The sequence below is a fragment of the Hordeum vulgare genome, chromosome 2H (assembly GCF_904849725.1).
Source record: "Hordeum vulgare subsp. vulgare chromosome 2H, MorexV3_pseudomolecules_assembly, whole genome shotgun sequence".
Classification (NCBI taxonomy): domain Eukaryota; kingdom Viridiplantae; phylum Streptophyta; class Magnoliopsida; order Poales; family Poaceae; genus Hordeum; species Hordeum vulgare.
Window position 1 is genome coordinate 35,552,684 of NC_058519.1, and position 72,089 is coordinate 35,624,772.

At 45.6% G+C, this 72,089-nt stretch overlaps 1 protein-coding gene and 1 pseudogene across 1 annotated transcript; both read right to left on the reverse strand.

The window, feature by feature from the left end:
• Positions 1 to 47,808: 47,808 nt before the first annotated feature.
• LOC123433766 lies at positions 47,809 to 47,892 on the reverse strand (annotated as a pseudogene).
• A 3,820-nt stretch (positions 47,893 to 51,712) lies between these two features.
• LOC123429432 (NAC domain-containing protein 92-like) lies at positions 51,713 to 53,554 on the reverse strand. The gene is made up of 3 exons (XM_045113469.1): positions 53,223 to 53,554; positions 52,849 to 53,123; positions 51,713 to 52,643 (listed from the first exon to the last, which is right to left on the reverse strand). Exons 1-3 carry the CDS (start codon positions 53,416 to 53,418, stop codon positions 52,020 to 52,022), a joined length of 1,095 nt encoding a protein of 364 aa, XP_044969404.1. The 5' UTR covers positions 53,419 to 53,554; the 3' UTR covers positions 51,713 to 52,019.
• Between the last annotated feature and the right edge of the window lie 18,535 nt (positions 53,555 to 72,089).

The following is a 72,089-nucleotide window of genomic DNA, read 5'->3' on the forward strand; positions in this document are numbered from 1 at the left end:
AACGCTTCTGTTGTGCGATCTACAAGGCTACGTAGATTGGAAATCCCCTCTCGTAGATGGACATCACCATGATAGGTCTTCGTGCGCGTAGGAAATTTTTTGTTTCCCATGCGACGTTCCCCAGCAGTGGCATCATGAGCTAAGTTCATGTGTAGATGTAATCTCGAGTAGAACACAAAATGTTTTGTGGGCGGTGATGTGCGTTTTGCTGCCCTCCTTAGTCTTTTCTGGATTCCGTGGTATTGTTGGATGGAAGCGGCTCGGAACGACATTACTCGTACGCTTACGAGAGACTGGTTTCATCGCTACGAGTAACTCTGTTGCTCAAAGATGACCGGCGAGTGTCGGTTTCTCCAACTTTAGTTGAATCGGATTTGACCGAGGAGGTCCTTGGATGAGGTTAAATAGCAATTCATATATCTCGGTTGTGGTGTTTGCGTAAGTAAGATGCGATCCTACTAGATACCCATGGTCACCACGTAAAACATGCAACAACAATTAGAGGACGTCTAACTTGTTTTTGCAGGGTATGCTTGTGATGTGATATGGCCAACGATGTGATGTGATATATTGGATGTATGAGATGATCATGTTGTAATAGTTAATATCGACTTGCACGTCGATGGTACGGCAACCGGAAGGAGCCATAGGGTTGTCTTTAAACTAACGTTTGTGCTTGCAGATGCATTTACTATATTGCTAGGACGTAGCTTTAGTAGTAATAGCATGAGTAGCACGACAACCCCGATGGCGACACGTTGATGGGGATCATGATGATGGAGATCATGGTGTGACGTCGCTGACAAGAAGATCGTGTTGGTGCTTTGGTGATGGAGATCAAGAAGTAAATGATGATGGCCATATCATGTCACTTATGAATTGCATGTGATGTTAATCCTTTATGCACCTTATCTTGCTTAGAATGACAGTAGCATTATGAGGTGATCTCTCACTAAAATTTCAAAACGAAATTGTGTTCTCCCCGACTGTGCACCGTTGCGACAGTTCTTCGTTTCGAGACACCACGTGATGATCGGGTGTGATAGACTCAACATTCACATACAACGGGTGCAAAACAGTTGCACACGCGGAACACTCGGGTTACGCTTGACGAGCCTAGCATGTGCAGACATGGCCTCGGAACACATGAGACCGAAAGGTCGAGCATGAATCGTATAGTTGATATGATTAGCATAGAGATGCTTACCACTGAAACTATTCTCGACTCACGTGATGATCGGACTTGAGATAGTGGATTTGGATCATGTACCACTCAAATGACTAGAGAGATGTACTTTTTGAGTGGGAGTTCTTAAGTAATATGATTAATTGAACTAATTGTCATGAACATAGTCTAATGGTCTTTGTGAATTACGATGTAGCTTGCGCTATAGCTCTACTGTTTTTTATATGTTCCTAGAGAAAATTTAGTTGAACGTTGATAGTAGCAAACTTTGCAGACTCAGGGCTGGTCCTGAGATTTCGGGGGCCCAGGGCGAAACTAAAATTTAAGGCCCCTTAGTATAAATAAATAGTATAGATTAGCGAAATAAATAGCAAAAAAAACACTTTGTCAGCCTGTTTTGAATAAACTAACCATTTTCGATCACGTACCTCTCCGTTGCTCATTGTTCTAGAGTAATGGGCATATGAAAAATGTCTTCTCTTGCCATTTAAAGGAAAAGTAATATCATCTTCTCTAATAGGCCCCTTCTCAACTATTGTATCCCTTTCTTTGTTATCAAGACTAGCCCAATTTGCTGGATCATAAATATCCACATGAACTGGTTCTTCATCAACAGTAGCAGATTCCATGGGAGATGAATTATGGTCATGATCACTCACATTGTTATCGTTCGCGTCGATGTCAACATTGTCTTCTGTATGGATATCATCTTCTAGATTCACATTACTTGGTTCTCCCACAAGAACTAACGCCAACTCATCTGGATTTTTTGAAGTGGACGGGTTACTCTTAAAAAACTTAGGAAGAGATCCTCTTTGTGAATCTACCAATTTTTGATCTCCTTTCCTCTTTTTTCTTTTAGCAGCACCTGATTTAGGCTTCATAATAATTCTGAAAATAAATAAATATGAATCAAAATTAGGGCATAAACTACCTAAAAATTAAAAAGGAATCACTAGAAGTAATCAATTACCGTCCAGATGACCAGATCCATCAGCAGAAGGGACGCACCACGGACTGAACAGGCCTCGGACAGACGGCGACGGACACCACGGGGGAAGCTGCCGGCGAGGAGCGGCTCCGCGCAACGCGATACTCGTAGATCAGTAGATGAGAGAGCCGTCAACCGCGGCGTGTAGGGAGACTTCGTAGTAGCGCGTGCGTGCGTCGTGCGTGTGGCGAGGAGCGGCTCCTGGAGAGAGCTAGAGCGCTCGTGACTTCGTGCGTGCGGCGGACCAGAAGCATGCACGATCAAAGGATCAATCCATCCATACGATCTCCTGTCGTGATAAGAGATCCCCTGCTCCAGCCCATTTGTCTCTTGGCCCATGCAAATAGGCCTGGTTTCTATTTATTTTTTCAATTTTTCTATATTAATTATAATACTTAGTATACGTATATACGCAGAGGGCCCCAAAACAATTTGGGCCCTGTGCGGCCGCCCCCGCGGAACCCCCCAAGGGCCGGCCCTGTGCAGACTGAGTCTGTAAAACTGAGGATTGTCCTCGTTGCTGCGCAGAAGGCTTATGTCCTTAATGCACCACTCGGTGTGGTGCACCTCGAGCGTCATCTGTAGATGTTGTGAACATCCGACATACACGTTTCTGATGACTACACGATAGTTCAGTACAAAATACTTAATGGCTTAGAAGCAAGGCGCCGAAGACGTTTTGAAACGTCACGGAACATGGGAGATGTTCTAAAGAGATGAAATTGTGATTTCATGCTTGTGCCCTTGTTAAGAGGTATGAGACCTTCAACAAGATTCTTTGTCCACGAAGTAAAGGAGAAAAGCTCAATCATTGAGTGTGTGCTCAGATTATCTGAGTACGACAATCGCTTGAATCAAGTGGGAGTTGATATTCCAGATAAGATAGTGATGGTTCTCCAAAGTCACTGCCACCAAGCTGTGAGAGCTTCGTGATGAACTATAACATGTCAAGGATAGATACAATGATCCTTGAGCGATTCGCGATGTTTGACACTGCGAGAGTAGAAATCAAGAAGGAGCATCAATAGTTGATGGTTAGTAAAACCACTAAGTTTCGAGAAAGGCAAGGGCTAGAAGGGGTACTTCGTGAAACGGTAAAGCAGTTGCTGCACTAATGAAGAGACACCAGATTAAACCCAAGCCCGGGACTAAGTGCTTCTGCTATGAGGGGAACGGTCACTGAGGCGGAGCAACTCTAGATACTTAGTAGATAAGAAGGCTGGCAGAAGTCGAAAGAAGTATATTTGATATACATGATGTTGATGTGTACTTTACTAGTACTCCTTGTAGCACGAGGGTATTGGATACCGGTTCGGTTGCTAAGTGATTAGTAACACGAAATGAAAGCTACGGCATAAACGGAGACTAGCTAAAGGTGAGGTGACGATACGTGTTGGAAGTGTTTCCAAGGTTGATATGATCAAACGTCGCACACTCCCTCTACCATCGGGATTGGTGTTAAACCTAAATAATTGTTATTTGGTGCTTGCGTTAAGTATGAACATGATTGGATCATGTTTATTGCAATACGATTATTCATTTAAAGAGAATAATGGTTACTCTATTTTCTTGAATAATCACCTTCAATGGTTTATTGAATCTCGATCGTAGTGTTACACATGTTCACGATATTGGTGCCAAAAGATACGAGGTAATGATGATAGTACCACTTACTTGTGGCACTACCGCTTGAGTCATGTTGGTATAAATTGCATGAAGAGGCTCCATGCTGATGGATCTTTATACTCACTTGATTTTAAATCACTAGTGACATGCAAATCATACCACATGAGCAAGGCCTTGTTTTCATTGAGATGAAACAAGATAGTAACTTGTTGGAAGTGATACATTTTGATGTATGCAGTCCAATAGGTGCTGAGGCACGTAGTGGATATCATTATGTTCTTACTTCAATGACGATTTGAGCAGATACAAGAGTATTTACTTAATGAATCACAAGTCTGAAATATTGAAAGGTTCAATTCTGTTTCAGGAGTGAAGTTCGTCGTAACAAGAGGATAAACTGTCTACGATATGATCATAGAAATGAATATTTGAGTTACGAGTTTTGGTACGCAGTTAAGACAATGTGGAAATTGTTTCGCAGTTCATGCCACCTGGAACATCATAGTGTGATGATGTGTCTGAACGTCATAGCTACGCACTATTTGGTATGGTGCATGCTATGATGTCTCTTATCGAATTACCACTATCGTTTATGGGTTATGCATTAGAGACAACCGCATTCACTTTAAATAGGGCACCGCGTATTTCCGTTGAGATGACACAGTATAGACTGATGTTTAGAGAAATCTAAACTGTCGTTTCTTGAAAGTTTGGGGCTTCGACACTTATGTGAAAAAGTTTCAGTCTGATAAGCTCGAACCCAAAGCAGATAAATGCATCTTCATAAGATATCCAAAACAGTTGGGTACATCTCCTATCTCAGATCCGAAAGCAAAGTGTTTGTTTCTAGAAACGGATCCTTTCTCGAGGAAAGGTTTCTCTCAAAAAAAATTGAGTGGGAGGGTGGTAGAACTTGATGAGGTTATTGAACCATCACTTCAACGAGTGTGTAGCAGGGCGCAGGAAGTTGTTCCTGTGGCGCCTACACCAATTGAAGTGAAAGCTGATGATGGTGATCATCGAGCATCGGATCAAGTTACTACAAGCCTCATAGGTTGACAAGGTCGCGTACTACTGCAGAGTGGTACGGTAACCCTGTCTTGGAGGTCATGTTGTTGAGCAACAGTGAACCTACGAGTTATGGAGAAAGCAATGGTGGGCCCGGATTCCGACAAATGGCTGGAAGCCATGAAATCCGAGAGAGGATCCATGTATGAAAACAAAGTGTAGACTTTGGAAGAACTACTTGATGGTCATAGGACTGTTGAGTAAAGATGGATATTTAAAAGGAAGACATACGATGATGGTGATAAGTCACTATTAAGAAAAGCTCGACTTGTCGCAAAGATGTTTCCGACAAGATCAAACAGTTGACTATGATGAGACTTTATCACTCGTAGCGATGCTAAAAGTCTGTTAGAATTATGTTAGTAGTTGCTGCATTGTTTATGAAATATTGCACATAGGATGTCAAAACATTGTTTCCTCGACGGTTTCCTTGAGCAAACATTGTATGTGATACAACCAGGAGGTTTTGTCGATCCTAAAGATACTAGCAAGTATGCAAGCTCCAGCGATCCTTCACTGGACTGGTGCAAGAATCTCGGAGTTGGAATATACACTTTGATCAGATGATCAAAGATTTTGGGTATGTACAAGGTTTATGACAAACTTGTATTTCCAAAAAAGTGAGTGGGAGCACTATAGAATTTCTGATAAGTATATGTGGTTGACATATTGTGGATGAGAAGTAATGTAGAATTTCTGTAAAGCATACAAGGTTGTTTGAAAGGAGTTTTCAAAGGAATGCCTGGATTGCGCTACTTGAACATTGAGCATCAAAGATCTATGGAGATAGATCAAAAGCGCTTAATAGAAGATTCAACAAGATGCATGCCTTGATAAGTTTTTGAAGGAGTTCAAAATAGATCAGCAAAGAAGGAGTTCTTGGTTGCGTTGTGAGTTGTGAATTTGAGTAAGACTCAAAACCCGACCCCGGAAGAATAAAGAGAATAGACGAAGGTCGTCTTCTATGCCTTGGCCGTAGAATCTGAAGTATGCCATGCTGGGTACCGCACCTGATGTGTGCCTTGACTCAAAGTTCGTTGAGAGGTACAGAGAGTGATCCATGATTGAATCACTAGCAACGGTCAAAATTTATCCTTAGTAACTGATGGACTAAGGAATTTTTCTCGATTGTGGAGGTGGTTAAAAAGTTCGTCGTAAAGGGTTACGTCGATGCAAGCTTTGACACTAATCCGAATAACTATGAGTAGTGAAACGGATTCGTATAGTAGAGTAGATATTTGGAGTATTTCCGAATAGCACATAGTAGCAGCATCTATAAGATGACATAAAGATTTGTAAAGAACACACGGATCTGAAAGTTTCAGAACCGTTGACTAAAACCTCTCTCACGAGCAAGACGTGATCAGATCCCATAACTATATGGGTGTTGGATTCATTGGAATCACATGGTGATGTGAACTAAGATTATTGACTCTAGTGCAACTGGGAGACTGTTGGAAATATGCCCTAGAGGCAACAATAAATTAGTTATTATTATATTTCTTTGTTCATGATAATCGTTTATTATCCATGCTATAATTGTATTGATTGGAAACACAGTGCATGTGTTGATACATAGACAAAACACTGTCCCTAGTAAGCCTCTAGTTGACTAGCTCGTTGATCAAAGATGGTCAAGGTTTCCTGACCATAGGCAAGTGTTGTCACTTGATAACGGGATCACATCATTAGGAGAATCATGTGATGGACTAGACCCAAACTAATAGACGTAGCATGTTGATCGTGTCATTTTGTTGCTACTGTTTTCTGCGTGTCAAGTATTTGTTCCTATGACCATGAGATCATATAACTCACTGACACCGGAGGAATTCTTTGTGTGTATCAAACGTCGCAACGTAACTGGGTGACTATAAAGATGCTCTACAGGTATCTCCGAAGGTGTTCGTTGAGTTAGTATGGATCGAGACTGGGATTTGTCACTCCGTGTGACGGAGAGGTATCTCGGGGCCCACTCGGTAATACAACATCACACACAAGCCTTGCAAGCATTGTGACTTAGTGTAAGTTGCGGGTTCTTGTATTACGGAACGAGTAAAGAGACTTGCCGGTAAACGAGATTTGAAATAGGTATGCGGATACTGACGATCGAATCTCGGGCAAGTAACATACCGAAGGACAAAGGGAATGACATACGGGATTATATGAATCCTTGGCATTGAGGTTCAAACGATAAGATCTTCGTAGAATATGTAGGATCCAATATGGGCATCCAGGTCCCGCTATTGGATATTGACCGAGGAGTCACTCGGGTGATGTCTACATAGTTCTCGAGCCCGCAGGGTCTGCACACTTAAGGTTCGACGTTGTTTTATGCGCATTTGAGTTATATGGTTGGTTACCGAATGTTGTTCAGAGTCCCGGATGAGATCATGGACGTCACGAGGGTTTCCGGAATGGTCCGGAAACGAAGATTGATATATAGGATGACCTCATTTGGTTACCGGAAGGTTTTCGTGCATTACCGGAAAAGTTTCAGGCTCATCGGTAGTGTACTGGGAGTGCCGGGAGGGGTGCCGGGGACCATCAGGAGGGGTGTCACGCCCCAAGGGGTCTCATGGGCTATGGGAAGAGATAAATCAGCCCCTAGTGGGCTGGAATAAGTTCCCACTAAGGCCCATAAGGTTTGAGAAGAAAAAAACACAAGGTGGAACGAGTTTCCAAGTGGGAAGGTGGAATCCTACTCCAAGTAGGATTTGAGTAGGACTCCTCCACCTCCAATTTCGGCAAAACCTTTAGGTTTTGAGGCTGCCTCCTCCCCTCCCTCCCTCCTATATATAGTGGGGTTTTAGGGCTGATTTGAGATAACTTTTGCCACGGCAGCCCGACCACATACCTCCACGGTTTTACCTCTAGATCGCGTTCCTGCGGAGCTTGGGCGGAGCCCTGCTGAGATTAGATCACCACCAACCTCCGGAGCGGCGTCACGCTGCCAGAGAACTCATCTACCTCTCCGTCTCTCTTGCTGGATCAAGAAGGCCGAGATCATCGTCGAGCTGTACGTGTGCTGAACGCGGAGGTGCCGTCCATTCGGCACTAGATCGGAGGGGATCGTGGGACGGATCGTGGGACGGTTCGTGGGACGGTTCGCGGGGCTGATCGAGGGACGTGACGACGTTCCACTACATCATACGCGTTTCTTAAAGCTTCTGCTATGCTATCTACAAGGGTACGTAGGTCGGAAATCCCCTCTCGTAGATGGACGTCACCATGATAGGTCTTCGTGCACGTAGGAAAATTTTTGTTTCCCATGCGACGTTCCACAACACATTTACCACTCTAGGAAAATTTCTTTCCGTGTTATTGATTTTGATGGCTCCGGAACGATATACTTCCTCGACAACATAGGGACCTTCCCATTTAGAGAGAAGCTTGCCTGCAAAGAATCTCAAACGAGAATTGTATAGCAAGACATAATCACCTACATTGAACTCTCGTTTCTGCATTCGTTTGTTGTGCCATCTCTTAACCTTTTCCTTGAACAACCTGGCATTCTCGTATGCCTGGGCTCTCCATTCATCTAACGAGTTGATATCAAACAACCTCTTCTCACCGGCAAGTTTGAAATCAAAGTTGAGCTCTTTGATTGCCCAATAAGCTTCGTGTTCCAGCTCAAGAGGTAAATGACAGGCCTTATCGTAAACCGTTTTATATGGTGACATGCCCATGGGATTCTTATAAGCAGTCCTATAAGCCCATAGTGCATCAGCAAGTTTGCTAGACCAGTTCTTTCGAGATTTATTGGCGGTCTTTTGTAAGATCAACTTGATCTCCCTATTACTCAACTCCACTTGACCACTAGAGTGAGGATGATAAGGAGATGCAACCCTATGGTTGACATCATACTTAGCTAGCATCTTACGGAAAACACCATGAATGAAGTGTGAACCGCCATCAGTCATCAAGTATCTAGGGACTACAAATCTTGGGAATATGACTTCTTTAAGAATCTTAATAGAGGTGTGGTGATCAACATTTTTAGTGGGGATAGCTTCTACCCACTTAGTTGTCGGGGAACGTCGCATGGGAAACAAAAAATTTCCTACGCGCACGAAGACCTATCATGGTGATGTCCATCTACGAGAGGGGATGAGTGATCTACGTACCCTTGTAGACCGTACAGCAGAAGCGTTAGTGAACGCGGTTGATGTAGTGGAATCCCGCGAACAATCCCTCGATCCGCCCCGCGAACAATCCCGCGATCAGTCCCACGATCTAGTACCGAACGGACGGCACCTCCGCGTTCAGCACACGTACAGCTCGACGTTGATCTGGGCCTTCTTGATCCAGCAAGAGAGACGGAGAGGTAGAAGAGTTCTCCGGCAGTGTGACGGCGCTCCGGAGGTTGGCGATGACCTTGTCTCAGCAGGGCTCCGCCCAAGCTCCGCAGAAACGTGATCTAGAGGAAAAACCGTGGAGGTATGTGGTCGGGCTGCCGTGGAAAAGTCGTCTCAAATCAGCCCTAAAACCTCTGTATATATAGGTGGGAGGGAGGGGACCTTGCCTTGGGGCTCAAGGAGCCCCAAGGGGGTCGGCCGAGCCAAGGGGGGAAGGTCTCCCCCCCCCTCAAACCGAGTTGGTCTTGGTTTGGTGGGTGGGAGTCCTTCCTTTCCTTCCCACCTCCTCTTTTTTTTCTCGTTGATTTTCTTTCCTAGGCGCATAGGGCCCTTTTGGGCTGTCCCACCAGCCCACTAAGGGCTGGTGCGCCACCCCAAGGCCTATGGGCTTCCCCGGGGTGGGTTGCCCCCCCCTCCCGGTGAACTCCCGGAACCTATTCGTCATTCCCGGTACATTCCCGGTAACTCCGAAAACCATCCGGTAATCAAATGAGGTCATCCTATATATCAATCTTGGTTTCCGGACCATTCCGGAAACCCTCATGACGTCCGTGATCTCATCCGGGACTCCGAACAACATTCGGTAACCAACCATATAACTCAAATACGCATAAAACAACGTCGAACCTTAAGTGTGCAGACCCTGCGGGTTCGAGAACTATGTAGACATGACCCGAGAGACTCCTCGGTCAATATCCAATAGCGGGACCTGGATGCCCATATTGGATCCTACATATTCTACGAAGATCTTATCATTTGAACCTCAGTGCCAAGGATTCATATAATCCCGTATGTCATTCCCTTTGTCCTTTGGTATGTTACTTGCCCGAGATTTGATCTTCAGTATCCGCATACCTATTTCAATCTCGTTTACAGGCAAGTCTCTTTACTCGTTCCGTAATACAAGATCCCGCAACTTACACTAAGTCACATTGCTTGCAAGGCTTGTGTGTGATGTTGCATTACCGAGTGGGCCCCGAGATACCTCTCCGTCATACGGACTGACAAATCCCAGTCTCGATCCATACTAACTCAACGAACACCTTCGGAGATACCTGTAGAGCATCTTTATAGTCACCCAGTTACGTTGCGACGTTTGATGCACACAAAGCATTCCTCCGGTGTCCGTGAGTTATATGATCTCATGGTCATAGGAACAAATACTTGACACGCAGAAAACAGTAGCAACAAAATGACACGATCAACATGCTACGTCTATTAGTTTGGGTCTAGTCCATCACATGATTCTCCTAATGATGTGATCCCGTTATCAAGTGACAACACTTGCCTATGGCCAGGAAACCTTGACCATCTTTGATCAACGAGCTAGTCAACTAGAGGCTTACTAGGGACAGTGTTTTGTCTATGTATCAACACATGCACTGTGTTTCCAATCAATACAATTATAGCATGGATAACAAACGATTATCATGAACTAAGAAATATAATAATAACTAATTTATTATTGCCTCTAGGGCATATTTCCAACATTAGTAACGTAATCCACAACAACTAAGATGTGAGTGTACCCATTGGAAGTCGGGAAGGGTCCCATATAATCAAAGCCCCAGACCTCAAATGGTTCAATGACAAGTGAATAGTTCATAGGCATCTCTTGACGCTTACTGATGTTCCCTATCCTTTGGCATTTGTCACAAGACAAGATAAACTTACGAGCATCCTTGAAGAGGGTGGGCCAATAGAAACCTGATTGCAATACCTTATGGGCAGTTCTATCTCCAGCATGGTGTCCTCCGTAGGCTTCGGAATGACACTTCTGCAGGATCTGTCCCTGTTCACGTTCAGGCACACAACATATAATAACACCATTTACTACTTCCTTATGAAGGTGAGGATCATCCCAAAAGTAGTGTCTCAAATCAAAGAAGAATTTCTTCTTTTGCTGATAGGTGAAACTTGGTGGTATGTATTTGGCTACGATATAGTTTACATAATCGCCATACCACGGTGAACTAAGTGAAGTGCGGATGACACTTAATTGCTCATCAGGAAAGCTGTCATCAATAGGTAGTGGGTCATCAAGGACATTCTCTAGCCTAGACAAGTTATCTGCTACAGGGTTATCAGCACCCTTTCGGTCAACGACGTGCAAATCAAATTCCTGTAGCAGGAGAACCCATCTGATCAGCCTAGGCTTAGCGTCCTTCTATTCCATGAGGTACTTAATAGCAGCATGATCAGAGTGAATAGTGACTTTGGAGTCGACTATGTAAGATCTGAACTTTTCACATGCAAACACGACTGCTAAAAATTCCTTCTCCGTAGTGGCATAGTTTCTTTGGGCACTGTCTAGAGTTTTACTAGCATAGTGAATGACATTCAACTTCTTGTCAACTCTTTGTCCTAGAACAACACCAACAGCATAATCACTAGCGTCGCACATGATTTCAAAGGGCAAGTTCCAGTCAGGTGGTTGAACAATAGGTGCGGTTATCAAAGCCTTCTTAAGTATTTCGAAGGCTTCCTCACAATCCTCATCAAAAACAAAAGGAACATCCTTCTGCAAGAGGTTGGTAAGAGTCCTGGAAATCTTAGAGAAGTCTTTAACGAACCTTCTATAGAAATCAGCATGACCTAGGAAACTTCGTATACCTCTGATATCTATGGGGCAAGGCATTTTCTCAATTCCATCTACCTTTGCCTTATCAACTTCAATGCCTCTTTCAGAGATTTTGTGTCCTAAGACGATACCTTCATTAACCATAAAGTGGCACTTCTCTCAATTCAAGACGAGGTTGGTTTCTTCACATCTCTGTAAGACTCGATCAAGGTTGCTGAGGCAATCATCAAAGGAAGACCCGTAAACGGAGAAGTCATCCATGAAAACCTCGACAATCTTTTCACAAAAGTCAGAGAATATAGCCATCATACATCTTCGGAAGGTGGCAGGTGCATTACATAAGCCAAAAGGCATACGTCTATAGGAAAAGGTACCGAAAGGGCAGGTGAAAGTGGTTTTCTCTTGATCAGACTGTGCAATAGGTATTTGCGAGAAACCTGAATAACCGTCTAGAAAGCAGAAGTGTGTGTGTTTTGATAGCCTTTCTAGCATTTGGTCGATGAACGGCAAAGGATAATGATCTTTCCTGGTTGCCTTGTTCAGTTTCCAGAAGTCTATCACCATTCTATAGCCGGTAATAATCCTTTGAGGGATTAGTTCATCCTTATCATTAGGAACGACGGTGATACCTCCCTTCTTAGGTGCGCAATGTACTGGACTTACCCAATCACTATGAGCAACAGGATAAATGATTCCTGCTTCCAGAAGCTTTAATATTTCTTTTGTAACAACCTCTTTGATCTTAGGATTTAATCTCCTTTGATGATCAGCAACTGGTTTAAAGTCAGGATCGGTTTTAATCTTGTGCTGACATAGAGTAGGACTAATACCCTTAAGATCATCAAGAGTATATCCAATAGCAGCGTGGTGCTTCCTCAGAGTTTTTAGTAACTTCTTCTCTTCGCGCTCTGAGAGGAGAGCACTAATAATGACAGGATATATCTCCTTCTCATCAAGATAGGCATACTTAAGAGTATCAGGCAACTGTCTAAGCTCGAACACAGGATCTCCCTTTGGTGGGAGAGGATCCCCAAGCAGTTCAACAGGAAGATTATTCTTGAGAATAGGATATTGTTCTAAGACAATTTTATCTATCTCATCTCTCTCCTCCATATGCATATCATTTACATGCTCAAGAAGATATTGCTCCAAAGGATCCGTAGGAGGTACGGCAATAGAGGCAAGAGCAATGATTTCATCCCTACCAGACGACTCTCTTTCATGGGTTTGTCTTCCAAACTTGGAGAGGTTAAATTCATGAGACACACCCTCGAAACTTACTGTGACAGTCTGCTTAATGCAATCAATGTGAGCATTGACAGTGTTGAGAAAGGGTCTCCCAAATATGATGGGACAAAAGCTATCTTGTGCAGTACCAAGAACGAGGAAATCAGTAGGATACTTCGTCTTACCACACAGGACTTCTACGTCTCTCACAATTCCCAGAGGGCAGATACTGTCTCTATTAGCTAGCGCAATAGTGACATCAATGGGTTCTAACTCAGCAGGTGCAATCTCATCTTTGATTTCATCATATAGAGAACGGGGTATTGCACTAACACTAGCTCCCATATCACATAAACCATGGTAACAGTGATCTCCTATCTTAACAGAAACAACGGGAAGGCCAACTACAGGTCCGCGTTTGTCTTCCGCGTGAGGTTTAGCAATTCTAGCAGAATCCTCACAGAATTTGATAACATGCCCATCTATGTCTTCGGCTAAGAGATCTTTGATAATAGCAACACTAGGTTCAACTCTAATCTCTTCAGGGGGTGCAAGCAATCTAATATAACCCCTACGTATCACAGTTGGAGCTTTAGAATAATCCTTTATCCTAGCAGGGTATGGTGGTTTCTCAGTGTAAGCACAAGGAACAACAGGATCACTAAAAGCTATGATTATCTCCTCAACTAGATTGGTTTTGGCTATGTTGCTTTCTACAGGAGGATGATATTTAAACCACTTCTATTTGGGAAGATCAACATGAGCAGCAAAAGATTCACAAAGAGAAGCTACTATCTCAGAGTCAAGTCCATACTTAGCGCTAAAATCTCTAGAAGTGTTTGTCTCAACAAAAGATTTAACGCAATCAAACTGGAAATTCATACCTGACTCCTTACCTTCCTCCAGCTCCCAATCTTCAGAGTTGCGTTTGATTCTCTCCAATAAATTCCATTTGTGATCAATATCCTTCTTCATAAAAGAACTGGTACAAGAAGTGTCAAGCATGGTACGATCTTCATGAGAAAGCCGAGCATAAAAGTTTTGAGTGATGATTTCTCTCGAGAGCTCATGATTGGGGCATGAATATAACATTGATTTAAGCCTCCCCCAAGCTTGAGCTATGCTTTCCCTGTCACGAGGTCAAAAGTTATAAATAAAGTTCCGATCACGATGTACTAAATGCATAGGATAGAACTTTTGATGAAATTCCAATTTCAACCGATTGTAGCCCCATGATCCAGTATCATCACATAGCCTATACCATGTCAAGGCCTTATCCTTCAAAGATAAAGGAAAGACTTTCTTCTTTACCTCATCCTCGGGCAAACCTGCAAGCTTAAATAAACCACAACCTTCATCGACATAGATTAGATGCAAGTCTGGATGTGAAGATCCATCTCCCGTGAAAGGATTAGCCAGTAGTTTCTCAAGCATACCCGAAGGAATTTCATAAAAGATATTTTCAGTAGGTACCTCAGGTTGAGGAGCAACTCCTCGTTCTTCCGTTCGTGGTGAAGATACCCCGAACAAACTCCTCAAAGGAACAGTTTCCATAGTGACAAGTGACAATAAATTTCAGCAGAGTATATAGATGTTCCCTTACCAATTTCCACTTACCAAAGGCGCTTCACTCCCCGGCAACGGCGCCAGAAAAGAGTCTTGATGACCCACAAGTATAGGGGATCAATCGTAGTCCTTTTGATAAGTAAGAGTGTCGAACCCAACGAGGAGCAGAAGGCTCTGATAAACGAATTTCAGCAAGGTAACAACTGCAAGCACTGAAAGTAGCTGTAACAAGTGATTGTGTAGCGACGTGAAACGTAGCAAGCAAAGAGTAACAAGTAACAAGTAGTAGCAATGGTGCAGCAAGTGGCCCAATCCCTTTTGTAGCACGGGACAAACCTGAACAAAGTCTTATTGGAGGAAAAACGCTCCCGAGGACACACGGGAATTTCTGTCATGCTAGTTTCATCATGTTCATATGATTCGCGTTCGTTACTTTGATAGTTTGATATGTGGGTGGACCGGCGCTTGGGTACTGCCCTTACTTGGACAAGCATCCCACTTATGATTAACCTCTCTCGCAAGCATCCGCAACTACAAAAGAAGAATTAAGACAAAGTCTAACCATAGCATTAAACTAGTGGATCCAGATGAGCCCCTCACGAAGCAACGCATAGACTCGGGTTTAAGCTTCTGTCACTCCAACAACCCATCATCTATTTACTACTTCCAATGCCTTCCTCTAGGACCAAATATGGTGAAGTGTTATGTAGTCGGCGTTCACATAACACCACTAGAGGAAAAGACAACATACAACATATCAAAGTACCGAACGAATATCAAATTGACATGACTATTATCAGTATGACTTATCCCATGTCCTCGGGAACAAAAGTAACTACTCACAAAACATAATGATAATCATGATCAGAGGTGTAATGAATAGCATCAAGGATCTGAACATAAACTCTTCCACCAAGTAATCCAACTAGCATCATCTACAAAGAGTAATCAACACTACTAGTAACCTTACAAGTACCAATCAGAGTCGCGAGACGAAGATTGGTTACAAGAGATGAACTAGGGATTGGAGAGGAGATGGTGCTGGTGAAGATATTGATGAAGATGCCTCCCCTCCGACGAGAGGAGTGTTGGTGATGACGATGAAGACGATTTCCCCCTCCGGGAGGGAAGTTTCCCCGGCAAGATCGTCCTGCCGGAGCTCTAGATTGGATCTTCTCAAGTTCCGCCTCGTGGCAGCGGCGAAACCACGAAAAAGCTCCTGATTGATTTTTTTCAAGACCGAAACCCTTCATATAGAAAAAGGGGGGAGTTACTGGGCCGCGAGGCAGCCCACAAGCTTGCCCTGCGCCACCAGGGGGGTGGTGGCGGAGTGGGGGCTTGTGGAGCCCTGGTGGCCCCCCTCCGGTAGTTCTTTCGCCCAGTATTTTTGATATATTCCAGAAAAAATCCACGTAACTTTTCAGGGCATTTGGAGATGTGCAGAATAGTGGACTAGGATTTGCTCCTTTTCTAGTCCAGAATGCCAGCTGCTTGAATTCTCCCTCTTCAAATAAACCTTGCAAAATAAGAGAGAAAAGGCATAAATATGGTACCGCAAGTAATATAACAGCCCAAAAAGCAATAAATATCAACATGAAAGCATGTTGCAAAATGGACGTATCAGTGTGCGTAGGAAATTTTTTGTTTCACATGCAACGTTCCTCAATAGTGGCATCATGAACTAGGTTCATGCGTAGATGTAATCTCGCGTAGAACACAAAAGTTTTTGTGGTCGGTGATGTTCGATTTGCTGCCCTCCTTAGTATTTTCTTGATTCGGCGGTATTGTCGGATTGAAGCAGGCCGGACCAACATTACTCATCCGCTTACGAGAGACCGGTTTCATCGACTAATATGCAACTTGTTGCATAAAGATGACTGGCGGGTGCCTATTTCTTCAACTTTAGTTGAATTGGTTTTGACCGAGGTGGTCCTTGGAGAGAGGTTAAATAGCATTTTGCACATCATCGTTGTGGTTTTTGCGTAAGTATGATACGATCATACTAGATACCCATAGAAGCCACGTAAAACATGCAACCACAAATCAGAGGACGACTAACTTGTTTTTGCAGGGTATGCTTGTGATGTGATATGGCCAAAGACATGATGTGATATATTGGATGTATGAGATGATCATGTTGTAATAGTTAATATCGACTTGCACGTCGATGCTACGGCTACCGGCAGGAGTCATACGGTTGTCTTTAAACTAACATTTGTGTTTGCAGATGCGTTTACTATATTGCTAGGTTGTAGCTTTAGTAGTAATAGCATAGATAGCATGACAACCTCGATGGTGGCACAATTATGGAGATGATGGTGTGGCGCCGTTGACGATGAAGATCATGCCAGTGCTTTGGTGATGGAGATCAAGAAGCACAAGATCATGGACATATCATCTCACTTATGAATTGCATGTGATGTTAATCCTTTTATGCACCCTATCTTGCTTAGAACGACGGTAGCATTATAAGGTGATCCCTCACTAAAATTTTCAGGGTTTTTGAGACACAACTTTGCCACATGCAACTCAAACCTATACCTCATAGTTCTACCTCTAGATCGGATTACTGCGGAGCTCGGGCGGAGCCCTACAGGAATAGATCAGCACCATCACCGGCGCGCCGGCATGCTACCGAAGAACTCATCTCCTTCCTCATCCCTCTTGCTGGATCAAGAAGGCGGAGATCGTCATCGAGTTGTACGCGTGTTGAACGCGGAGTTGCCGTCCGTTTGGTGCTAGGTCGGGACGGATCCGGGGACGATGGTGATTTGGATCACGGAGTTGTACCACTACATCAACCGCTTTTCTTAACGCTTCCCGCTAAGCGATCTACAAGGGTATGTGGATCCGATCTCCCTCTCGTCGACGAACATCACCATGATAGGTCTTCGTGTGCGTAGGAAAATATTTGTTTCCCATGCAACGTTGCTCAACAAGACATTCCTATGACCATGTGATCATGTAACTCACTGACACCGGAGGAATGCCTTATGTGTATCAAATGCCGCAATGTAACTGGGTGACTATAAATGTGCTCTACATGTATCTCTGAAGGTGTCCGTTGAGTCATGCATCAAGACTAGGATTTGTCACTCCGCATGACGGAGAGGTATCTCGGAGCCCACTCGGCAATACAACATCACAAACAAGCCTTGCAAACAATGTGACTAAAGATTTAGCCACGGGATTTTGTATTATGGAACGAGTAAAGAGTCTTGCCTGTAACGAGATTGAAATACATATAGAGATATCTACGATCGAATCTCGGGCGAGTAACATACCGAAGGACAAATGGAATGTTATACGGGATTAACTGAATCCTTGACATAGAGGTTCAACCGATAAGATCTTTGTAGAATATGTAGGATCCCATATGGACATTCAGGCCCCGCTATTGGATATTGACCGAAGAGTGTCTCGGTCATGTCTACATAGTTCTCGAACCCGCAGGGTCTGCACACTTAAGGTTCGGTGAAGTTTTTGGTATATAGTTGAATTATTGATGTTGGAAACCGGATGTTTTTCGGAGTCCCGAATGTGATCCTGGACGTCACGAGGGTTTCCGGAATGGTTCTGAGATGAAGATTGATATATAGGAAGTATCCATTTGGATTCTGAAAGGTTTTCGGGCATTACGTGTTAAGTACCGGGAGTGACGAATGGGTTCCGGAGTTCCACCGGGAGGGGCCACCTACCCGGTAGAGAACTAGAGAGGCCCAAGGGTGGCACACCAGCCCCTAGTGGGCTGGTGGCAAGCCCAAGGAAGGCCAATTCGGCCTAGATAGGAGAAAGGAAAGGAGAGGTGGGCCAAACCGAATTGGGGAAGGAGGACTCCTCCTCCTCTCTTGCGTTGGCCGAAACCCTAGGGATTTTTCCCTAGGGTGCCACCCCTCCCTCCCACCTATATATAGTGGAGATGAGAGAGGATTTTGGCACCTCAAGACATGGCGCAGCCCTCTCCCCCTCCAACACTTCGTGACACCTCGTAGCTAGTTTGGTACAGTACAATGAAGCCCTGCCGGAGTAGCTCCACCGCCATCACCGCCACGCTGTCGTGCTGCCAGAGAATTCAGCTACCTCTTCGTTTCTCTTGCTGGATCAAGAAGGCGGAGATCGTCATCGAGCTGTGCGTGTGCTGAACGTGGAGGTGTCGTGTGTTCGGTGCTAGATCGGGATGGAGTTCGTGGGACGGCTTGCGATTTGGATCGTGAAGACGTTCGACTACATCAACCGCATTTCTTAACGCTTCCTGCTTAGTGATCTACAAGGGTATGTGGATCCGATCTCCCCTCTCATGGAAGATCATCACCATGTATAGGTCTTGCGTGTGCGTAGGGAATTTTTTGTTTCCCATGGAACGTTCCCCAACAGTGTCATCATGAGCTAGGTCTATGCATAGATGATATCTCGAGTAGAACACAAAGGAGTTTGTGGGCGTTGATGTTCAATTTGTTGCCCTCCTTAGTCTTTTCTTGATTCGGTGTTATTGTTGGATGAAGCATCCCGGACCAACATTACTCGTTCGCTTGGGAGAGACCGGTTTCATCGACTGACATGCAACTTGTTGCATAAAGATGACTGGCGGGTGTATGTTTCTCCAACTTTAGTTGAATCGGATTTGACCAAGGCGGTCCTTTGATAAGGTTAAATAGCAACTTGCATGTCGCTTTGTGGTTTTGCGTAAGTAGGATGCGATCATACTAGATATCCATAGCAGCCACGTAAAATTTGCAACAACAAATTAAAGGACCTCTAACTTGTTTTTGAAGGGTATGCATGTGATGTGATATGGCCAAAGACATGATATGATATATTTGATGTATGAGATGATCATGTTGTAATAGTTAAATATCAACTTGCACGTTGATGATGCAGCATGCTACGAGAATCACAAGCTTTAACACAAGTATTTCTTTTAAGTAACAATTACTTACTAGCATGACTCTCATATTACCATCTTCATATCTCAAAACTATAAGCAAGGAATCCAACTTCTCATCATATTCAATGCACTTAATATGGAAGTTTTTATTATATCCCTCTTGGATGCCCATTATATTAGGACTAAATTCATAACCTAAACCAATTACCATGTTGTTTAACGAACTCTCAAAATAATATGAGTGAGATACGTGAGTTTAGTAATTTCTATAAAACACAACACCGCCGTGCTCTAAAAGATATAAGTGAAGCACTAGAGCAGCACCGCCTAGCTCAAAAGATATAAGTGAAGCACAAAGTATTCTAATAAATTCACGATTCAGCGTGTCTCTCTCAAAGGATGTGTGCAGCAAGTATGATTGTGGCAAACTAAAAAATAAAGACTCGTATCATACAAGACGCTCCAAGCAAAACACATATCATGTGTTGAATAAAAATATAGCATCAAGTAAATTTACCGATGGATGGAATACGAAAGAGGGGATACCTTCCAAGGCATCCCCAAGCTTAGGCTCTTTGGTATCCTTGAATATGGATTGGGGTGCCTTGTACATGCCCAAGCTTAGGCTCTTGCCACTCCATACTCCATAGTCCATCAAATCTTTACCCAAAACTTGAAAACTTCACAACACAAAACTCAACAGAAAACTCATGAGATCCGTTAGTATAAGAAAAATAAATCACCACTTTAGGTACTGTTGCGAACTCATTATTTATTTATGTTGCTGTAATATTTACTGTATTACAACTTTTATATGGTTCATACCCTCCGATACAACCCATAGATTCATCAAGATAAGCAAACAACACAAAGAAAACACAATCTGTCAAAAACAGAACAGTCTGTAGCAATCTATAAACTTCGAATACTTCTGTAACTTTAAAACTTATGAAAACATAGGACAATCTGGGCAATTTTTAGATCAATATTGTGTACACAATTCAGATCAAAAGCACTTTCTAGTGAATTTAAAAGACTCTTGGACTAAGAGCGAAAGTTTCCGTTTTTCAGCAAAATCAACTTGCAAACACCATAAATAGACCATACGAAAGGTCTTATTTGGCTCAAACACTAATTGAAACAAGATAACACAATTATTACAGAGGTAATAATGTGTGCAGCACTCAAAAACAGAAGAAAAAACAAAAACGTAAAAATAAAATTGGGTTGCCTCCCAGCAAGCGCTATTGTTTAACACCCCTAGCTAGGCATAGATAATTTTAATTATGCTCTCATGGAAGACAAGAATTGAAGCACAAAGAGAGCACGATATAGCATGTAAACATCACATTTAAGTCTAACGTACTTCCTATGCATAAGAATTTTATAAGCAAATAAATTATCAAGGTAAGCAAAAACTAGCATATGCAAGGGAGAAGAATAAAGCATTGACAATCTCAACATAACGAGAGGTAAATTAGCAATATGGAAATTTCTAGGAACATATTTTCCACTCTCATAATAATTGCATGTAATATCATAGTCAAATTCAACAATATAGTTATCATATAAAATTTTCTCTTGATGATCTACACGCATGCAAAGTTGACACTCTTCCAAAATAGTGAGATTATCATCAAATAAAGTCATGACCTCTCCAAACCCAGTTTTATCAAAAATTTCATAAGATTGAACATTCTACAAATATGTGGGATCTAAAGTTGACACTCTTCCAAACCCACTTTTATTATTATTGCAAACACTATTATCGAGATCACATTCATCATGAGGCTTAAATAAATTTTCCAGATCATAAGAAGAATCACCCCAAACATGATCATTGCAATAAGTAGTGGACGTAGCAAAATTAGCATCCCCAAGCTTGGGGTTTTGCATATTATTAGCACAATTGCATTAATAGAATTTATAGTAAAATCATTGCAATCATGTTTTTTTGTCAAGGACCTATCATGACTCACTTCATAAATTTCTTCTTTCAATACTTCATCAAAATTTTGAGGTTCATGATTTTCAAACAAAACTTCATAGAGATAATCAAGTGCACTCAACTCACTAGCAATTGGTTCATCATAATTTGGACTTTAGAAAATATTAGATAGTGGATGAGGATCCATATCAATATATTTTTAGCAAGAAAAGATGCAAGCAAATACAAGACACATGGTAATACAAGTAGACAAAAAGAGATCTGGCGAGAAAAAGGCGAATAAAACTGCAAATATTTTTGGTATTTTATAAAAATCTTTTTTAGAAGTGGGGGGAGGAAAACGAGAGGAAAATGGCAAATAAAGTAAATTCAAGAGATGAGTTTGTGATGGGTACTTGGTAGGCTTGATCTTGCTATGAAAGGGTGATTCAGCAAAGTAGATAAGTATTTCCCTCAGTTTGTTGAGAACCAAGGTATCAATCCAGTAGGAGGAACAAGCAAGGCCCCAATGGTAGTACCTACACAAACAATCAAACACTTGCACCCAATGCTAAAAAGGGGTTGTCAATCCCTTCAGAGTTATTTGCAAGGATGAGATCTGATAGAGATAGATATAAAATATTGTGGAAAAAAGTAAATAAATTGCAGCAAGATATGTTTGGTATTTTTGGTTTATATATATGAAACTATAATATGGAAAGTAGACCCGGGGGCCATAGGTTTCACAAGAGGCTTCTCTCTTAAAGGAAAATAATACGGTGGGTGAACAAATTACTATCGAGCAATTGATAGAAAAGCGAATAATTATGAAGATTTCCAAGGCAATGATTATGCATATAGGCATCACGTCCATATCAAGTAGACCGAAACTATTCTGCATCCAGTAACATACTCCACACATCGACCGACTCCTACCTGCATCTAGAGTATTAAGTTCATGAAGAACAGAGTAACACATTAAGTAAGATGACATGATGTAGCGGGATAAACTCAAGCAATATGATGAAAACCCCATCTTTTTATCCTCGATGGCAACAATGCAATACATTCCTCGCTACTCCTACTATGTCACTTGGTGAGGACACCACCAGATTGAACCCAAAACTAATGACTTCTACCATTGCAAGAATTACCAATCTAGTTGGCCAAACCAAACTAATAACTCGAAGAGACTTGCTAAGATATGAGATCGTGCATATAAAAATTCAGAAGAGATTCAAATAATATTCATAGATAATTTGAACATCAACTCACAATTCACCGGATCTCAACAAACACACCGCAAAAGAGTATTACATCGGATAGATCTCCATGAAGATCATGAAGAACATGGTATTGAAGATCAAAGAGAGAGAGAAGAAGTCATCTAGCTACTAGCTATGGACCCATAGGTGTGTGGTGAACTACTCGCGCATCATCGGATGGGCAATGGAGTTGATATAGATGCCCTCCGCAATCAATTCCCTCTCCGGCAGATTACTGGAAAAGGCTCCCGGATTGGATCTCACGGGAACATAGGCTCTCGGTGGCGAAAAAGTATTTTCATGGCCCTTTTTAGCGATGGGAGAATATTTGGGAATTTATACGCCAAAGAATAGGGTTAGGAGACCTGCAGGGGCCACACAAGCTAGGGGGCATGCCCCCCCCCCCCAAGGGCGCGCCCTGCAAGCTTGTGGCCTCCCGGCAAGTGTCCTACCCCTACTCCAAGTCTTCGGGGTTTCTTCTCGTCCAAGAAAAATCATTCTGGAGATTTTATTCCGTTTGGACTCCATTTAATATTCCTTATCTGCAATACTCAAAAACGTGGAAAAAACGGAAACTAGCACTAGGCTCTTGATTAAGAGGTTAGTCCAAAAATAATATAAAACAACATATTAATGCATATAAAACATCCAAAATAGATAATATAATAGCATGAAGCAATCAAAAATTATAGATACATTGGAGATGTATCAATGACTACTCATTAGTTCAATCTGCAGTTTTGTATGGCTTAGATCCGAGACTTCAAAGACGTTTTGAACGTCATGGACCATATGAGATGTTCCTGGAGTTGAAGTTCATCTTTGAGAAGAATGCGTGGATCGAGAGGTATGAGACCTCCAATAAGTTCTATGCTTGCAAAATGGAGGAGAACAGGTCCGTCAGTGAACATGTGCTCAGAATGTCTGGGTACTCTAACCATCTGGCTGAGCTGGGAATTGCTCTCCCGCAAGAGGCTATCACTGACAGAGTTCTTCCATCACTGCCACCTAGCTACAAAGGCTTTGTGTTGAACTATAACATGCAAGGGATGAATAAGTCACTCGTTGAGCTGTTTGCGATATTGAAAGTCGATGAGTCAGAAATCCAGAAAGAACATCAAGTGTTGATGGTCAATAAGACCACCAGTTTCAAGAAAAAACGGCAAAGGCAAGAAGGTAACTCCAAGAAGAGTGGTAAGGGGACTGGTCATTGGAAGCGGAACTACCCCAAGTATCTGGCCGATAAGAAGGCGGCCAACGCCAAATAAGTTATATTTGATATACATGTTATTGATGTGTACCTCACCATCTCTTGTAGTAGTGCGTGGATATTTGATACTGGTTCTGTTGCTCACATTTGCAACTCGAAACAGGAAATGCAGAATAAACGAAGGCTGGCAAAGGACAAAGTGACGATGCGCGTGGGAAATGGTTCCAAGGTTGATGCGATCGTCGTCGGCATGCTCTAAGTTCAATTACCCTCGGGATTAGTAATGAACTTAAGTGATTGTTATTTAGTGTCTGCGTTGAGCATGAATATATCTGGATTTTGTTTATTGCGAGATAGTTACTCATTTAAGTCAGAGAATGATGGTTGTTCTATTTATATGAGTAATAGCTTTTATGGTCATGCACCCAATGTGAGGGGTTTGTTCATGTTGAATCTCGATAGTAATGACACTCACATCCATAACATTGAGGCCAAAAGATGTAGATTTAATAATGATAGCGCCACTTTCTCGTGGCACTGCCGCTTAGGTCATATTGGTATTAAACGCATGAAGACACTCGAGGCTGAAGGAATTTTGGAGTCACTTGATTTTTAATCACTTGACACATGTGAACCATGCCTCATGGGTAAGATGACTAAGACTCCATTGTCCGGAACAATGGAGCGTGCAAGTAACTTGTTTGAGATTATACATACTGTTGTGTGCGGACCAATGAGCATAGAGGCGCACGATGGATATCGTTATTTTCTCACCTTCACCAATGATTTGAGTATATATGGTTACATTTACTTGATGAAACACAAGTATGAAATGTTTGAAAAGTTCAAGCAATTTCAGAGTGAAGTTGAAAATCATCATAACAAGAAGATCAAATACCTATGATGTGATCGAGGAGGTGAGTATCTGAGTTATGAGTTTGGTGCTCACTTAAGACAATGTGGAATTCTTTCATAGTTGACACCGCCTGGAACACCACAACGTAATGTTCTGTCCGAACGTCGTAATCGTACTTCATTAGATATGATGTGTTCTATGATGTCTCTTACCAATTTTCCATTATCATTTTGGGGCTATGCATTGGAGACAGCTGCATTCACTTCAAATAGGGCACTATCAAAATCCGTTGAGATGACACCGTATGAACTGCATGGCAAGAAGCGAAAGTTATCGTTTCTTAAAATTTGGGAATGCGATCCTTATGTCAAAAAGCTTCAGCCTGGAAAGCTGGAACCCAAAACGGAAAATTGCGTCTTCATAGGATACCCAAAAGAGACAGTTGGGTACACCTTCTATCTCAGATCCGAAGGCAAAGTGTTTATCTCTAAAAACGGAGCATTTCTTGAGAAAGAGTTTATCTCGAAAGATTTTGAGTGAGAGGAAGATAGAACTTGATGAGGTTGTAGAACCTTTGCTTCAACCAGGGCGTAGGACAGAAAGAAGTTTCTATCGAAGCTACACCAGTTGAAGAGTTAGCTAATGATGATGATCATGAAACTTCAGATCAAGTTGCTATCAGACGTCGTAGGTCAACAAGGGGAGGTATTGCTCCTGAGTGGTACGGGAATCCTGTCTTATCAATCATGTTGTTGGACAACAATGAACCTGTCGTGGGTATAAGCCTGACAGTAGATGTGTAGGGTACGAATGAGATGGGCAGAGTCTTAGCTACGGCGAGGTTGTATGCGTTCAGGCCCCTCTACGGTGGAGGTAATAGCCCTACGTCTCAGTGCTCTTGGAGCTTGTTACCGAGTGTAATATGGAGTACAATGTTTTTCTAACCCTTTTACCAGTGGGGGAGGGCGGCTTATATAGAGTGCACTGCCCTCCACAACGGTTCTGATTCAAGGGTGGAGTAGTGGCGATTGAATGCATGCGTTACAGGTAACGTATGCTATAAATGCTAGTTAATGCACCCGGAAACGTACGGCAGTTTCCCTCCAGGGAGGTTACGACGCACCGAGTGTATCCAGTCGGTAGGTCCGGTGTCCTCTGAGTCTTAGTCTCCGACTGGATGATTCTGGGCCCGTTACCGACTGGATGATGGGGGCACCTTAATACAGTCGGGCATACTTAAGGTCCTGTCCCTTGCATGGGGTAGTCCTTGGGTAGGACCTGTAGGACAGGCCTATGACCCTACCCTAGGACTATGACCCATCATTAGTCCCCGAATGGATTGGGGTTGAAACGTCAAAGCAGTGTTCGATGCTCAGATCCGACTGGACTAGGTTCGGCTTGGGCGTTGCTTGCCACTATCCATTCTATCTCTCCTGGCCAATGATCCGAGTGAATGTGTTCTGCGGAATGGACTGTCGGGAACCGAGTGCTTTCGCGGCATCTTTTGACACGACCCGTCAACTGACAGCGGCGGATTTTCCGGGATCTCAAATTTCGGGTTCCGCGCGCTTAACGGGGGCGACGTCAGCGCGCTCGAGTAGCGCGTGACTCCTCGATCCTCGCGCCTTCAACTCTTCCGTCGATATCGCCGCGGCTGGTTGGGCGGATAAGATTTCGGGCCCGCTCGCCAGCGACCCAGTCGGTGTTCTATTTAACTCTGGCCGACGAGACCCTTCGGTTACGCTCGCCGAATCCTCTGCTCTTGCTTGCTCCGTCTTCCTCGCCACCTCTTGCGCTCATACACCTTTCCCTTCGCATCCTTCTCGAAAGCTCGCCATCGCCGCCATGACCAAGGGCCAGACCAGCAAGATGGAGGCAAGGAAGAAGAAGGGCAAGGCGGCGGCTGCTCCACGGCAGCAGCGGCCATTGCCAGCGGGATGGATCCAGGGAGACTTTCTCCCCTCCACAGTGATGGAGGGGGACCTGCTGGAGCTGGTAGAGCACGGCCAGCTCGTGCATAAATCTTGAAGGTTGTCGGCGGACGACGAGGTTGAGCCGGCGCCACGGGAGGGGGAGCGCGTCTTGCTCCTCAGCCACGTTCACCGAGGTTTCTCTCTGCCCCCCCCCCACCCTTTCTTCAAGGGTATCATGAATCATTTTGGTGCTCAACTCCATCACTTCCCTCCGAATGCCATTGCCCACCTTTCTGCCTTCATTGTTATGTGCGAATGCTTTATCGGTTGTCCCCCTCATTGGGGTTTATTCAAACATATCTTCTCCGTCCGCTCTCAAACCATCAAACGTCTTAGTCAGTCGGATGACAAGACGCATCTCCTCTAGCTCTGCGGGGGTTTAGGGTTTCAGAAAAAGAGTCGGAGTAGCTACCCTGCTCTCCAGTTGAACGAGTCGGTTAGGAACTGGCAGTCGACGTGGTTCTACTGCCAGGACATAGCCTGTCCGAACACGTCGACTGGGCTACCTCCATTTAGTCTAGACCGACCTGCTCCACCCAAGCAACTCGCCCTCTCGAAAGCCGAGAGGAATGACATCCAGCCTTTGGTCGAGGCACTCGCGGATGTTGTCAGGAGGGGGGTCACCGGTATTGACCTGTTGGAAGTCTTCATCGGTCGGCGGATCCAGCCTCTACAAGCTCGCCACCATGCTATGTGGCTCTACACAGGGCCCGAGGATTCCACTCGGACCGTCGCGGTGGGCATACTCGAGGAGAAGGTGACCTCGATAGTGCTCCAAATCACGGGACCTTGCGAGAACCCTAAAGGAGCTCGCCGAGTGGTGCCTTACAGCGTGGACAACCCGCCACCGAATCAGGTGAGTAGCATTAGCCGAATATATCGAACTGTTTTGATTTCAGTCGTTCATTTATATCCTCGTGTGATGCTTAATGTTTCCAACTGAATCTCATGTAGGAATGGACCATCTGGTCCTCCCCTGTCTCGAACGGGGATCCGGATGAGGAGGAGGAAGAAGGTAGCCAGGAGGGGAGCGTGGATAGCGCTGAATATGTCTCCGACAGCAGGGAGTCGGAGGAGGAGGACGGCGAGGAGGAGGAAGAAAACGAAGAGCGCGACTCTCCGCCTCCATCGCCAAAACAGCGGAGTAAGCGTCGACATGAGCCTGTCGTCCCTTCGGCTCCCCCCGCTTTGTCGAGTGCTCTACCTACCGCTCCGGCGGTCCCGAGTGCTCGAGGCACGAAGAGGTCCAGGGACGCCTCCGCTGAGCCTGCATGCCAATCTCCCAGGGCGCCCAAACCGAGTGAGCCCAAACCTCGGAGGGCTCTGCCGCGCATGAGGGTTGCCATCCCCGTCACATCCACGTAAGCGAATCCAACTCTCGGCTTTTTATGTTATCCGAGTGAACTCCCGCTTTACAAGTCGAATGGGCTTCACTTGACAGGGTCGCCACTTCTACAACCTCTCCGGTCCGCCAAGGGGATGACCCCATGGACACAGACAACGTCGTCTCGTCCCAGCCGGGTATGTTGTAGGAGAGTCAGGTGTTTTATTCCTGTAGATTGTAATATCCTTTTCTTTTTCTGAATCATCATGCTATTCGGCTTGTCAGGGGCGATTCACCCGGACGAACACGGGCAAGGGAGAGCCGACCCGGCCGCGGAGCCTGTCGTGGAGCCTGTCCTTGAGGCTGCTCCTCCTGCTGCTGCCCCTGCCGCCGACGCTCCGCCGACTGAAGTGCCACCACCGACCGAACCAGTGCCGGTGGGCAACGAACTGACTGGGGCGAATCTTGGGATGCCCCAGGATCTTCCCATGATTCCCGGTTTGTCGAATGTTGAATTCAGCATTCGGTGTGTCCCACAGGAGCAGGTGGGAGCGGCCAAGGGAGCCATGATCCAAGCGGAGCTGATGACCGGGGAGGCCAAGAAGGCTTATGACTCCGTTGCGGCTTTGTACCAGCGGAGCTTGGAGCTGCGCGACGACATCCGAGTAAGTAGTCTAGTAAGTACTTACTTTTCTTTTGTAACCCACTGGGTGTTGTCGTAGTCTGTTGTTTGCAATGGGTTCACTCCGAGTGAACCCAGTGGGTGTAGTCCCCGAGACTTCTGTCGAGTGCTTGCACCGACAGTTGTCTTTATACATTTGGTCTTTATTTTTGTCGTGTCCGTAGACAAGATTTTTGAGTGCAAGTACTTACTGCAGTCCGAGCAGTCTTGCGGTAAGAGTTCCCTAGAGTAAACTGCACACAGGTGGAGTAGCTTTAGCCTCGGAGGCGTAGGTGAAAACGTGCACCTCAATAGGGCAGACCTGCTTGAGGTGCATGCCAGTGGGGTCACTCTTAGTGAACCCACTAGGTGTAGTCCCCGAGACCGCTGTCGACTGCTTGCGTCGGCAGGGGTCTGAAGAACGTAGTGTGTATTGAGAAAGTTGCTGATAACCCTTTGTTTCGTTTTGTAGAAAACTTGTGAGATGGGGAGCGCTTATGAAGCCTTGAGGGCTGAGAAGAACCAATATGCTGGTGAACTAGAAGCCGCAACGCTCGCCATGGCTGGCATGAAGAACGCGCTGGAAGTTCGAGAGAAATCCTTGGAGGAGGCGCTGGAGGCAAACAGGGCGTTGGTGGCGGAGGTGGAGAGGCTGAAGAAACAGAGGACCGAAGTGTACGATCAAATGGCTGCTCGGAACAAACGATGGACAGCTCAGGAGAAGTATGTGAACGACTGGGCTGTCCAGATGATGAGTCGTCTGGCTGGTAAGTTTGATGATTTGCCGAGTGGTTGTATCTTGTGACGAACACTCGGTTTGTAATTTCTATTTGCTCGTTTGTTGCAGATTTTTGTGGTGACGCCGAAGTTGAAGCGGCGGCCGTGGAACGATCCATGAAGGACAATGTACCACTCAGCGAGGACGCCAACCGGAATCTACTCCGGGCTCATATTCGCGTAGGCAAAGTGGGTCCGTTCATCAACCGACTAAGAGAAATCTTCGGCCGCATTGAGAAGGAACTTTGGCGGGAAGACGAGTCGCGGGAGAAGATGGAGACTCTGTTGGGGCGACTGGGGGAGATTCCGGCCCGAGTGCAATCTTGGAAGAAATTGGCAGCGCGTTGCGGTGCTGATGTGGCGCTGTCCTTGGTCCGAGTCTGTTGCAAAGAAGTGCGGGAAGATAAGCTGAAAGCGTTGAAAGTCGCCAACATGAAGAAGCTTCAATTCGAAGACTTCATGGAGACATTCCTGGAGACTGCAACCCGCATTGCTGATGGAATCGACCTGGATACCTTTGTGGAACCCTCCAGTCCTGACGCGGGCCCAGCTGACTCATGATCGAACTTTATCCTCGGTATGCCGAGTGTTTGCCTGTAAGATATTCTGGCCACTTCTGTTGGCCGTCATACTCTTAAATCGGTGCGGGTAAGGTTGATCCGCACCGAGTCTGTTATCGTTTCTAGACTGTCGGAGTCACAACAAAAACACTTATTGTTTTGCTTGAATGTTGTTTGGAATTGAACACTTAATGTGTACTCGTAGAATATTAGGACATAGGTGATTCATGATCAGTGCTAAGTTCTCGAGTGTAACGTATAGTGTACATTCGGAGGAGGCTAGTACTTAGATGATTCTTGATCATAACTCAGACTCCGAGTGGAACGTGTAGTGCACACTCGGAGGAAGGTATTACTTAGGCGAATCGGGATCACAGCTAAGTCTCCGAGTGTGACGTAAAGTGCACGCTCGGAGGAAGTTAGTACTTAGGCGATGCGTGATCACAGCTAAGTCCTCGAGTGTGACGTGAAGTACACACTCGAAGGAAGATTAGTACTTAGGCGATGCAGGATCGCAGCTAAGTCCCCGAGCGTGATGTGAACTGCACACTCGGAGAACTTAATACTTAGGCGATGCAGGATCGCAGCTAAGTCCCCGAGTGCGACGTAAAGTGCACACTCGGAGGAAGATTAGTACTTAGGCGATGCAGGATCGCAGCTAAGTCTCCGAGTGCGACGTAAAGTGCACACTCGAAGGAATTAATACTTAGGCGATGCAGGATCGCGGCTAAGTCTCCGAGTGTGATGTGAAGTGCACACTCGAAGAAGTTAATACTTAGGCGATGCAGGATCGCGGCTAAGTCGCCAAGTGTGATGTGAAGTGCACACTCGGAGAAGTTAATACTTAGGCGATGCAGGATCGCAGCTAACTCCCCGAGTGTGATGTGAAGTGCACACTGGGAGAAGTTAATACTTAGGCGATGCAGGATCGCAGCTAAGTCCCCGAGTGCGACGTAAAGTGCACACTCGGAGGAATTAATACTTAGGCGATGCAGGATCGCAGCTAAGTCCCCGAGTGCCACATAAAGTGCACACTCGGAGAAGTTAATACTTAGGCGATGCAGGATCGCAGCTAAGTCCCCGAGTGCGACGTAAAGTGCACACTCGGAGGAATTAATACTTAGGCGATGCAGGATCGCAGCTAAGCCCCCGAGTGTGACGTAAAGTGCACACTCGGAGGAAGTTAATACTTAGGCGATGCAGGATCGCAGCTAAGCCCCCCGAGTGCGACGTGAAGTGCACACTCGGAGGAAGTTAATACTTTGGCGATGCAGGATCGCAGCTAAGTCCCCGAGTGTGACGTAAAGTGCACACTCGGAGGAAGTTAATACTTAGGCGATGCAGGATCGCAGCTAAGTCCCCCGAGTGCGACGTGAAGTGCACACTCGGAGGAAGTTAATACTTAGGCGATGCAGGATCGCAGCTAAGTCCCCGAGTGTGAGGTGAAGTGCACACTCGGAGAAGTTAATACTTAGGCGATGCAGGATCGCAGCTAAGCCCCCGAGTGTGAGGTGAAGTGCACACTCGAAGAAGTTAATACTTAGGCGATGCAGGATTGCGGCTAAGTCCCCGAGTGTGATGTAAAGTGCACACTCGGAAGAAGTTAATACTTAGGCGATGCAGGATCGCAGCTAAGCCCCCGAGTGTGACGTAAAGTGCACACTCGGAGGAAGTTAATACTTAGGCGATGCAGGATCGCAGCTAAGTCCCCGAGTGTGACGTAAAGTGCACACTCGGAGGAAGTTAATACTTAGGCGATGCAGGATCGCAGCTAAGCCCCCGAGTGTGACGTAAAGTGCACACTCGGAGATAGGTGTTACTTAGACGATTCAGGATCGCAACTAAGTTTTTTTTTGTGACCATAGTCTGCAACCACGGAAGGACTCTGAATCTGAAAAAGAAATTGAATCTGCTGTATATTATTTCTCCAAAACTTGTTCGTTACAGTGCTTCAGTCGGCGATCACGTATAAAAACACTTGAGGAGGTCTCCATTCCACGCGCGGGGTTCGTCGATCTCCTTCTGAATGTTGTAGAGTCTGTATGCCGCGTTGTTCAGCACCTTTGAAATGATGAAAGGACCTTCCCAGGCCGGAGCCAACTTGTGTGGTCTTTGCTGATCCACTCGGAGCACCAAATCGCCGGCCTGGAACGTGCGGCTTCTGACATGTCGTGCGTGAAAACGTCGCAGATCTTGTTGATAAATTGTTGAGCGAGTAAGTGCCATCTCGCGCTCCTCCTCTAGAAGATCGACTCCATCTTGCCTTGCTTGTTCTGCTTCGGCTTCGGAGAAGAGTTCGACTCGCGGGGCATTGTGAAGCAGGTCACTCAGAAGGACCGCTTCTGCTCCATAGACGAGGAAGAACGGTGATCGCCCTGTTGATCTGTTCGGAGTGGTGCGGAGGCCCCAAAGTACTGAAGGTAACTCGATTACCCATGCACCAGCAGCATGTCCTATCTCTCGCAAGAGTCGAGGCTTCAAACCTTGAAGGATAAGTCCATTTGCGCGCTCAGCTTGTCCATTGGATTGCCGATGTGCTACGGAAGCAAAATCCACTCAGATACCTTGACTCGCGCAGAAACCTTTAAATCTGTCCGAGTCGAAGTTTGTCCCATAATACGTGATTATGCTGTGAGGCACTCCGAATCTGGAGATGATGTCTCTGACAAACTTCACGGCTGTGGAAGCGTCGAGTTTCTTGATGGGCTTGGCTTCTATCCACTTTGTAAACTTGTCGACTGCCACCAACAGATGTGTGTAGCCTCCTTGGCCTGTCTTGAATGGTCCGACTGTGTCTAATCCCCAAACTGCAAACGGCCACACAAGTGGGATTGTCTTTAGTGCAGATGTTGGCTTGTGGGACTTGTTGGAGTAGAACTGACAGCCTTCGCATCGATCGACCATAGCTTTGGCCATTTCGTTAGCCTGCAGCCAGAAGAATCCAGCCCTGAACGCCTTGGCGACGATTGCTCTTGAAGAAGCATGATGGCCGCAGGTTCCCGAGTGGATATCCTCTAGGATCAACTGCCCTTCCTCTGGGGAAATGCAACGTTGGAGAATGCCTGAAACAGTCTCCTTATACAATTGACCGTCAATGACAGTGAACGCCTTCAACCTGCGAACTATTTGTCGGGCTTGGACTTCATCTTCTGGAAGTTCTTGCCTTAGGATATATGCCATAATCGGCACTGTCCAATCGGGAATGATTACCAGAATCTCTGTGACCAGATCAACCATAGCAGGCACATCAACTTCAGTCGGGTCTGTTGCGCTCTTGGGTTGTACTGGCTCTTCCGTGAAGGGATCTTCTTTGACTGAAGGAAGATGGAGGTGCTCGAGGCAGACATCACTCGGGACGGGTCTCCGAGTGGATCAGAGCTTCGCCAACTCGTCCGCCGCTTGGTTCTCCAGTCTTGGAACATGATGAAGTTCTAGACCTTCAAACTTCTTCTCCAGCTTCCTGACTGCATTGCAGTAGGTTGTCATAGTGGGGTTCCTTACGTCCCACTCTTTCATCACTTGGTTGACCAGCAAGTCTGAATCGCCGTAGACCATCAGGCGACGGACGCCGAGTGAGATGGCCATGCGCAATCCGTAGAGAAGAGCTTCATACTCTGCCTCATTGTTAGAGGAATCAAAGTGTATCTGAAGCACATACTTGAGCTTGTCACCCTTTGGTTATACGATCACAACGCCAGCGCCGGATCCATTCAACATCTTAGACCCATCGAAGAACATTGTCCAATGAGCCGAGTAGATGTGAGTCGGTTGTTGTTGTTCTACCCATTCTGCTATAAAGTCAGCCAGGGCTTGAGACTTAATAGCTTTCTTGGCCTCGAACTTGATGTCACAGTACAGCATCTCCATCGCCCACTTCGCCACTCGGCCTGACGCGTCTCGATTGTGGAGAATTTCCGACAAAGGAGAATCAGAAACGACAGATACCGAGTGGTCTTGAAAATAATGGGCAATCTTCTTCGCAGTCAAATAGATCCCATAGATAAGCTTTTGATAATGGGGATACCTCTGCTTGGAAGGTGTCAGGACTTCGGAGACGTAGTACACTGGCCGCTGAACTTTGTATGCTTTGACTTCTTCTTCTCGCTCGACTGTAAGAACAGTACTGACGACTTGATTTGTAGCCGCGATATACAGAAGAAGGGGCTCTTTACTGAGCGGAGCAGTAAGAACCGGCTGGGTGGAAAGTAGGACTTTGAGGTCGACGAACGCGACTTGGGCTTCGTCTGTCCACTCGAAGGTATCTGATTTCTTCATGAGTCGGTTCAGAGGAAGTGCTTTTTCGCCGAGTCGACTGATGAACCTGCTCAAAGCTGCTAAGCAACCTGTGAGTCGTTGAACATCGTGTATTCTGACCGGCCTCTCCATTCGGACGATGGTCCCGATCTTTTCGGGGTTAACATCGATCCCTCGTTCGGAAATGAAGAAACGGAGTAACTTTCCGCTGGGAACACCGAATGAACACTTGGCAGGATTTAGCTTGATATCGTACCTACGAAGGTTGGCGAATGTTTCTGCCAAGCAGTCAGCAGGTCGGAACCTTTGCGGGACTTGACTACGATATCATCCATGTATGCCTCCACATTGCGATCGATCTGGTCGAGGAGACATTTTTGGATCATGCGCATAAAGGTAGCTCTTGTATTCTTCAGACCGAAAGGCATGGTGATGTAGCAGAAGCACCCAAACGGGGTGATGAAAGCTGTTTTCAACTCATCGAGACCATACAGACGGATCTGATGATAACCCGAGTAGGCATCAAGAAATGATAAACACTCGCACCCCGCAGTCGAATCGACAATTTGATCTATGCGGGGGAGCGGAAAATGGTCTTTCGGGCAGACCTTATTGAGGTGCTTGAAGTCAATGCACATTCGGAGTGACTTGTCCTTCTTGGGCACCATGACTACATTGGCGAGCCGCTCGGAGTGGTGAACCTCGCGAATGAATCTGGCAGCTAGCAGCTTAGCCACCTCTTCTCCGATTGCCTTCCTTTTGTGCGCGGCGGACCGTCGCAGGCGCTCTCGGACGGGCCGAGCAGCGGGATCCACATGCAGTCGGTGCTCAGCCAACTCCCTAGGTACACCCGGCATGTCAGATGGCATCCATGCGAAGATGTCCCAGTTCTCACGGAGGAATTGGGTGAGCTCGGCTTCCTATTTGGGATCCAGGGTGGTGGAGATGTTTGTCGGGGCGGCAGACTCGTCCGTCGGGTGGATGCTGACCTTCTTAGTCTCTCCCGCCGACTGGAACACAGACTCAGAAGCTGGCTTCTTCGAGCGCATCAAGTCGGCAGGGTCGACTGTCTTCTTGTACTCTTCGAGCTCGAGTACAGCCATCTGATGGTCGGCGATCCTCGACCCCTCTTGCAGACACTCCTCGGCTCGCTGGCGGTTGCCGGTGATGGTGATAACGCCTTTTGGACCGGGCATTTTCAACTTCAAGTACACATAACACGGTCGTGCCATGAAACTCACATATGCCGGGCGGCCCAGAATTGCATGGTAAGCGCTCTGGAAGTCCACCACCTCAAACGTGAGCTTCTCCTTGCGAAAGTTCTTGTCGGAGCCGAAGATGACCTCCAATGCGATCTAGCCGAGTGATTTGGCCTTCCGACCTGGGACGACTCCATGGAATTGCATATTGCTCTCGCTGAGTCTGGACATCGGAATGCCCATTCCCTTGAGAGTGTCGGCGTACATAATATTCAATCCGCTGCCACCGTCCATTAGGACTTTGCGCAGTCGGACTCCTTCCACCACCGGGTCGACGACTAGAACCTGCCTTCCTGGGGTGGGGACATGTGTTGGATGATCCGACTGATCGAAGGTAATCGCAGTCTGAGACCATTTGAGAAACTTGGGGGCAGTCGGAACGGCCATGTTGACTTCTCTGTTCACTAGCTTCAGTCGACTCTTGCTTTGCGACGTCAGCGAAGATCATGAGGGTTGCATGGACTTGGGGGAACGGATCCTCCTTGTCCTCCTCATCCTGTTCAGGATTCTTCTCACTCGGCTGCCCTTCGCTGAAACCCTGAATCAGGAGACGGCACTGCCGAGTGGTGTGCTTTGCGTATATGGGGTTACCTTCCTCATCCATCTTCGTATGGATTGGACAAGGCTGGTCCAGGATGGGATTGTTGAAAGGCTTTTTCTTGGGGGTGAACTGCGCTTTCCCTTTGCCTTTGAATTTGGCGCTGGTGACAGCTGCAGCTTCTGCTTGCGGTGTGGGCGGAACCTTCGGTTTTTGCTTCCGAGTGTTACCTCCGTCGGCGTCGCCGGCTGTCTTGTGTTTACCGCTCCGGATGCGGTCCTCTTCTTCGCCATTTGCATAGCGAGTTGCTATCTCCATCATCTTGCTCATGGAGATGTCGCCGGTTCGACCAAACTTCAAGTACAGCTCCCTGTACCGCACGCCTGCCTTGAAGGCGCAGACTGCTTGATGCTCGGTGACGTTCTCCACCGTGTGGTAAAGAGTCGTCCATCGCTAGATGAAGTCGCGCAAGGGCTCATTCGGCTTCTGGACACAGTGCTGAAGCTCCACAAGACCTGCACGGCGCTTGCACGTTCCTTCGAAGGTTCTGATGAACACTCGGGCTAGATCTGCCCAACTGTAAATGCTTGAGGGGGCCAACTGGTTCAGCCAAGCTCGGGCTGAGCCGTCGAGCATCAGAGGGAGGTGCTTCATAGCGACATGGTCATCTCCTCCTCCGATCTGGACCGCCACTCGGTAGTCGTCTAGCCATGTTTCGGGCTTGGACTCTCATGAGAATTTACCGATTCCCGCAGCCAATCGGAAGTTGGGCGGGATATCAGTCGAGCGGATGGCTCGACTAAAACACTCGGGGCCAGATAAGATGGCTCTGCTTCCACTCGGACGGTCCATATCGCGGCCATCGCGGTGGGCTCGACCCCTGTCAACTCTTCGCTGAGCGATTCGGCCCCTTGCGTCGGGTCTTGGGTCGTAAGTGTCGCTGACTGAATGCCGATCATCATGATGCCGGGACCCGTAGGGCCCACCCCGCGGAGGGGTGCGTGAGCGACGGCGATACTGATGAGATCCAGGGCTGTGAACCGATCTATGCGTGTTTGCATGGACGGAACTATTGCGGATCCGATTGTGTGACTGGGAGACTGCCGAATTCTGCTGTTGCGTCGTGCGCAATAGGGCTCGGATTTGTTCGATTCCCCTTCCTACCTGTGAATCAGTCGGCTGGAGGGAATCGGCAATCTGGGCAGCCACGGCCAGGTTGAGGAGAGGTGTGCGGAACACCTCCACGTTGCTCCGCCGAGTGTGTCGGCTGGCAGAACGACGAGGCGGACGACGCGCACCGGATGCTTCGCCAACTTCACCTTGGTCGGCTTGACGAGGATCTTCATGGGAGTTGGCCATGTGTACTTCTGCTCCAGGCCCACGACCCACGTACTCGGTAGGAAGCTCAGTCAGAACCGAGTCCGAGCACTGGGAGCGTGGGGCGACTACAACAGACTCCAGGACTGCCACCTGAGAGGACGCGAACTAGCGCGCTCGGGCATGCTGCACCCAACGTTGTAGACGCGGACTGCGCGATCGCCTGCTGCGGCGCGTGACGAAGGTGCAAGCCAGCAATGGAGCCGATTGTTGGAGAAGAAGAACGCCGCGAGTGCCAGCACGGAAGTGCGTGGCCCCGCGACGGGGAAGCGCCTCGACGTCGAGAGGTGCATCCCGAAGCCACGCCGAATCGTCAGCGACGAAGGAGAGAGCGTCGAAGAGGATCTGGTGACCCATGCTCGAACCTCCACCGGACGACATGACGAAAGGAAGTAGTCGCAAACTCGCCGGAAGTCGCTTAGACGCCTGCCCCACGGTGGGCGCCAACTGTCGTGGGTATAAGCCTGACAGTAGATGTGTAGGGTACGAATGAGATGGGCAGAGTCTTAGCTACGGCGAGGTTGTATGAGTTCAGGCCCCTCTACGGTGGAGGTAATAGCCCTACGTCTCAGTGCTCTTGGAGCTTGTTACCGAGTGTAATATGGAGTACAATGTTTTTCTAACCCTTTTACCAGTGGGGGAGGGCGGCTTATATAGAGTGCGCTGCCCTCCACAACGGTTCTGATTCAAGGGTGGAGTAGTGGCGATTGAATGCATGCGTTACAGGTAACGTATGCTATAAATGCTAGTTAATGCACCCGGAAACGTACGGCAGTTTCCCTCCAGGGAGGTTACGATGCACCGAGTGTATCCAGTCGGTAGGTCCGGTGTCCTCTGAGTCTTAGTCTCCAACTGGATGATTCTGGGCCCGTTACCGACTGGATGATGGGGGCACCTTAATACAGTCGGGCATACTTAAGGTCCTGTCCCTTCCGTGGGGTAGTCCTTGGGTAGGACCTGTAGGACAGGCCTATGACCCTACCCTAGGACTATGACCCCATCAGGACCTACAAGTTACAGAGAAGCAATGGTGGGCCCAGATTCCAACAAATGGTTAGAGGCCATGAAATCTGAGATAGGATCTATGTATGAAAACAAAGTATGGACTTTGGAAGTATTACCTGAAGGGCGAAAGGCCATTCAGAACAAATGGATCTTTAAGAAGAAGACGGACGCGTACGGAAATATGACCGTCTATAAAGCTCGACTTGTGGCAAAGGGTTTTTCACAAGTTCAAGGAGTTGACTACGATGATGTTGGTGAGCGTCGCATGGGAAACAAAAAATTTCCTACGCACACGCAAGATCAATCATGGTGATGGTCATCTACGAGTGGAGAGATCAGATCCACATACCCTTGAAGATCACTAAGCGGGAAGCATTAAGAAACACGGTTGATGTAGTCGAACGTCTTCGCGATCCGAATCGCAAGTGTCCCACGAACTCTGTCCCGGTCTAGTACCGAACGGACGGCACCTCCGCGTTCAGCACACGTACAAATTGATGACGATCTTCGCCTTCTTGATCCAGCAAGAGAGATGAAGAGGTAGCTGAATTTTCCGGAAGCACGACGACGTGGAGGTGATGGTGTTGGAGCTACTCCGGCAGGGCTTCGTCGTGTCGTACCGAACTAGCTACAGGGTGTCACGAAGTAGTGGAGGGAGAGAGGGTTGCACTATTGCTTGGGGTGCAAAAATCCTCTCTCACCTCCACTATATACATGTGGGAGGGAGGGGTGGCGCCCTAGGGAAAAAAACTAGGGTCGGCCGACGCAAGAGGAGAGGGAGGAGTCTTCCTCCAACACAACTTGGAAGGAGGAGTCCTTCTTCCCCAAATTGGTTTGGCCACCTCTCCTTTCCTGTCTCCTTCTTTCGGCCGAAGAGTCCTACTTGGGCTGGCCACCAGCCCATTAAGGGCTGGTGCACCACCCTTATGACACTTTGGTTCTCTCCCGGGTGGGTGGCCCCTCCCGGTGGAACTTCAAAACCCATTCATCACTTCTGGTACTTTACCGCTAATGCCCAAAAACCTTTCAGTAGCCAAATGGATCATTCCTATATATCAATCTTTGTCTCCGGACCGTTCCAGAAACCCTCGTGATGTCCGGTATCTCATCCGGGACTCCAAACAATATTCGATTACCAACATCAATAATTCAACCATACCGAAACGTCACCGAACCATAAGTTTGCAGACCCTGCGGGTTCGAGAACATTGTGGACATGAACGAGACACTCTCCAGTCAATATCCAATAGAGGGACTTGGATGCCCATATTGGATCCTACATATTCTACAAAGATCTTATCGGTTGAACCTCTATGTCAAGGATTCAGTTATTCCCGTATTTCACTCCCTTTATCCTTCGGTGCGTTACTTGCTCGAGATTCGATCGTCGGTATCTCCATACCTATTTCAATCTCGTTATTGGCAAGTCTCTTTACTCGTTCGTAATACAAGATCCCATGGCTAACTCTTAGTCACATTGCTTGCAAGGCTTGTTTGTGATGTTGTATTACCAAGTGGGCCCCGAGATACCTCTCCATGCTAACTCAAAGGACACCTTCGGAGATACCTGTAGAGCACCTTTATAGTCACCCTGTAATGTTGCGGCGTTTGATACACACAAGGAAATCCTCCCGTGTTAGTGAGTTAAATGATCTCATGGTCATATGAATGCATACTTGACATGAAGAAAACAATAGCAACAAAATAACACAATCACATGCTACGTTTATAGTTTGGGTCTTGTCCACCACATCATTCTGCTAATGATGTGATTCCGTTATCAAGTGACAACACTTGTCTATGGCTAGGAAACCTTAACCATCTTTGATCAACAAGCTAGTCAAGTAGAGGCTCGCTAGGGACATTTTTTTGTCTATATATCCACACATGTATTTGCATTTCCACTCAATACAATTCTAGCATGGTTAATAAACGATTATCTTGAAACGGGAAATACAATATTAACTATTTTATTATTGCCTCTAGAGCATGTTCCAACAGATGAGACATTCTCACCAATAGCGATGCTTAAGTCCGTCAGAATCATGTTAGCAATAGCTGCATTTTTCGATTATGAAATTTGGAAGAAGGATGTCAAAACAGCGTTCCTTAACGTGTTTCTTAAGGAAGAGTTATATATGATGCAACCGGAAGGTTTTGTCGATCTAGAGAATGCGGACAAAGTATGCAAACTCCAACGATCCATTTATGGACTAGTGCAAGCATCTCGGAGTTCGAATCAGCACTTTGATGAGGTGATCAAGGCATTTGGGTTTATACAGGTTTCTGAAGAAGCTTGTATTTACAAGAAACTGAGTGGGAGTTCTATACCGTTTCTAATATTACATGCGGATGATTTATTTCTGATTGGAAACAATGTAGAACTTTTGGGAAGCGTAAAGGATTACTTGAATAAAAGTTTTCAATGAAGGATCTCGGAGAAGTTGCTTACATATTAGGCATCAATATCTATAGAGATAGATCAAGGCGCCTCATAGGAATTTCACAAAACACATACCTTGATAAGATTTTGAAGGAGATCAAAATGGAACAATCCAAGAAAGGGTTCTTGTGTGTGTTACAAGGTATGAAGTTGAGTATGACTCAATGCCCAGTGACTGCAGAAGATAAAGAAACGATGAGTGTCGTCCCCTATGCTTCAGCCATAGGGTCTATCATGTATGCAATGCTGTGCACAAGACTTGATGTCAGCCTTGCCATAAGTATGGCAGGAAGGTTTCAAAGTAATCCAGGAATTGAGCACTAGGCAGCGGTCAAGAATATTTTAAAGTACCTGAAAAGGACTAAGGAAATGTTTCTCGTTTATGGAGGTGACGAAGAGCTCGTCGTAAAGGGTTATGTCTATGCCAGCTTCGACACTGATCCGGATAACTCTAAGTCACAAACCGGATACGTATTTATTCTTAATGGGGGTGCAGTAAGCTGGTGCAGTTTCAAGCAGAGCGTCATAGCTAATTCTACCTGCGAAGCCGAGTACATAGCTGCCTCGGAGGCGGCTAAAGAGAGTGTGTGGATGAAGCAGTTCATGACAGATCTTGGAGTTGTGCGAAGTGCACTGGATCCAATAAATCTGTTCTATGAGAACACTGCTGTCATTGCTCTAGCCAAGTAACCAAGGTTTCACAAGAGGACCAGACACATAAAGCGACGCTTCAATGCCATCCACGATTACATCAAGGAGGACATAAGTATTTGCAAAGTGCACACGGATCTGAATGTTGCAGATCCGATGACTAAGCCTCTTCCATGAGCAAAACATGATCAACACGAGAACTATATGGGTGTTAGATTCGTTACATTGTAAATCACATAGTGATGTGAAGCTAGATTATTGACTCTAGTGCAAGTGGGAGACTGTTGGTAATATGCCCTAGAGGAAATAATAAAATAGTTATTATTATGATTCATAATATCAAGATGACAAAATGTAGGCTTTAACAGTAGTGGTGATAATCTGCATAGCAGTAGATCTACGCACTACCTTGTGATCCCAAAACATCAATTTGAAAAACAACACTTGTAATTTTGCATATCAATTCTTGCTTGAATCAAGCCAAAGGATCAATTAAGATGAACTGATTTTATTTGCAAGAAATTAAAAATCTCAATTGCAAATAACAGATGTAAATAATCTCAACATATAGAATAACATGGAAATTTATTACATCACAATTTATTCTGGGGTGCAAAGTATTCTACAAATATACACTACTATTGCAATGCATAGTAATGATGTTGCAAATTTGGTGCTCAAGTGAAAAACTTGAATAATATAGACCTCAAATTAAATGAGATGATCTTATATCAAATCACAAGACAGTTCCGTAGGGTGAATTAATATTTTACGAGAGAAAATTAATCCCAATTGCAATGAGATTGTTTTGCGAGAAAATAATAATTTTCAATCGCAATTCAATATTGTTGCGCGAGAAAACTTAGTCTCAATCGCAAAACAATGTTATTGTATAAGGAATTGCAATAACAAACACACATACACACATTTCTGGAATTTTAAAACTCAACAGAGAATGGGTTAATTGCATATCTATGCATACATGGTCTAAAAAAAATAAGTACTAATGAATAGCACTAGTAGTTTGACTATGTTGAATTATCGCCTAACGTACATGAATTAATCACAAGACGTATACATACGAGCCTATTATGAAAATAGGCGAAACCGTAAGGTCTAAAGTGCATAACTCGTGAAGAAATAAGGTTCCATCTCCTTTCACCCGAACGATTTCCACCGGGAGAAATCCTATAACCGCCTCTTCGCCATTTTGATTCGACGGCTGGGCGCATGGGCCTGGGGAGCGGCGCGGTGGCCGCGTCAAATGCCATCAACAGCCACACTTTATTCTCGAATACAAAAGAGTACTCGACAGAAATACAGTACTTCCTCCGTCACAGTTTAAAACGTATGTACGTGTACCTAGATCGTCAATTTAACTTATTTAAAATATATTATTTAACATAAAAATTATATCATTAAAAAATAGAACATCTAAAGTTTTAATGAAATATATTTTTTATAATATATGACTCTTATTAAGTTGGTCAAATTCAGGACTCAAGTACATCTGCCGGACTTGTAAACTAAGACAGAGGTTGTATTATTTAACTTTAAATACTGCAATTAGCCAGCCCATTCATGACCCAACAACCCAATGGATAAGGGGTTGCTACAAGTACGGACGTTTTACAGGATTTTTACAGGCAAAGTTGAAGTGGTTTATTTTAATTGGTACTTAGATGAGGCCGGCCCCATCCTAAAAATCAAGGGGGGGATTAGTGAGGAGGAAAACCCATCAGTCAGTAACCTTCTGTAAAACGGTCCATAGGTGTGGCATTTTCCTGGATAAGGTTGTACGAGGGAGAGCAGTGAAGGAAGAAATTTACCACTCGCTCAATCGCCTTCTCACGAGCATGCAGGCGGTGTCCACCAGAGTCATGAGATGAGAGGAAGCCTTCTTCCTCCGTCTGCTTCTGCTCGGGCGCCATGCGACTAGTGCTCGAAGTGTGATAATAACTGGGGTAGAAACGTATGCATTATGCAGGAACGTATGCGTGTTTATATAAGACATAAGCCAACCGAATACACAAGATTTACAAGGTGGTTAGGATTGATCTTTATCTATACAAAGGATATATCTACAAGATCAATCCTAACTTAAACAAACACGCACGCCTAATGTTACAATGTCTAACACTCCCCTTCAATCACAACTTATGTAAGTTGAGATTGCGACGAAAAACATCTAACTGACGAGCAATAAGCGGTTTAGTGAAACCATCCGCCACTTGATCTCCAGTTGGAATGAACCGAATATGCAACAACTTCTGAGCAACCTGTTCACGGACAAAATGATAGTCAATCTCAATATGCTTGATACGAGCATGAAAAACAGGATTGGCAGAGAGATAGGTTGCACCCAAGTTATCACACCAAAGAGAGGCAGCAGTAGGATGAGCAATCCCCAACTCAGTCAATAGATTTTGTACCCAAATGATTTCAGCCGTGGCATTGGCAAGTGCCTTATATTCAGCTTCAGTACTGGAGCGAGACACAGTGGGTTGCTTGCGAGCAGTCCAAGAAACAAGATTACTACCAACAAACACAGCAAAACCTCCAGTGGACTTTCTATCATCAGGACAGCCAGCCCAATCAGCATCAGAGAAAGCACTTACCAACATGGAGTTAGATTTGTGAATAGAAAGACCATGAGACAAAGTGCCTTGCAAATATCTAAGAATCCTCTTGACAGCGGTCCAATGAACAGTAGTAGGAGCATGCAAAAATTGACAAACCTTATTGACTGGAAAGGAAATATCAGGGCGAGTGAGTGTGAGATATTGCAATGCTCCAACAACACTGCGGTACTGAGTAGAATCCTCATCCCCAAGAGGTTGACCATTAAACAAAGACAGCTTCTCAGAGGTGGATAGGGGTGTGCTAACAGGCTTGCATCCTGGCATAGCCACTCTTTGCAGTAATTCAAGCAAGTACTTATGTTGAGATAAAAGGATGCCACCATCAACAGGAGTTACCTCAATACCAAGGAAATAATGAAGGGAGCCAAGATCCTTGAGAGCAAAATCAGTGCGTAAGTCAGCAAGGAGAGCTTCAACTGCCTGAGGGTGCGAACTGGTGACAATAATATCATCCACATATATAAGCATAAAAATGATGATACCAGCCCGTGAATATAGAAACAGAGATGCATCACACTTAGAGGGCACAAAACCAAGGGACTGCAACTTGTGAGAGACGTGAGTACCAGGCTCTTGGTGCCTGTTTAAGACCATAAAGAGCTTTATCAAGTTTGCAAATAAGATGAGGTGACTGTGGATCCACATACCCAGGAGGTTGTTTCATGAACACATCCTCTTCCAGAACACCATGTAAGAACGCGTTCTTGACGCCCAACTATCGCATGCACCATCCTTTAGAGACAGCTATAGACAAAATTAACCTGATAGTGGCAGCTTTGACAACAGGGCTAAAGGTGTCCTCATAATCAAGACCATAACGCTGCTTAAAACCCTTTGCAACCAACCGTGCTTTAAAACGATCAATACTGCCATCAGATTTACGTTTAATCTTGTATACCCACTTGCAATCAATAAGATTTGTACCTTTCTCGTGTGGCACAAGATGCCACGTACGATTCTCCATATGTGCACGATACTCCTCATCCATGGCCTCCTTCCAACGAGAATGAGCAAGGGCCTCCGACAAATTTTGTGGTTCACCTATAGCACAAAAGGAGCCCCAACGGATACAACCATCTTTATATTCTTTGGGTTTGAGAGTACCACTTCGTGACCGTGTGTGAGGACGATTAGGAGGAGGGGGCGGCAGAGGTGGCAGGAGCGCCTGGCGGCGGCGAGATGCATCAGCAGCATCAGACGAGGCAGCCGACAGGGACCCATCATCAGCGGTGGCATGCAGCGTATCGGAAACCGACACGTGATCGGGTGACGCGGCGGAGCTACGCGGCTCCCGAACTTGTGGAGGGAACGGGCCACATCCAGTGGCAGGGGGCGCCGCAGCAGCCGTCGCGGGCGGCTCCAGAGTTGGTGGAGAAGATGGCCCACGGGCAGGGGCAGTTGGCGCCGCAGAAGCCAACGCGGGCGTTGCAGTCGAGGGAGGAACCGGCGAGGCAGCCGACTGGGGCAGACCCGAGGGGGAGGCCGTGGCCGACCGGGACATGCCCGGGTCCCGCACCAGGTCCCGCAAGTGGGCGGTGTCGGGAGACCGCGTTGGGTCCGAGGCGGAGCCACCCGAGTCCGCGCGTGAGGACGCACCACATGGGGCGACAGGATCGGGCGGGAGGTTGCCGGATTGGTGCGCCGATCCCGGGGCGGATTCGCCTGGTGCACCTGCCGCGCCTGATCCCGAGGCGAATCGGGCAGGAGTATCAGCATGGGATTCCGCGCCGGTGGGATTTCCTGTGGCTGAGAAATCTGCAGCATTGGTGACCTGCATAAAATCATCACTGCCTGCACAATGCTCATTAGATCCTGTAGCACCGGTATGAGAAATAGACACAGTATTAGTATGCACTTCCTCGAGAGGTACTGGAGCTGGCTGTGGGGGAAAAAGAGAAGGTAAAAGAACAAGTTCGGCACGAAGTTGGGCGCCGGCATTAGGGTGGAGTGCAGCAAAGGGAAAAATATGCTCATCGAAAATAACATCACGAGAGACATAAACCCGACCCGTGGACACATCAAGACATTTATACCCTTTGTGTAGTGGACTATAACCAAGAAACACACATTGTTTAGAACGATACTCAAGTTTGTGTTTGTTGAATGGGCGCAAGTTGGGCCAAACTGCACACCCAAAAATACGAAGAGAGGAATAATCAGGTGTGATGTTAAAGAGACGTTCGAGTGGGGTTTGATTATGAATGACACGACTAGGAACCCTATTTATAAGGTAGACATCCGTGAGGAAAGCCTCATCCCAAAATTTGAGTGGCATGGATGCGTGGGCTAAAAGAGAGAGGCCTACTTCAACAATGTGACGGTGTTTGCGTTCAGCAGAACCGTTTTGTTGATGACCATGAGGACAGGAAACATGATGTGTAATCCCAATACTTTCAAAAAATTGATTCAACTTTTGATATTCACCTCCCCAATCAGTTTGCATGGCAATGATTTTCTTATCAAAGAGGCGTTCAACTAGAGCTTGAAAGATATGAAATTTTTGGAACACATCGGATTTATGTTCGATAAGATAAATCCAGCTAAACTTACTAAAATCATCGATGAAACTGACATAGTATTTTTGTTTGCCTATAGAAAGAGGCCCGGGGCCCCATACATCGGAAAAAATAAGCTCTAAAGGAGCATGAGATACACTAGTTGAACGAGAATAGGGTAGTTGATGGCTCTTAGCCATTTGACAAGCATCACAAACTAAATGATGATCTGTTTTATTGGACACGGGAAGATGATGGTTACGAAGAATTTGCTGCACCACTAGGAAGGATGGGTGTTCTAGACGCCTATGCCACCTAGAGGTAGATGGCTTGACGACTCCAAGGATCTGACGTCCAGGGGTAGTTGGTTGGCCACGGATTGGGTAGAGTCCATCTCTACTTGGACCGTGAAGGATTGTGTTCCCCGTTGCCTGATCATTCACAGAAAAGAACTCAGGGTAAACAATAAGATAGGCATTATTATCTTTGGCGAGATGATGACCGGAAAGAAGGCTTTTGGTGGCACTAGGTACATGAAGAATATTATTTAGCTTGAGAGACTCATGAGGGGTAGGAAGAAGTGCATGACCAATATGTGCAATTTCCATACCTTGACCATTTGCTGTATGGATTTGTTCTGGCCCGGTGTAGCGATCACACACCGTAAGCTTCTCTAGCTCACCGGTCACATGGTCCGTTGCCCCCGTGTCGAGATACCAGTTAGTATCAACACCATAGGAGGGAGCAGCGGCATTGGCAGACTTGGGAGGATTGCCTTGGTGCTTGGGGTTGTTGTTGAAGGTCTTGTCGAAGCGCTTTTTGCAGGACCAAGCACCATGGCCAGCATATTTGTAGATCTGGCAGATGAGGGGGCCTTGAGGATGAGCAGCGCCTCCTCCTGGTGGGGTAGTAGTAGTGCCGAAGTTGTTGGGGAAGGCGGCACCACCACCAGCAGGAGGACGAGCAGAACCACCACGGCCGCCCCCTTTGGATGCGAGGTTGATGGAGTGGGCGGCAGTGGTGTTCTGGGACTCGATCCTTGTTTCAGCAGAAAGGAGGAGGGAAAACAGCTCACCAAGACCGATGGGATTGTCTACTGCTGCACGGGTTGAGATCGCAGACACAAAGGAGTTGTAGTCCGAATCCAAACCGTGCAGGATATGAGAGACAACCTCATCTTCATCAACAGGAGTCCCGGCCGCCGCAAGTTCATCTGCGAAGCCTTTCATCTTAGCATAATAGGAATCAGCGCAGAGATCACCTTTGCATGATGTGGAGAGTTGGCCGCGAAGTTGGATCTTGCGAGCACGGGACTATACCGCAAAAAGCATGAGGAGCATCTGCCACACGCCGGAGGAGGTGGTGATGGTGTGGACTTGCAGAAGAACATCCTGGGTGAGGGATGCGAGGAGGAAAGTCAGGACCTGTTGGTCCTGACTGTACCACGCGGTGTACGCCGGGTTGGGAGTCGAGATCGTCTCCTTCTTCTCGGAGACCTCCGTCTCCCTGTCCAGAACAGCAGGGGGCGCCGCAGAGGTACCATCTAGGTACCCCATCAGGGCGGCAGCCCTGATGTGAGGAAGAACCTGCGCCTTCCACATCAAAAAAAATTCTCGGGAAAGTTTCTCGGTGATTGTGTGGCCGAGGGCAGCAAGGGAGGTGGCGGGGTTCATGGCGGCGGCGGTGGTGGAGGGGGAGGGGTTGGACATAGATGGAAGAGAGAGGCTCTTATACCATGTGATAATAACTGGGCTAGAAACGTATGCATTATGCAGGGACGTATGCGTGTTTATATAAGGCATAAGCCAACCGAATACACAAGATTTACAAGGTGGTTAGGATTGATCTTTATCTCTCCCTATAATAATAAAGCAAATACTGTTTCTGGTCATCCGTCATGAAAATTACCCCTAAAGTTTGCATAAATTACCCACCATGCCACCGGTAAGTAATAGAAAACGTTTCACAAAGCCAAAAATCCTGGACTGGGCCGGCCCATGTAAAAACCTCCTATATTACGCTCTGCATGCTGGAAGAATATCCAGCACGCCGTATGGGCCGGCCCATGCACAGGCGCCTGCTTTTAGTTCCGTTTATTTATATATTTTCAGTTCCGTTTTCTTTTTTTATTTTACATAATTTATAACTTTAAATAATTTTTAAATTTTTAATAAACTGAAAATTATAAATCAACATATTTAAAAAATAAAATGTTTGTGACTTCAAAAACTGCTCGGGGTTTTGTAAAAAATGCCCGCATATACAATAAAATATTTGCAATTTTAGAAAAATGTTTGTACAATAATAAAAGTCCATGATTTCAAATACAATTCCATGTATTAAAAATTATTAAAGGCATTTAACAAAATGCTTTCTAATTCAAAATATGTTAATGCATTTAAAAAATGTCCTAAAATTTTCAAAATAGCTAATGCCTGTTTTGATAGTTTCTATTTTTTTTATTTAAAATTTTCCATTACATTTTATTTTATTTCTAATTTAAATAATTTATAATTACAAAAACATTTGCATATTAAAAAATAGGAATTTTGAATTAAAATGCTGACGAAAACATAAAATGTTTGTGGCTTCAAAAAAATCGCCGGTTTTTAATATTTTTTTTGCAAATTCCAAAACAATGTCCATGAATTTAATAAATATATTACTGATTTATGGCAGTTTTTTATATGTTTTTTGCAAATTCCAAAACAATGTCCATGAATTTAATAAATATATTACTTATTTATAAAAATGTTTGTTTATTCAGAAAAACTTCATGCATTTCAAAAAATGTTTGTGAATTTAAAATAAATCCTCCAATATAAAAAATTATGTTCGTCGTTTCTTGAATTGGTGGCCAATTCAAAAGAAAATATTTAAACCCGTTCGAAATATAAAAAATATTCATGATTTTTAGTAAATGTTTGTAAATTGTAAAAAATGTTCTCGATTTTAAAATCGTTCCCATATTTGTAAAATTGTTCACGAAAGATCTAATGTATGTAGTTAAACATTAATGCTTCTAAGTCTTTGTGACAATATACCTGTGTGAATTTTGAAGAATTAACTGTTGGATGGATCGGATTATTATTTTATGTTTTCTAAAAAAAATTCTTGATATTCAGAATAAATCTTTGAGTTACCAAGATTTTTGACAACCATGATATATATTTTTTGAAAATGTAAAGATTGCTTCAACTTGTGAATAAATTTAAAAGAAGAAACATTTTCTTGCGTTTGTGCACAAAATTTCTAAATCAAGCGATGATATATGAACATAATGTGGTCACCATCATTGGAGATTATGTTTTTTTTCCAAGGCAATGCACGGGCCATTTTGCTAGTCTATACAAAGGATATATCTACAAGATCAATCCTAACTTAAACAAACACGCACGCCTAATGTTACAATGTCTAACACGAAGAGCCGCTGCTGCGTCCCGACCCTAGCGTAGCAGGCCCCCATCGTGGCAGTTTCTTCACCGACGACTGGGGAAGGGACCAGGCGCTCCCTCGTGTTTGTAAAAGGACGAACCACCGAGAAGGCCGGGGCGCGATCCTGCGCGACCAAGGTTTGGCGCGGCCCGGCCAGGCGCGGGAGTGGGCGGCGAGGCCACGGCGCGACGCGGCCGGCGAGGACGAGCACAGCCACGGCCTGCCGCGAGCTCGGGAGGGCATGGGCAGGCGCGGTCGGCCACTGCTTGGCGCAGGTGAGCGCGGCCGGGCGCAGCCGCGGCCTGGCGCGGGCCCGGGAGGGCGCGGCCGGCCACATCTTGGAGCGGATGAGCGCGGCCGGGCGCGGGTGACGCAGCCACGGCCTGGCGGACGGGCGACGACCCGGGCGCAAGTCTGGGCGCGGGCGGCGCAACCACGGCGTGGCGGACGGGCGACGACCCGGGCGCAAGTCTGGGCGCGGGCAACGCAGCCACGACCTGGAGGACGGGTGCCGACGCGGAAGATCTTCTCTCCCCGGCGGTAGAGACTACGTGTTGATAACGTAGTAAAACAAAAGGAAATGATGTAACTATCTTCATTATTCATTGATAATGATGTTTATATACAAGTTGGGGGCGCGATGAGAGGATGCGTCCAGATGCGACTGTCAGGATTAGTGCTAATGGCCTGGCAGATTAAAGAGGAGATCTACCTTATAATTAAAACAGTTAACTAATTTGGAGGCTGCTACACATCCGTCGGATGATGTTTACAAAATATCATTCACCTTGATAGCCGTCCGATCCGCGCGCGACGCTTCGGATAGGCACCATGTAATTCCTGAGACAACGCTTCAGTTTCTGAAACAATTGCTTTGTTGCAGTTTTTTTTTCTTCGCGCGCGCTTCGTGGACACCGGATAATTCCTGACAACGCTCCAGTTTCTGAAACAATCGCTTTGTTGCAGTTTTTTCCTTCGTCTTTCCGCAACATAAGTATTGCTGCGAAAATAAATTTTTGCAACAAAAGTTCATGTTGCAGAAACTCCATCTTCCTTCAGACAGAAAACAGAGGGAGGTATGGAGCTGTGGAGGACGCACAACCATGGCTGGCGGAGGCATCGGTCCAGATCCGGTTTGGCGCGGGGAGGCAAGGCCGACGCGGGTCGGCCGACGGCAGGAACGCGATGGCGATGGCTGGGGGCTCCGGCGCCGGTGGCTGGGGCTCCGGTGGCGGCAGGACCGGCCAGCGGCGGCGCACCACGGCGGGCATGCGGGACCGTGCTCGGGCAGCGCTCGAGAGGAGGAGGGAGCCAACGGCTCGCTCGGGCAGAGGCTCGGGAGGCTCCAGGCGACGGGGAGGTGCAGGCGCGGTGGCCCTGTTTCGGAGAGGCCGGCCGATGCGGGCGGAGCAGGCGATGGCAAGCGGCGGCGCGGTATGGGGCAAGGGCACTCGCGAGGAGCTGCAGGAAACGTTTCAGAAAAACGGTCACAGCTCACACTGAAGCTGGTCCGGTCTCGTCCGTCTGATAAAGGACGATCGTCGAGCCGGCGAACGAGCCAGCGCGATCGGCCGGTTGAACACAATCTTTTCTCTTAATTAATTCAAACAGTTATCAGTTATCACACCCTAGCCTAAGATTAATCAGCACTCCCTCTCGCTCACAGGCCATCATTATGCCTTGCACGCATCAACAAACACACAACGACGATCCTCTTCCTCCTCGAATCGTCACCGCCTAATTAACCCAATCCTTAATCAAAGTTAATGAAGCAACTAATCAATCCACGAGCTAGCACCAACCAGTGAAATTAACCACCTATGGCTACCAGGAAGCAAACGGAGACGATCCAGTCCATCGGATGGATGGATAGATTTCAGATCTACCACATGTTGGAGAAGTCCATGGGAGGCTCGCCCCGGCACAGCTCCTCAAGATCGACGTACGACTGCGACGACGGCATCGGGAACGAGGTGCCCGCGGCACCGGCGAGCGCGCCCGTGTCGAAGAGGCCGAGCGAAGGGCTCAGCAGCGCCGACGAAGACGCCGCCTCCGGCTTGCAGTGCATGCGGATCGCGGTCTGCTGGTCCCCCATGGCTTCCTCGTAGGGTGAGTACCCGGCGCCGCCGTGGTTGCCGTTGGCCGTCGCCGCCGGCATGAAGAAGTAGCTGGGGCTCTGCGTCTGCTGCTGCGGCACCGGTGGCTCCGTCTTGATGGTCAGATGCTCCGTGTCCGGGTCAAGCGGCAGAGCGGCGCTGGAGGTGGAGCTCGAAGCGCGGGCGGCGAAGTCGTCGGCGCCAGACGGAGAGTCCATGAGCATCGGCAGGTCGGCGTCGTCGAGCAGGCCGGCGTTGTTGAGCAATTCGTCATAGTTGAACAAGCCATCGACATCGAGGAAGGCGAGCGGGTCCTCCATGGCCCCGTCGGCCGCCGGCGCCATCCGGGGCGCATTCTTCGCCGCCGCCGCCAAGTCTTTGTTGAACACCCGGCAGACTGCCCAATCGTCCTGCACGCACGCAACAGGCAAGGTGAGCGAGAAAACAACACGAGAATCCCTAATATAAGAAGCAAGAAACACATCTCGCGAGCGCGACATGTGAGCGCGTGGTCCAGCAGCATCTCCAGATGCTCCGGCGGTCAGTTGGATCGATCGACACAATCAGATGGAGACTGAAAAACAAAATGGTACAAGATTCTTGCGGTTGCCGTACCTTGGCGGTGGGGGGGAGGCGATGGGGCAGCTGGCCCTCGAGGCGGTATTCGTGCATCACCCACGGCGTCTTCCCGCCGCTGGGGGCGCGGCCGGTGTAGAAGACGAGCGTCTTCTTCATGCCGACGAGGACCTTGCCGCGATAGATCTCCTTGTCCTTCCCCGTCGCCTTCCAGTGGCCGCGCTCTGTGGCCCGGTTGGTGCGCGTCCCCGTCGGGTACTTCCGGCTCTTGTGCACGAAGAAGAACCACTCCTTCTCGCCCATCTTCGCCAGGCCTGCAGAAAAACACGAACCGGCCATGAGCGTGCTGCAAATCAGATCAAAGAACGACGCTCTTGTCGAGGAGTAGACTAGTAGTACTCCGCTGCACTCACCCGGGAGGTCCCACGGCTCGTTCTTGTTGAGGTCGACGTCGGTGATCACTTGGCAGGAGAAGGATTCGTGGAGGACCTTGCGGGTGAGGTAGTCGGTGACCACCTCCTCGTCGGTGGGGTGGAACCGGAACCCCGGTGGAAGCGACAGCTGCGGCTCCTCCACCCCCAGATCCATCACCGCCGTCACGTCCGACATGGCTAGCCGCGCCCTGATCTCGGATCTACTCGCTTGGCTTGCTAAGCCCAGGAGTCAGGATGAAACGGGAGCTGAGGAGGAAGAAGAGCTAGATATGATATGTGAGAGGTGATTATGTCTGAACGCCTTGGGGTTTAGAGGAGCGGCGGGGTGCGGGGTGGTTATATAGCGTCCGGCCGGAGTGGTGTACAGCGGAAGCCAACTTGACGCGCAGCAGCGTTCCCTCAGCACCTCCATAATTTAGCTATTAATTGCTTTGTAGTGATCTCTTTGTCATGTTTATTAACTTTATCTGCACTGCTTGAAAGAAGGCGACGAGGTGGAATTTCAGGCAGGTGTGAAGCGACTGGCTCGTGCGCAGCAGGTCTAGCGGATGGACAGCATGCTCGTGAGAGCCTTCTGCTGGGGGGTGGTGATGGAATTCATTCCAAATGAACTTGTGATATACTCCTCCCGTTCCTAAATATAAGTCTTTAAAGAGATTTCATTAATGGACTACATACAGATATATATATATAGACATACTTTAGAGTGTAAATTCATTCATTTTGCACCGTATGTAGACTCCTAGTGAAATATCTTAAAAGACTTATATTTAGGAACGGAGGGAGTATATCGTAGCCTCATTTTGCAGTTATCACTATGGTTTGAAACCCACTGGTCTCATGTAGTCGCTTTTAGACTCTTTGGATATTTGGCTCTCATGCTGCAGAGGTAGTAACCAAACTCTTGAAGATTTTTGGGTTTCTGATTAGGTATCAACAGGTTTTTATCCCATGGGGGTGATTCGTTGCAGAATCACTTTCAATGGGTTTTCTGTCAATGTCCCAACTCGCTCTCCCCTTCAGTCTCATGGTTTAGTTTGATTTTAGTTCTATGCCTGGATGGTCGAATGATGTTACAGACTGATGTATTTCCATTGGTTGCAAGCATGTCCTAACGAGTTGCTCATGATAACATCCTTCATATCAACTGCAATTATCAAGAGTTAATAGGTTGCTAACACGATTTCGCGGGTGAAAGTGAAACTGACGCAATCGCGGCGCTTTCTCCGATGAGAAACCACCCAGAATTTAAATGTGGTTGTGAATCGCAGAAGACAGCGCCAAAGTTATCAAAGATAACACCCGTTTCGATGCGAAAATCCTTTCTTTCGCGATTTTAGTCGTTAGAAACCATTGTAATGACCTAGTGTAAATCTTCTAGCGACGCAGTCCTTTTCAAACAGGTAATACACTATTAGTCCTTTGTATTTCCTCCGTTTTTATTTACACCGTATATTAGCTTTGATCTAAGTCAAACTTCATAAAGTTAAACCGAGTTAATTGGAAACAATCTAAACTTTCACAATAAAAATATATGTAACGATAATATTTTGAAAATGATTCTAATGGTATTATATGTTGGTATTGTGGATGATAATTCTTTTTGTATAAACTTATTAGGAGTGAATAAAACTAATATACAAAATAAATAAAAACGGATGGAGTAGTTTAAATGCCAATTCTATTTTACACACACGCACGCGAGCGCGCACACACACAACCGTTAGTTGTTAATGATTATCTACACGCGGAGAAAATTTCAACGACCGAGCCGTGCTGTTTCCCTGGGTCGTTGGGTGGTTGGAACTTGGAAGTGATGGTGCCGGTGCTACGTAGTACACGTCAGTTTCCCTGCTGTTTTTGTGTGTGACCAAGAGCGATCGAGCCGCCGATGATTCGTCCTTCTACAGTCGCCATGAAAGATACTAGTAACTACCAGGGTTCTCGTTTCTAGCGAGGCCGTCCATATCATATGCAGCCACACAAAATTCAGAAAAAATGGCCGACGAGTTCTGCAGTGAAAGCATACAGGTCTGCGTTGTCGAAACGAGGGTTAAATCCCAAGTGTCAAGATCTTTTTCTCACCAGCTAGCCTATTCTAGTTCCTTGTCCTATATATCTCATTGACACGTACCACTGCTGAACAACGCACAAAGTGGCACGTGAAAATGCACTATTTATTATCAGGCCTAGCTGTTAAATCCGCGGAGTTATCCACAAGACAAATTTCTAAGGGGAGAAGAGTACAGTAAAATCCAAACTTATGGGAATTTGTTCAGGGAAAGAAAATCCAAATGTTTGACTGTACAGAACAGTATATACCACCATATATTCCAATTGCATTGTGCACCCAGAAAATGCGTTGAGAAACTGTTCTCTCTGACACGATCGAGTAGTCCGCATGCCGTTTTACGGTTCTCTCGACTTTATCTTACCAAGAGAAAGAAGCCTGTCATGCCTATCTGTGACTGTAATAGGTTTCTCTTCTTCTGTAACTGAAAGATAGTACTCCTCATGATCCATATTATTGTTTTTAGATTTGTATAGAGATACAGATGTATTTAACACTAAAACATGCTTAGATGCATCCGTATCTACTTAAATCTAGGACGAGTAATACGGATCGGAGTGAGTACTCTGTCGGTTGCTTGCTCGGGGATAAATAAAAATGCGACCGGATACTTAGCCACTAAGCACGAGTATGTTATAAATAAGCTAAATCTGGACGCATATAGTGATTGGATGGGCTACACTTATTTATGTATGCAAAGACCAAATCTTGAATGCATTAAATGCACTTGGAATTAACATTCCTATCAATTTGATTGAGGTGTAGTGGGCGCTACGGAAAATATCCGGCCATGACGCTGCGGAGGCGCGAAATGCTTATGTCAGGCATTGGTGGATGCGTATGCTGCCGTGGTTGGTCCAATCACAACTCACCGGAATGTCTGGAAAATAAATTGTGAAAAGAATTCAGCAAATCATGCCATATCTGTAAGCTAGATACAGTTGCAACCTATGCAGTTTCCTGGACATTTCTTCCCCTGCCCTACCTGCCTTTTCTGGAGCTGAAATATTATCCCATATATGTAAATGTTAGTACGAAATAGAAAAGGTCATCTGAATTAGCTAGCGTAGCAAACAAAATCCAGCAGTTTCCTCGCACACAATAATTCAGAAACCAGTGGGTTGAGAGCAATACCTAAGAAGATAAGGTGATACATGTATGCAATCGTCAACTGATGATCAGTAATTATCAAGCTATTTTGCGGCTATGAACACTTCCACAATTGCTCATGGCTTTGTTGCTAGAAGCTGCACGACGGGGAATCTCGATCCACAAATACATGGTGTGGTGTTTGGTGGACCTGATCACCGCGCCGGTCAGAGTCCCTGTCGCCGGCCACATCGTCAGTTTTCGGAAGCAGACAAGTCTTCCTTATCATTCCTCGACAGCAACACTGTGCCTGCTGCCATATCTGAAGATCACGGATATGGATTGAAATGAAAGTTTGGTTGACATTAAATTCTCACAACGTGACATATAAAAACCCCACAGCATATGAGAGAGAGGGGAGAGAGATTCTCTTGTAATGTTTTACTCCAAAGCCGGCCAATTTAAAATATGAGTACAATATTGCTGTGGTCTGCCATGATCGCAGGATGGATTTGCTTGGTCCCAAAGGACAGAAACAAAATGCAAATGCATGGCAGACGAAAACCCTTGTCGCCCAAGCATTTGCTACCGCGAAAAAAATTGCACCTGCTGATCTAGGAGTACTATCCTTTTTGCGTGATTCTTCTCTCCTTTTCTTGGACAAAAGTAAAGATGATTTTGCCTGTCCTTTTTGCTCTTTTTGTACCGGCACAGGCATAGTGTTATTTGTGCGTGAAGGGTGCAATCCACTGATTTTTTTTTTGAGGGTGCAATACACACTACTAAGAGACAGTTCGGTTTGCTAGTGTATGCGGTACTGCTAGTGTCCCGTAGGATATATTTTTGCTAGGGGAAACGCTTGCAGCCGGAGCGCCGGCCGAATCGTTCGACTGGTCGCTCGCGGCCCGCGCAGCTGCCTGGTCAGGTATGCAACATTATTTCGCTCAGCTTTGCTACAAACACGTCTAAATTTGCTACAAGTGTTTTTTATTTTATTATAATTTCTTCATTAAAAAAGTTGCATCTATGTTTGGTTGCAACTCGAGTTCGTTGAGTTTTTTTTTACACCGCCGTTTGATTTTTGCTACAATTATGTTAAATTTTTGCTACAACCGGTATTATTTTTTGCTGTAACAGTTCACTAAAAAAGTTGCGTACATGTTCGTCAGAGTTGTAATCCGAGTTCATCCGATTGTTTTGCTACAACTCTTGTTTTGTTTTGCTATTACGCATCATCAGCTTTGTTTTTTTAGATCACGTAAATATTATTTTTGCTATAACTACATTTTTGTTGTAACCGTGAACGAAAATTGCTATAACATGAACGAAATTTATTGCATCGAATTTTTTGTTGCATGAAGATCTAACGATGTGGCCGGTCGAAGGCCCGCACACGGCCGGCCGAATCGCGCCGGCGCAGCTAGTGGCCTACGAATAGCTTTTTTTGTTGAGTACATATCCTGGAAAGATTTCTGTGAGTTGATCCAGCTCGTAGAAAGTGGGAACGGTCGTGGCCGGTTACGTGGGTCCCCGTCTTCGTTTTGGACGGTGAAAAAGGAGGCAACGCCGTCACCCGGCCCTGGTCCAGCTCGATCGTGTGCCGCAGCGACGTTTGTGACGGGATTCCGTCGACACGTACGCATCGTCCAGCTCACTCCAACGTGCTGCTGTTTCGGTGCCGCCGCCATCCTTGGATATAAGGACATAGTACTTTCTTTGTTTTAAATTTCTTATCTTAGATTTATATAGGTGTAAATGTATCTAGTCATATTTTATTATTTAGATACATTCACTTCTATACAAACTTAAGATAAAAAATTACGATGAACGAAGTATACAACAGGATACAGTCAGCCGATGAACGAAGTATACAACAGGACACAGTAAGCCGTCTATAACACCTATCACATAGGAAAATAATTGATGTGGAAGAAAGAGAAACTGAACGAGGTTGTCGGTAGAAATATCGATGATTTATTGCTGTATAAATCGCTAAGTTACAGACGATATTTTCCGTTTGTACGCCTACGTTGTTTATCATGGGTCACGACAGGAAATCCCTTAAAATATGCGTGCACGTTATGAAGTTTCATACGAGTCTAGAGACAATCCATCTCTAAACTAATATAAGAATGTTTACACTACTAAAATACCCCTTTTATAAATTAATATAAAAGCGTTTAAATCACTCCTTATATTAGTTTATGAAGGAAATAGTGACTATTTGTATATATTGTCTGCAAATGATGTGATGGAGTATTATAAAAAACAGCCGTCTAATCTGTTGTGCATGCCCTAAAAGAACGTAGCCTAGTTAAGGCAAGGAAAGATGGAAAACAAAACAATACAGAAAACAAAATACAAGAAAGATTTTCATCTGGAAAACACATTTAAGAAGCGACTTCGATCCAAAGAATTTTACTTTTATTGGCGGCCTCAACATTAGGGCATTCATTATCGTTTCACCGAGGAGGTGAAAAATGCCATCAACCGAAAGCTGGGATTCAAGGCACCCGGACCGGACGGCTTTACCGGGACCTTTTGTATGTGTGTGTGGAGAGGGGGGGAGGGGGTGGACCGGATAAAGATGACGTTAAGGAAGCCATTCACCTATTCTGGAACCTTTTTGTTAGGCTAACTTTTAGTTCACAACCGAATACTGAGAAGCAAAATTAGCTGGATAAGAGGATCTACAGCCGGACTCCTCATATCCGTCTCAAACGCTCGCGCAGCCGATCCGTTCACTGACCGATCACGAAATTGCGACCCAGCCGGACCCTTCAAAGGGGTCTCAAACGCTCGGGCTGACGGGCATCCCTTATATCCAGCCCAAATATGGGGCGGATACGGGGAGCCCACGCGCGCCCGGCCGTGCCCATAATGTCAAACCCGACATCCTAACCCCATCGGAAATTGGACCAAATTCACCCCGCACACCAACCGAATCAATTTGTTGTTTTCCTCTCTTCTTTCTCCTCACGCTGTCCGTCTCGCAGCTGCGCAGCCGTTTGTAGCCTTTATCCCGACTGTTCCATCACAAGAGTCTTCTTTCCCGTGCTCGTGACAGAGGACGCCATCGACAGGTAGGAAGACACAGCGACACGTCCGACAACTCTCTGGCTCTGCATTACGCTTGATGTGTTCAACACTACGTCTGACCGAATTTTTGGTCAATTTTTTGGGGGAAACAATGGATTTCGATGCTTCGTCCGGCGAGGAGTATGGATAGATGAAGCTTGATCAACCGATTGAACATGAGTTCTTTGATTCATCGGATTCGGACGAAGAAGTGGACATGAGCATGCTCATGACCATGCAAGAGGAAATGGACCGGCAAGTGGAGCATATTCTTAATTTCAAGGGCTCAATCAAAGAAAGAAGAGTGATCAATCGGGATAGGGTATCCGGAGCAAAGCTATTGCAAAAGCATTACTATGCTCCGAACCAACTTTCTCAGATGATCCATGGTTTCATATTTTTTCGCATGCAGAAACCAGTGTTTTTGCGCATTATGGAGGCACTGGAGGCACACGACGACTACTTCAAGATAACAAGGAATTGTTGCGGTAAACTCACTTTCTCTTCCAAACATAAGTGCACGGCTACTCTAAGAATGCTTGCACTTGGTACTGCGATAGATGTTGTTAGTGAGATGGTCGGGATGGGGGAGAGCACATGCCTGAAGTCTACTGTCAAGTTTGCCCATGTTGTCGCTTGAGGTGTTTAGAGTAGAGTATCTGAGAGAACCAAATGTGCAGGTCACTGAGAAGTTGTTGGCTATTGGAAAGGTCAGAGGGTTTCCATGAATGCTCAAATCAATTGATTGCATGCATTCGTAGTGGAAGAACTATCCCAAATGTTTGTGAGGAATGTATCAAGGTCACACCAAAGATGCCACCATCATACTAGAAGCCGTGGCATCATATGACTTATGGACTTGGCATGTTTTCTTTGGAATGTCGGATTCTTACAACGACATCAACGTGCTTCAACGATCTCCGATGTTTAGGACGCTTTGCAATGGGAAATCACCTCCGCATAACTACACCATCAACGGCCAAGACTACAACATGGGATACTATCTTGTAGATGACATATATCCTGAGTGGACTGCATTTGTGAAGATCATATCCGAACCACATGGCAGAAAACAAAAGCACACCGCAACATTCAGGAAGCATCTAAGAAGGATGTGGAGAGCGTATTCAGAGTATTGCAAGCGCATTGGAGAATTTTCCATGGGGCTACAATGATGTGGGAATCGAAAACTATGTGGCTGCTAACGACATGTTGTGTTATTTTGCTCAATATGATTGTTGAGGATGAGGGTGATGGTGTAGCCCAAACCAATGATTTTGAAGCACCTAGCGAACTATTTGAAATCCAACAAGATCAAGATGCAGCTCAACTTATGAATTTACTGTAGATGCATCAGAATCTCCAAGTTCATCAGGTGCACACGCAACTGCTAAATGATTTGATGGAGCATATGTGGACCCATAAGGCCATAATGGAAACCAAAGAGCGGATGATTAATTGTGCACTTTGAACAATTTTGTGTAAACACACTTTATGTTCGATAACAACATTTTTTATTTACGTTCGACAATGGTATGTTTCAATGATCGACGTACATGGCTTTGCATGGATTTGAAAGTTCGGATATGAAATATGTGTATGTGTGGAGCGATCTATGAGGGGCGTCTGGATGTGTCCGCAAGCGTTCCCGGACGCGTCCACAGACATATAGGGGGCCGAATTTTCCTAGTCCGGATGTATATGCTCTAACATATCAAAGATCTTGAGCTCATGTATGAAGCACAATACTCATTCAAAGTGTTCTTCTTCTTCTCGAAGATCGACATATCTGCATACAAAGTGTTTAGATTAGCAAATTTAGTTTTTTGATATTTTTCTATTCATAAAGCTTATAGCTCCCCAAGAAAACATGGAATGTAATTTGGTAGATAGTTTCTTCTAGAATTAGTAGAGACTGTCAGTGGCGGCTAGCATCTACGATAATAAGGAAATATCCAACGGCGACCTCCAAACCGGACACCGTATCTATCCGCAGACAGGGGGGCCAGTCCGCATGCACAAATGCGGGAGACGACCATTTAAAGCTAGTCATATACATTTGAAGCCAGATTTCATCTAACTGGATGATTTTCATATAAACTAAACAAAAACATTTACATTTCGAACATGTTTTAACTAAACTATACCATACTAGTCTAATGCCGACTGCAGAAGATCTCCATTCCCACGCCATGTCTTCCCCATGTCAGGTAGGGTACTCATCGAATTGTCATGAGCCCAAAGAGATATGCTTCATCGTGAGCGAAAGAATAGCCCCCTCCTAATCTGCGAAGCATAAACTAGGGTTGGTTTTTGGGCAGGGCAAGACTGTCATGGCCGTCTATGCCCCTACTCACCAGGCAAACAACAATTTTGTCACCTGGCGAAGCGGTGCCGGTGGCCTTCTTAGGTCCCAAGTGCGGCAACCTCCCATGATCTAATTTTCCTCGCTGTCCGCGGTGGTTGCGGACGTGCAGGGCTCCATATACATGGCTTCATTCCCACTTGCTTGAGGACACATCCATTTTCATCATGTTTTTCTACTAATATTCATCTTATTTTGAATTTATATTTCAGATTATGATACAATTCTAATGCCTTTTATGTCTTAAAATGTAATACACACAAAGGGGAGGGATTACCGACAACTGGAATTTTGACCTAAAAAAGCTAGAGCAGAGATAGAAATTCTCGAGAGCTCCAAATTAAGTGAAATTTTACGTTACTTTGGAAAATATCAAAAACAATCGAGCAAAATTATACTAGAGGGGGCTCACCGGCTAGCCACTTGGGTAGGTAGCGCGGCCACCACCCCCTCCCACGTCGTGCTACTTGTCCATGTGGGGTCATGCGGGCTTGATACATCTCCAACGTATCGATAATTTATGAAGTATTCATGTCATATTCATCTATTTTTATATGGCCTTGAAGAGACACGGCACACTTGATCCAGCGCTGAAGGCGTGAGCGTCTGAATGGCTTGTGACAGGCCGTAGCAGGGTGAGGGGGAGTCGAGCCGTATGGGACCGACGGCTGTCGGAGAAGGACTATGTACGCCGCTGCACTAAAATGTGTTGCACCGCGGGCGGGAGCGCATCCGTATCCAACAGAGCTTCTTGCAGCCATGCTGAATCATCGATGATGAAGCTGAGGGAATCAAGAGGCTCTCTTCGCCAAGTGTCATCATGATGACCAGAAATGAATCTCCACCTGCACCGGATTTTGCTAAACATGCAACCCCATGGTGGAAGCTAACTATCGAGGGAACGATCCTGACAATAGTATTAGGGGTATGAATGAGGGGCGCAGCGTAGCTATGGCATAGGTCTAACAGTGATATTTTACGAGTTCGGGGTCCTCTCGGAGGATGTAATGTTGGGTAACGTTGCATGGGAAATAAAATTTTTCCTACGCACACGAAGACCTATCATAGTGATGTCCATATACGAATGGAGATTAGATCTACGTATCCTTGTAGATCGCACAGCGAGAAGCGTTAAGAAACGCGGTTGATGTAGTGGAACGTCTTCACGTGCCTCGAACCGTCCCACGAACCGTCCCGTGATCTGTCCCACGGTCCTTCTGATCTAGCGCCGAACGGACGGCACCTCCGCGTTTAGCACACGTATAGCTCGATGATGATCTCGGCCTTCTTGATCCAGCAAGCAAGACGGAGAAGTAGATGAGTTCTCTGACAGCGTGACGGTGCTCCGGTGGTCGTGATGATCTACTCCTGCAGGGCTCTTCCCGAGCTCCGCAGAAATCCGATCTAGAGGTAAAATTGTGTGGTATAAGCTAGAGTTGCACGTGGCAAAGTTGTGTCTCAAAAAGCCCTAAACCACCACTATATATAGGAGGGAGGGGGAGGGGCTAGCCTTGAGGGACAAGGCCCTCAAGGTGCGTCGGCCGCCAAGAGGAGGAGGACTCCTCCTCCAATTCGGTTTGGGAAGGAGGAGTCGTGTTGTTCCTTCCCACCTCCCTCTTTCCTTTTTCCTTTTCTTTTCTTTTGGTATTTTCTTTATGTGGCGCCATAGCCCTCTTGGGCTGACTCCACCAGCCCAATAAGGACTTGTGGCGACACCCTAGGGCCTTGGGCTCACTCCCGGGTGGGTGCCCCCCCCGGTAAACACCCGAAACCCATTCGCCACTCCAGGTACACTGCCGGAATTTCCCAAAACTTTCCAGTAACCAAATGAAACCATCCTATATATCAATCTTCGTTTTCGGACCATTCGGAAAAACCTCGTGACGTCCGTGATCTCATCCGGGACTCTGAACAACATTCGGTAACCACACATATAACTCAACTATACTAAAACATCATCGAACCTTAAGTGTGCAGACCCTGCGGGTTCGAGAACTATGTAAACATGACCCGAGAGACTCCTCGGTCAATATCCAATAGCGGGACCTGGATGCCCATATTGGATCCTACATATTCTCCGAAGATCTTATCGGTTGAACCTCAGTGTCAAGGATTCACATAATCTCGTATGTCATTCCGTTTGTCCTTCGGTATATGTTACTTGCCCGAGATTCGATCGTCGGTATCCGCATACCTATTTCAATCTCGTTACCGGCAAGTCTCTTTACTCGTTCCGTAATACAATATCCCGTGACTTATACTTAGTCACATTGTTCGAAAGGCTTGTGTGTGATGTTGTATTACCAAGTGGGCCCCAAGATACCTCTCCGTCACACGGAGTGACAAATCCCAGTCTTGATCCATACTAACTCAACGGACACCTTCGGAGATACCTGTAGAACACCTTTATAGTCACCCAGTTACGTTGTGATGTTTGGTGCACACAGGGTATTCCTTCGGTGCCAGTGAGTTATATGATCTCATGGTCATAGGAATAAATACTTGACACGTAGAAAACAATAGCAATAAAAAGACACGATCAATATGCTACGTTCATAGTTTGGGTCTAGTCCATCACATGATTCTCCTAATGATGTGATCCAGTTATCAAGCAACAACACTTGCACATAGTCAGAAAACCTTGACTACCCTTGATCAACTTGCTAGCCAACTAGAGGTTTGCTAGGGACATTGTTTGTCTATGTATCCACACATGTATCTATGTTTTCATTCAATACAATTATAACATGGATAATAAACGATTATCATGAACAAAGAAATATAATAATAACTAATTTATTATTGCCTCTAGGGCATATTTCCAACAGTCTCCCACTTGCACTAGAGTCAATAATCTAGTTCACATCACCATGTGATTTTAACGAATCCAACACCCATATAGTTCTGGTGTTTGATCACGTCTTGCTCGTGAGAGAGGTTTTAGTCAACGGTTCTGAATCTTTCAGATCCGTGTGTGCTTTACAAATCTTTATGTCATCTTATAGATGCTGCTACTAAATGCTATTCGAAAATACTCCAAATATCTACTCTACCATACGAATCCGTTTTACTACACAGAGTTATTCGGATTAGTGCCGAAGGTTGCATCTACGTAACCCTTTACGACAAACTCTTTAATCACCTCCATAATCGAGAAAAAAAATCCTTAGTCCATTAGTTACTAAGGATAACTTTGACCGTTGTTTAGTGATTCAATCCTGGATCACTCCTTGTACCCCTTGACAGACTCATGGCAAGGCACCCATCAGGTGCGGTACACAACATGGCATACTTTAGAGTCTATGATTAAGGCACAAAAGACAACCTTCGTCCATTCTCTTTATTCTGTCGTGGTCGTGCTTTGAGTCTTACTCAAATTCACACCTTAAAACACATCCAAGAACTCCTTCTTTGCTGATCTATTTTGAACTCCTTCAAAAACCTGTCAAGGCACGCATTTCATTAAAAGTCCTATTTAGCGTTTTGATCTATCTCTATAGATCTTAATGCTCAATGTTTCAAGTAGCTCTATCCATGTCTTCCTTTCAAAAACTCCTTTCAAACAATATGTCAACCACATATACTTATCAGAAATTCTATAGTGCCCCACTCACTTCTTTGGAAATACAAGTTTCTCATAAACCTTGTACAAACCCAAAAGCTTTGATCATCTCATCAAAGCGTATATTCCAACTCCGAGATGCTTGCACGAGTCCATAGAAGGATCTCTGGAGCTTGCATATTTCTTAGTATCCTTAGGATCGACAAAACCTTCTCATTGTATCACATACAACCTTTCCTCAAGGAAACCGTTGAGGAAACAATGTCTTGACATCCTATGTGCAATATTTCATAAATAATGCAGTAACTACTAACCTAATTCCAATAGAATTTTAGCATTGCTACGATTGAGAAAGTCTCATCATAGTCAATTATTTGAACTTGTCGGAAACATCTTTGCGATAAGTTGAGCTTTTCTTAATGGTGACTTTTCACCATCATCGTGTGTCTTCTCTTTAAATATCCATCAAGTAGTTCTTCCAAAGTCTACACTTTGTTTTCACACATGGATCCTCTCTCGGATTTCATGGCCTCCAGCCATTTGTCGGAATCCGGGCCCACCATCGCTTCTCCATAGCTCGTAGGTTCATTGTTGTTTCAACAACATGACCTCCAAGACAGGGTTACCGTACCATTCTGTAGTAGCACGCGACCTTGTCGACCTACGAGGTTTGTAGTAACTTGATCCGAAGCTCTAATGATCACCATCATCAACTTCCACTTCAATTGGTGTAGGCGCCACAAGAACAACTTCCTGTGCCCTGCGACACACTGGTTGAAGTGACGGTTCAATAACCTCATCAAGTTCCACCACTTTCCCACTCAATTCTTTCGAGAGAAACTTTTCCTCGAGAAAGGACCCGTTTCTAGAAACAAACATTTCGCTTCCGGATCTGAGATAGGAGATGTACCCAACTATTTTGGATATCCTATGAAGATGCATTTATCAGCTTTGGAATCGAGCTTATCAAACAGAAACTTTTTCACATAAGCATCCCAGCCCCAAACTTTTAAGAAACGATAGCTTAGGTTTCTCCAAACCATAGTCTATACTGTGTCATCTCAACGGAAATATGCGGTGCCCTATTTAAAGTGAATGCGGTTGTCTCTAATGCATAACCCATAAACGATAGTGGTAATTCGATAAGAGACATCATAGTATGCACCGTATCAAATAGGGCGCGGCTATGACGTTCGGACACATCATCACACTATGGTGTTCCAGGTGGCATGAACTGCTAAACAATTTCCACATTGTCTCAACTATGTACCAAAACTCGCAACTCAGATATTCATCTCTATGATCATATCGTAGACAGTTTATCCTCTTGTCACGACGCTCTTCACTCTGAAATAGCTTTGAAATTTTTAATATTTCAGACTTGTGACTCATCAAGTAAATACTCCGGTATCTACTCAAGTCGTCAGTGAAGTAAGAACATAGCGATATCCACTGCGTGCCTTAGCACTTATTAGACTGCACACATCAAAAATGTATTACGTCCAACAAGTTACTCTCTTGTTCCATGTGGTATGATTTTGCATGTATCAAGTGATTCAAAATTAAGTGAGTCCAAACAATCCATCTGCATGGAGTTTCTTCATGCGTTTTACACCAACATGACTCAAGCGGCAGTGCCACAAGTAAGTGGTACTATCATTATTACTTTGTATCTTTTGGCACTAATATTATGAAGATGTGTAACACTACGATCGAGATTCAATAAACCATTGAAGGTAATTATTCAAGCAAATAGAATAACCATTATTCTCTTTAAATGAATAATCGTATTGCAATAAACACGTCCAATCATGTTCATGCTCAACGCAAACACCAAATAACAATTATTTAGATTTAACACCGATCCCGATGGTAGAGGGAGCGTGCGATGTTTGATCTCATCAACCTTGGAAACACTTCCAACACTTATCGTCACATCGCCTTTAGCTAGTCTCCGTTTATTCCGTAGCTTTGATTTCGAGTTACTAATCACTTAGTAATCGAACCGGTATTTAATACCCTCGTGCTACTAGGAGTACTAGTAAAGTACACATCAATATCATGTATATCAAATATACTTTTGTTGACTTTGCCAGCCTTCTTATCTACCAAGTATCTAGGGTAGCTCCGCCTGAGTGACCGTTCCCCTCATAACATAAGCACTTAGTCTTGGGTTTGGGTTCAATCTTGGGTTTCTTCATTAGAGCAGCAACTGGTTTGCCATTTCATGAAGTATCCCTTCTAGCCCTTGCCCTTCTTGAAACTAGTGGTTTTACTAACCATCAACAATTGATGCTCCTTCTTGATTTCTACTTTCGCAGTGTCAAACATTGCGAATCGCTCAAGGATCATCATATCTATCCTTGATATGTTATAGTTCATCACGAAGCTCTAGCAGCTTAGTGGCAGTGACTTTCGAGAACCATCACTATCTCATGTGGAAGATTAACTCCCACTTGATTCAAGCGATTGTTGTACTCAGACAATCACAGAACATGCTCAACGATTGAGCTTTTCTCCTTTACTTTATAGACAAAGAATCTTGTCAGAGGTCTCATACGTATCAACAAGGGCACGAGCATGAAATCTCAATTTCATCTCTTAGAACATCTCTTATGTCCCGTGACGTTTCAAAACGTCTTCAGCGCCTTGCTTCTAAGCCATTAAGTATTACACACTGAACTATCACGTAGTCATCAAAAACGTGTATGTCAGACGTTCGCAACATCCACAGACGATGCTCGAGGTAAAGCACACCGAGTGGTGCATTAAGGGCATAAGTCTTCTGCGCAGCAATGAGGACAATCCTCCGTTTTACGGACTCAGTCCGCAAAGTTGCTACTATCATCTTTCAACTAAATTTTCTCTAGGAACATATAAAAAACAGTAGAGCTATAGCGCAAGCTACATCATAATTCGCAAAGACCTTTTGACTATGTTCATGATAATTAGTTCAATTAATCATATTACTTAAGAACTCCCACTCAAAAAGTACATCTCTCTAGTCATTTGAGTGGTACATGATCCAAATCCACTAACTCAAGTCCGATCATCACGTGAGTTGAGAATAGTTTCAGTGGTAAGCATCTCTATGCTAATCATATCAACTATATGATTCATGCTCGATCTTTCGGTCTGTTGTGTTCCGAGGCCATGTCTGCACATGCTAGACTCGTCAAGTTTAACCCGAGTGTTCCGCGTGTGCAACTGTTTTGCACCCGTTGTATGTGAACGTTGAGTCTATCACACCCGATCATCACGTGGTGTCTCGAAACGACGAACTGTCGCAATGGTGCACAATTGGGGAGAACACAATTTCATCTTGAAATTTTAGTGAGAGATCACCTAATAATGCTACCGTCGTTCTAAGCAAAATAAGGTGCATAAAAGGATTAACATCACATGCAATTCATAAGTGACATGATATGGCCATCATCTTGTGCTTCTTGATCTTCATCACCAAAGCACCCGCATGATCTTCTTGTCACCGGCGCCACACCATGATCTCCATCATCATGATCTCCATCAACGTGTTGCCATCGAGGTTGTCATGCTATCTATGCTAGTACTACTAAAGCTACGACCTAGAAATATAGTAAACGCATCTGCAAACACAAACGTTAGTTTAAAGACAACCATATGGCTCATGTCGGTTGCCGTAGCATCGACGTGCATGTTGATATTAACTATTACAACATGATTATCTAATACATCCAATATATCACATCACGTCATTGGCCATATCATATCACAAGCATATCCTGCAAAAACAAGTTAGACGTCCTCTAATTTGTTGTTGCATGTGTTACGTGGCTGATATGGGTATCTAGTATGATCGCATATTACTTACGCAAAAACCACAACGGAGATGTGAAAATTGATATTTAACCTCTCTCCAAGGACCGCCTCGGTCAAAACCAATTCAACTAAAGTTGAAGAACCAAGCACCCGCTAGTCATCTTTATGCAATGAGGTTGCATGTCAATCGATGAAACTAGTCTCTCGTAAGCGTACGAGTTATGTCGGTCCGGGCCGCTTCAATCCAACAATACCGCCGAATCAAGAAAAGACTAAGGAGGGCAGCAAATCGAACATCGCCGTCGACAAAAACTTTTGTGCTCCACTCGAGATAACATCTACGCATGAACCTAGCTCATGATGCCACTGTTGGGGAACGTTGCATGGGAAACAAAAAAATTCCTACGCACACGAAGACCTATCATAGTGATGTCCATCTACGAGTGGAGATTAGATATACGTACCCTTGTAGACCGCATAGAGGGAAGCGTTAAGAAACGCGGTTGATGTAGTGGAACGTCTTCACGTCCCACGAACCGTCCCGCGATCCGTCCCACGATCCGTTCCGATCTAGCGCCGAACGGACGACACCTCCGCGTTCAGCACACGTACAACTCGACGATGATCTCGGCCTTCTTGATCCAGGAAGCAAGACGAAGAAGTAGATGAGTTCTCCGGCAGCGTGACGGCGCTCCGGTGGTGGTGATGATCTACTCCTGCAAGGCTCCGCCCGAGCTCAACAAAAATCCGATCTAGAGGTAAAAATGTGTGGTATAGGCTAGAGTTGCACGTGGCAAAGTTGTGTCTCAAAAATCCCTAAACCACCACTATATATAGGAGGGAGGGAGAGGGGCTAGCCTTGAGGGTCAAGGCCCTCAAGGTGCGCTGGCCGCTAGGAGGAGGAGGACTCCTCCTCCAAATCGGTTTGGGAAGGAGGAGTCCTCCTCTTCCTTCCCACCTCCCTCTTTCCTTTTTCTTTTTCTTTTCTTTTGCAATTTTCTTTATGTGGCGCCATAGCCCTCTTGGACTGGCTCCACCAGCCCACTAAGGACTTGCGGCGTCACCCTAGGGCCTTGGGCTCACTCCCGGGTGGGTAGGCCCCTCCTGGTAAATATCCGGAACCCATTCGTCACTCCCGATACACCGCCGGAATTGCCCGAAACTTTCCGATAACCAAATGAAACAATCCTATATATTAATCTTTGTTTCCGGACCATTCCGGAAACCCTCATGACGTCCGTGATCTCATACGGGACTCCGAACAACATTCGGTAACCACACATATAACTCAACTATACTAAAACATCATCGAACCTTAAGTGTGCAGACCCTGCGGGTTCGAGAACTATGTAGACATGACCCGAGAGACTCCTCGGTCAATATCCAATAGCAGGACCTGGATGCCCATATTGGATCCTACATATTCTCCGAAGATCTTATCGTTTGAACCTCAGTGTCAAGGATTCATATAATCCCGTATGTCATTCCCTTTGTCCTTCGGTATGTTACTTGCCCGAGATTCGATCGTCGATATCTGCATACCTATTTCAATCTCGTTACCGGCAAGTCTCTTTACTCGTTCCGTAATAAAAGATCCCGTGACTTATACTTAGTCACATTGCTTGAAAGGCTTGTGTGTGATAATGTATTACCGAGTGGGCCCCGAGATACCTCTCCGTCACACGGAGTGACAAATCCCAGTCTTGATCCATACTAACTCAACGGACACCTTCGGAGATACCTATAGAACACCTTTATAGTCACCCAGTTACGTTGTGACGTTTGATGCACGCAAGGTATTCCTCCGGTGCCAGTGAGTTATATGATCTCATGGTCATAAGAATAAATACTTGACACGCAGAAAACAATAGCAATAAAACGACACGATCAATATGCTATGTTCATAGTTTGGGTCTAGTCCATCACATGATTCTCCTAATGATGTGTTCCAGTTATCAAGCAACAACACTTGCACATAGTCAGATAACCTTGACTATCCTTGATCAACTGGCTAGCCAACTAGAGGCTTGCTAGGGACATTGTTTGTCTATGTACCAACACATGTATCTATGTTTTCATTCAATACAATTATAGCATGGATAATAAACGATCATCATGAACAAAGAAATATAATAATAACTAATTTGTTATTGTCTCTAGGGCATATTTCCAACAGATAAAGACCCTATGACTCGCGCCCGGAGGCTTGTGTTTATTCTGGGGGGTGTGATAACAATAGGGTGTTGAACCCTTGCCCTGGAGCTCGAGGGCGGCTTATATAGAGCGCGACACCACCCACCGAGCACCATTCCAAGGGCATCAATTAAGAGTAACTGTCGGTGTTACTAGAAACTACAACACTAACTAGGACCGTTACTGGTAACATTGTCCTTGACTGCACTTCATGTATGGTTTTAAGTGTCTTAGTAGTTGAAGCTACCACGTCATCGAAGCTCGCCCTTGTCTCAGTGCAGGTGCATGTCCCATTGACTGGAAGACGTCCGAGTGACTTCATGGGTTCCGAGTGACTCCTGGATATGTGTCGGTAGTCCTCAGACTTTAATGGTCGTGTGGGGCCATAGGTGGCCCTGGATGACTGGTCCATGACCCTACCCCTGGTAGGTGACCCCATCAAGCACCGCTGCTGCCGAGTCCAAAGGGAGAAGGGTTTTCATTCGGAGACTCGCCACAGAGAGGAGAACCACGACGACGTCTTCAAGAAGATAACGACACCCACATATGCTATAGTCGCGGGGGCCAAAGCGGGAGCTTTCGCTCGAAAGCTCACTCGTGCCACCACGAGGCACCTAGACCAGTCGCAGCGAGAACCGGACACCACCTTCGGATCTGTACACAACCACTACCTCGGATAAAAGAAGTGCC

Excerpts from the sequence above, each read along its gene's own strand:
- LOC123429432 (XM_045113469.1), bottom strand. The coding sequence starts at position 53,418 with ATGTCGGACGTGACGGCGGTGATGGATCTGGGGGTGGAGGAGCCGCAG. Across the intron at positions 53,124-53,222 it reads CGAGCCGTGGGACCTCCCGG|GCCTGGCGAAGATGGGCGAG; the intron begins GTGAGTGCAGCG and ends GTTTTTCTGCAG. Across the intron at positions 52,644-52,848 it reads GCCTCCCCCCCACCGCCAAG|GACGATTGGGCAGTCTGCCG; the intron begins GTACGGCAACCG and ends GCGTGCGTGCAG.